General features: G+C 44.4%; 1 protein-coding gene across 1 annotated transcript; it reads left to right on the forward strand.

Moving 5' to 3' along the window:
- Positions 1 to 2637: 2637 nt before the first annotated feature.
- Positions 2638 to 44436, forward strand: LOC126295052 (poly [ADP-ribose] polymerase tankyrase-1-like). The gene is made up of 3 exons (XM_049987300.1): positions 2638 to 3218; positions 29240 to 29389; positions 43956 to 44436. Exons 1-3 carry the CDS (start codon positions 2638 to 2640, stop codon positions 44434 to 44436), a joined length of 1212 nt encoding a protein of 403 aa, XP_049843257.1.
- The last annotated feature ends 27653 nt before the right edge of the window (positions 44437 to 72089 follow it).

Consider the following 72089-nt stretch of genomic DNA (forward strand, 5'->3'; position numbering starts at 1 on the left):
GCTGTGAACGCACATTGGAAGCGTGCATTCGTCATCGCCACCCAGCGTCATGGTATGGGGTGCCATTGGTTACACGTCTCGGTCACCTCCTGTCGGCACTTTGAACAGTGGACGTTACATTTCAGATGTGTTACGACCCGTGACTCTACTCTTCATTCGATCCCAACAAAACCCTACATTTCAGCAGGATAATGCACGACCGCTTGTTGCAGGTCATGTACGGGCCTTTCTGGATACAGAAAATGTTGGACTGCTACCCTGGCCAGCACATTCTCCAGATCTCTCACTAATTGAAAACGTCTGGTCAATGGTGGCCGAGCAACTGTCTCGTCACAATACGCCAGTCACTACTCTTGATGAACTGTGGTATCGTGTTGAAACTGCACGGCCAGCTGTACCTGGACACGCCATCCAAGCTCTCTTTGACTCAATGCCCAGGCGTATCAACGCAGTCATTACGGCCAGAGGTGGTTGCTCTGGGTACTGATTTATCAGAATCTATGCACCCAAATTGCGTGAAGATGTAATCACATGTCAGTTTTAGTATAATGTATTTGTGCAATGACTACCCGTTTGTCATCTGCATTTCTTCTTGGTGTAGCAATTTTAATGGCCGGTAGTGTATATGTGGATGAAAATTTGGTTTTTCACTCATGTTAATTCCAAGGTACCTATATATTTCTCTTGTTTTCACAGGCTGGTCACTTAACGTGATTGTAGTATTTTTTCGTTCTTGATAGTGTTGCTTCAATTAACATAAAACTGTTTAGTGTGCTGCTATCGTTAATTTGTTTCCTACTCACCAAACCTTAGTCCTTCAGGAACTGCAGTGCTAGTTTCCTTCACTACAGCCCTTGTGTTGGCAGATACTGTGATTAGCAGATCGTCTGCATAGGTGATGCTGCCTGTAGTGTTTGTTATATTATGAAACTGCTTCGGTAAGAGCTCTATGCCAACATTCCTGAGTTTTGGACCACAAACACTGCTTATGGTGATGTATTTCACAATTTTCATTCCAGGATATTCTAATTGCACCTGCCTGTTTGTGGAATTATTTCATAGAACGTTATAGAAACACCTGACACCGTCCATCTGTTTCACTCTTTGCACAGGTAGGCACCTACAAATTATCAAATACCCCAGCTACACTATGTGATCAAAAGTATCCGGACACGTGGCTGAAAATGACTTACAAGTTCGTGGCGCCCTCCATCGGTAATGCTGGAATTCAATATGGTGTTGGCCCACTCTTAGCTATGATAACAGCATCTGCTCTCGCAGGCATACGTTCAGTCAGATGCATGAAGGTTTCTTGGGGAATGGCAGCCCATTCTTCACGGAGTGCTGCACTAAGGAGAGGTATCGATGTCGGTCGGTGAGGCCTGGCACGAAGTCGGCGTTCCAAAACATCCCTAAGGTGCTCTGTAGGATTCAGGTCAGGGCTCTGCGCAGGTCAGTACATTACAGGAATGTTATTGTCGTGTAACCACTCCGCCACAGGCCGTGCATTATGAACAGGTGATCAATCGTGTTGAAAGACGCAATCACCTTCACCGAATTGCTCTTCAACAGTGGTAAGCAAGAAGGTGCTAAAAAAACAATGTAGGCCTGTGCTTTGATAGTGCCATGCAAAACAACAAGGGGTGCAAGCCCCCTCCATGAAAAACACGACCACACCACAACTTACCACCTCCGAATTTTACTGTTGGCACTACACACGCTGACAGATGACGTTCACCGGGCATTCGCCATACCCACACCCTGCCATCTGATCGCCACATTGTGTACCGTGATTATTCACTCCACACAACGTTTTCCCACTGTTCAATCGGCCAGTGTTTACGCTCCTTATACCAAGCGAGGCGTCGTTTGGCATTTACCGGCGTCATGTGTGGCTTATGAGCAGCCGCTCGACCATGAAATCCAAGTTTTCTCGCCTCCCGCCCAACTGTCATAGTACTTGCACTGGACCCTGATGCAGTTTGGAATTCCTGTGTGATGGTCTGGATAGACGTCTGCCTATTACCCATTACGACACTCTTCAGCTGTCGGCGGTCGCTGTCAGTCAGCAGACAAGGTCGGCCTGTACGCTTTTGTGCTGTACGTGTCCCTTCACGTTTCCACTTCACTATCACATCGAAAACATTGGACCTAAGGATGTTTAGGAATGTGGAAATCTCGCGTACAGAAGTATGACACAAGTGACACTCGATCACCTGACCACATACGAAGCCCGCGAGTTCTGCGAAGCGCCCCATTCTGCTCTCTCACGATGTCCAATGACTACTGAAGTCGCTGATATGGAGTACCTGGCAGTAGGTGGCAGCAAAATGCACCTAAATGAGAAATGTATATTTTTGGGGGTGTCCAGATACTTTTGATTTCGTAGTCTATATCAGTGATTACGCCTATAAAGTACTTTTCATCTGAGGTGAGTGCAATATTCTCTGCATGATTTATTGCATCCTTGGTGGATTTTCCTTTCCTGAAACCATAATGCTTGGGGCTCAGCCTAACACCTGTCTGTAGTCTCTCAGGTGGCGGCACAGGTGCTTCCACTACCAGAAGATCACTACAGCTGTATTGCACTGTATGACGGTGCAGTCCATTGTAAACTACATTTCAGGTCCAGCTGAGATGGTGCACAGTCTGGATGACGAGGGCAGCCTTGTGGACGACCTGACGAAGAAAATGGCGTCCGGCGAGGGCGCCGACCTCACTCTTGTGGTGGGTAGTGCACAGCTGCACGTCCACAGTTTCATGCTCTCTGCCCGGAGCCCCGTGTTTGCAGCGATGCTGCGGCACGACACCTCGGGCCCCTCTGGCCGCCTCTTGGAGATCGGTGATATGGACGAGGATGTGGCATGCCAAATGCTCTACTTCATGTACACCGACAAGGTGCCCTATCTGCACAGCTTGGCGCCTCAGCTGCTTGCTGCTAGTGACAAGTACGGCCTCCCTCTGCTGAAACGGAAGTGCGAGCAACAGCTGGTGACGTCACTGACTGTGGAGAATGCGGCCTCTGCGGTGGTGCTGGCACTGCGGTACAAGTGTCCCCAGCTGAAGGAGCGTGCCATCCAACTCATCAGGGCACACCCTCTGGACGTGATGGCCACCGAGGGCTGGCAGCGGGATCTGTGCACACACCCAGAGATGGCCACAGAGGTTTCCCGTCTGATAGCTGCGCCGTCATCAAACCAGTTATATTCGGAAATCAGGTAGCACTATCTCTACCTCTCTCTATCTGCATTTCTATCCAATATACACACTTTCTCACTCTCTCTCTCACTCTCTCTCTCCCTCCTCTCTCTCTCTCATACACACACACATACACACACACACACACACACACACACACACACACACACACACACACTCACTAAAACACCCACAAACACACCCACCCACATACCCACACCCTCACAAATATGCAAACCCAAACTACTAGACCCACACAAACACACATGCCCACCCACCCATACACCCAACTATCCACATGCCCACCCACCCACATGCCCACCCACTCACACAAACATCCACCCACACAAACACCCACCCATTCAAACACCCACCCACACTTACACCTACCCAAACAAAACACCCACCCAGCCACCAACACACAACACACCAACACATGCACACCCACATCCACATCCACAACCACAACCATACTCTTCACACACATAAACGAGCCGAAAAATGAACGACCAACTACTTAATAGCACATTAGTACACCTTGAGTACAGTACAATAAGCTGTCTACATCGGACTCCTTGGTTGGTTTCCAGAAAAAGGTAGCGCCAGGTCTATGCACAGACCAGTTAGTTAGTTAGTTACATATTCCACAGATGATTTAGGTCACTTAAGCGAATCTTTTGCTGAAATGATGCGGAGTCAATTTAAGGATGTATATACATGACTACCTCAGAGGACACTTCTTTTTTCACATAGGCAGTATGATCTGCACAGATTTTTTGTTTTGTTTTCTTTAATCAAATTTGTATGTGGGTCACAAGTTGCAGCATCTTCTAAATCTTTGATGCTAAGTGAGGCCATAGAGGCATGATTTCAAATGAACTTCTGACCAAAAAGTGGCTCTGGTAGCTGGAGATTGAGCTTTCTTTTAGTCCTGTCTTTTGAGTTCTTGTGGTGATATTTCCATGGAAAAGTTCATTACCTAAACACACATTTCTTTAGCAGTGAAATACAAGTTTTTGTTGATTTGGCATTAAAAATGTTTTAATAATACAAACTATTTTTATACATATTTTCATGTACTATTTCATCCCCTTATGTACTGAATTTCCAAAAACACTACAATTGTATTTTTTTATTTCTAATTAAGAAGCGAAATACAAGTTTCTTAGATTTAGCTTTAAAAATACTTTCTTAATTATACATATTCACAAAAATTTTCATTCTCTATACCATCCCCATAAAGGTTGAATTTCCAAAAATGCTAAAACTGAGAAGTTAAATACCAATTTTCACAGATGCTTCAGTAGTATTTTAATAACAATTTATTTTCAATAAAACTTTAACCCAATATTTTAACCCTTTATGGTTGAGATTCCAAAAATGCAGAAGCATTTATTTCTTTATTTTTTATTGAGAAGCCAAACACTAATTTCGTAGTTCTAGCTTAAAAATACACCTAGCAGATTCAGAAGATGTAGGTTGCAGTAGGTACTGGGAGAATGCATTTAGAATAAAAATTTGTATCCCTTGTTTCACTCCCTCAGGACTGAGTTTCCAAATCCACCGAGACACACACTTTTTATTTCTAACTAAGAATTCAAATACCAGTTTCTGTAGATGTAACTGTAAAAATGCTTTAATAGTTCTTTCATAATGAATTATTAAAAACGAGCTTTCATCCTCTCTTTCATACCCATAGGGGTTAATTCGTTAGAATTCCCAAACATCTATTTCTTTCTTCAGTTAAAACTTCCGGGCTGAGAGGCCGTGGTCGATGTATAAAATTTCCACCTGACGTTTCGTCTCCAGCTGCGGGAGACATCTTCCGAGGTCGTCCGGCTACTGCCACTGAGGCTCTTTTTTTTTTTCCTTTATTGTCATTTTATACCTACAAAGGTAGGCCGGCAGCGGCCTAATATGCCGCTCTTCGGCCACAAGAAACATACAAGAGATAAAAACAGGAAGACATAATCTCAAAACACAGACATGGAGGACAAAAAACCAGAAGACAACAGAGAATAAAAAGAAATGAAGTCGTTCACCGACGCAGCACTGTTTCAGTTTTAAAAAGACGGGCAGCACAGCACGGAACAGAGAACACTAGCACAGGTGAACGGTGGAGCAGAAAACGAAGAAACACTCGAGGCACAGACGGGACGAAAGACACGGACACTGCGGAGATGGGCTTCGGCGCTTGCAGGGGCACTGTCCACACCGAAAAGCTGGGGGCCTGCCAAGGGAAAAAACAGGGGGAGGGAAGGAGGGAGGGGGAGATAGGATGCCAGGGAGGAGGAGGGGAGAAAACGAAAAGAGGGGGGTGGAAGCCCAGGGAGAGGGGGAGGGGAGGTAAGGATGGAAGGAGGGAGAGAGGGAGGGAGAGAAGGGAGAGAGGGTGCCCACAGGAAAATGAGAGGAGAGGGGAAGGCAAGGCTCAAAGTTGGTAGGAGGGGTAGATGGAGGGGAGGAGGGCATCATCCGGGAGGGGGAGTCGGCGGAAGCCACCTTGGGAGAGGGTGTGGAGAGTGTGAAGATGGAGAGCAGGTGGGATACAGGAGTACAGGCGCGGCAGTGGGTTGGGGTGGGAGAGGATGGAAGAGACAAGCGGGTGGGGAGGATCAAGCTTGCAGGAGGTGTAGAGGATCCGTATCCGTTGAAGGAAGAGGAGGAGGTGTGGGAAGGGGATGAGGTCATAGAGGAGCCGCGTGGGGGAAGGGAGGCGGATGCGATAGGCGAGGCGGAGTGCATGCCGTTCAAGGATTTGAAGGGATTTGTAAAAGGTAGGCGGGGCAGAGATCCAGGCGGGATGGGCATAACAGAGGATAGGGCGGATGAGAGATTTATAGTTGTGGAGGACGGTGGAGGGGTCCAGACCCCATGTGCGGCCAGAAAGGAGCTTCAGGAGGTGGAGTCGGGAGCGTGCCTTGGCTTGGATTGTCCGGAGATGAGGGGTCCAGGAGAGGCGACGGTCAAGGGTGACGCCAAGGTACTTGAGGGTGGGTGTGAGGTTAATAGGACGGCCATAAATGGTAAGATAGAAATCAAGGAGACGGAAGGAAGGGGTGGTTTTGCCTACGATGATTGCCTGGGTCTTGGAAGGATTGACCTTGAGCAACCACTGGTTACACCAAGAGGTGAACCGGTCAAGATGGGATTGGAGAAGGTGTTGGGAGCGTTGCAGGGTGGGGGCAAGGGCAAGGAAGGCGGTGTCATCGGCGTACTGGAGAAGGTGAAGGGGGGGTGCAGGTGGAGGCATGTCCGCTGTATAAAGAAGGTAAAGAAGAGGGGAAAGGACGGAACCTTGGGGCACACCGGCAGAGGGGTAGAAGGTGTAGGAATCAGTGTTGTGGATAGTGACATAGGAAGGGCGGTGGGAAATGAAGGAGGCGATCAGACGGACGTAGTTAATAGGAAGAGCAAAGGTTTGGAGCTTGAAGAGGAGACCAGAATGCCACACTCGGTCATAGGCGCGTTCAAGGTCAAGGGAGAGGAATATGGCGGAGCGACGGGAGTTGAGTTGTTCGGAGAGGAGGTGAGGGAGGTGAAGGAGAAGGTCATCGGCAGAGAAGGATGGTCGAAAGCCACATTGGGTGGAGGGAAGGAAGCGGTGCCGGTGGAGATGCTGGTGGATGCGGCGGGTTAGAATGGATTCCAGGACCTTGCTGAAGACCGAGGTAAGGCTTATAGGACGGTAGGAGGAGACAGCGGAAGGTGGTTTATCGGGTTTGAGGAACATCAGGATCCGGGAGGTTTTCCACAGGTCGGGGTAGAAGCCGGTGGACAAGACCACATTGTACAGCCTGGCCAGGGTGGAGAGGAAGGGGGCGGGAGCTTCACGGAGGTGACGGTAAGTAACACGGTCGTGACCAGGAGCAGTGTTGCGTTTGGTGCGGAGTATATCGATGATGTCTTGAGTAGTTATAGGGGTATTGAGTTCAGTGTGTGTAATGTTGTCCAAGTACTGGAAGCCAGGAGCTAGTGGAGGGATAGAGGTGTCAGTTCGATCGCGGACATCGGGGAAGAGGGAATAATCGAACTGGGGATCGTCAGGGATGGTAAAGACATCGGTGAGGTAGGAGGCAAAATGGTTGGCCTTACTAAGGTTGTCAGGAAAGGGATTGTCATTATGAAGGAGAGGATAGTAAGGGGGGGGTTTTGATCCAGTAAGGCGGCGGAAGGCTGACCAGTATTTGGACGAGTTAATAGGTAGGGTAGCATTAAGACGGGTGCATGTCTGTCACCAGTCCCGGCGTTTCTTAGCCGCGAGCAAGTTCCGGATGTGTCTCTGGAGTTGCCGGTGGCGTTGTAGTGTGTCCCGGTCACGCGTGTGGAGGAAGGCACGGTAGAGACGACGGGATTCTCGAAGGAGGAGGACGGCCTGTGGGGGTAAAGTGGGACGGTGCGGGTGGATGGCGACGGTAGGGATGTGGGCCTCCACGGCCTCAGACAAGGTCTGCTGGAGAAAGGATGCAGCATGGGTTATGTCATGTGGGCGGTGGTAGGTGAGGGGGTGGCTATCGACTCGGGTAGTAAGGGTATCCCGGTATGCATTCCAGTCGGCACGGGAGTAATCATGGACATACTTGGGGGGAGGGTCAAGGCGAGGATCGGGACGGGGGCGACGACCGTCTGATATGGTAAGAAGGACAGGGAGATGGTCACTGCCAATAGGGTCGAGGACGTCCACCGCTATGCGGCCAAGGAGGTTGGGGGAGGCTAGGACGACATCGGGTGTGGTATTGGATTCAGGGCGGGTGTGTTGGGGAAGAGGAAGGACATCTCCTTGGATGGTGGCGAGGAACCGATGCCACCGCCGTAACTGGGTGGCGGAGCGACTATGGATATTGAGATCTGCGGCAATCACGTAGGAGGAGAAGGTACAGTCGATGTGGGAAAGGAAGTCAAAAGGAATAGGGGCAGAGGGGCGGACATAGATGGTGGCGCAGGTAACGGTGAGGCCGGGGAAGAATAGACTAAGGATCAGGTGTTCCGTGGGGTTGGGAAGGAGGGGTTGGAGCCGAACAGGGATCTGGCGATGGTGGCCAATGGCAACTCCGCCACGCGCTATCGGGAGGGGGTTGTCAGAGCGGTGAAGGAGGTAGGGCGAGGTATGGACAGTATGGTGGGGCTGGAGAAATGTTTCGTTTAGGAGGAAGGCATCCACACGGTGGGTGGTGAGGGTATGCATAAGGAGATTCTTGTTGACAGGAAGGGAACGGATGTTGTTAAACAGGATACGTTGCTGTCGCGCCATAGTGGGAATTTAGACGAGGGTGTCGAGACGGGAGAAGGTAAAATGGGCCTGGTTATGGGAGTAGGTGGCGTAAGTGTTGAGCTGGAAGACGGAACGGGCGGCAAGGGATATCTGCCGGAGGGTGTGGGGGCGCTGAAAGGGGTGGATGTTCTGAAGGACAACGGTTACAAAGCGGATGATGTCCTCAGCTGTGGGGGGGGGGGGACGGAGGGAATTGCCGGGAGGGGTGGGGGCATCCAAGGGGCGGACAGGGACAGTGAGTTCAGGAGCGGAGGGAGGGGGTCGGGCCTTGCACTTTTGGGAGTAGGTTGGGTGTTGGAGGTTACAGGTGTTACAGGAGGGGGGGGACTGAAGGTTGGGGCACTGCCGGAGGAAGTGTGCTTCTTTGCAGTGCGGGCAGACGGGGGCCTCGCGGCACTCAGATGTAGGATGTGCATTATAGCGCAACACTGAGGCTCCAGGTACTCTCGCATTTATAGAGCGCATAGAGGGCACCACCATTCGTCACGTGATGCCGACAGTATGCCTATCTTTGGAGGCGTCATTATTCTCGATTAAGAGTAATCGATTGTCATTCTTCTTGCGCAACGTCGATATCCATATTTTGTCCAATTTTAAAACTTCCTCTTTTCTATTAAAATTGTTGTGGTGTTTGTGGATCTCTATTGCTTCCCTATACATGCGTGCATGATAATGGGATGTTCGTGCTAGAACGCTAGTCTCATTAAATTTAATTTCGTGGTTCCCATCTCGAAAAACATGCTCAGCTACGGCCGATTTTTCGATGTGTCCTAAGCGACAGTTTCTCTTATGTTCGGCTAAGCGGGTGTTTACACTTCTTTTTGTTGTTCCAATGTATACTTGTCCACAACTGCATGGAATTTTGTATACCCCAGGTGTTGCTAGGGGGTGTCGAGCGTCTTTTGCAGTTCTTAAATATTCCTTAATCTTCTTGGTGGGTCTGAAGATAGTTTCGATCCCATGTTTAGCCAAAACTTTGCCGATGCGGTCCGTGACTTTATTAATGAACGGTAAGAAAACTTTTCCAGTAGGTGACCGTTGTTGCTCTGGAATTCTGGCTTCTTTTCTTCTTTGATGGAGGGCTCGATCAATTTCCTTGCTGGTATATCCGTTTTTCATGAAGGCCGAACGTAAGTGATATAATTCGTCTTGCAAGTAAGCCGGCTCGCAGATTTTGTTGGCTCTGTCCACCAAGGTTTTCATGACACTTCTCTTTTGCCTAGGATGATGGTTTGATTCCTTGTGGAGGTATCGATCCGTGTGAGTGTTCTTTCTATATACCTTGTGGCCCAGCGTCCCATCCACCCGTTTAATTACCGACACATCCAGGAAATTGAGTTGACCGTTGCTCTCTTTCTCCATCGTAAACTGTATCTTCGGGTTAATACTGTTCAGGTGCACCAAGAAGACATCCAGCTCTTCTTCACCATGAGTCCACACTACAAATGTGTCATCAACATAGCGGTACCATTTAGCTGGCTTTTTACTGGCAGTCTGCAGCGCTCGCTGTTCGAAGATCTCCATAAATAAATTGGCAACTGCTGGGCTGAGAGGGCTTCCCATCGCCACCCCGTCGATCTGTTCGTAAAACTCGTTGTTGTACTGGAAATAAGTTGTCGTCAGGCAGTGTCTAAATAAATCCACTAAGTCAGTCGGGAAAATATCTGCTATATATGAAATAGCTTCGTTTACAGGCACCATGGTGAACAATGACACTACATCGAAGCTCACAAGAATGTCACTTGAGCTAACGTTAATCTCCTGGGCAGTAGCCGGACGACCTCGGAAGATGTCTCCCGCAGCTGGAGACGAAACGTCAGGTGGAAATTTTATACATCGACCACGGCCTCTCAGCCCGGAAGTTTTAACTGAAGACTATTCCGGCCGTGAAAGCCTGCACTCTATGATTAAACGCCTCTACGGGGAGGAAATGTCAGTTTCGGTTCGGTCACTGGAGGGACTGCGCAAGAGGAAAGCACAACAACTGTGTACTCTTACTTTCCTGCTACGCTGCCGGGACACCGCGACAGTGCCGAAGTTTCTGAAGGCGAGGAGAATGTTTCACTCGGCGCAAGCGAATCGTATTTACAACCGCATGGAACTAGCGATGCTACGGGAACGAATTCACCAGACGCGGCGGGAACTAGCGGCAACTAGCAGTAAGCTGTTATATCTCCATTTGTATATAAGTAACATAATGCAGTGTTATGACTGGAATAAGGTAGACTGTCTAACGTTCAGGACTATGGAGCTCAGTGCAGAAATGGCAACTAACAGGCAGAAGAGGAAATTCGATGGCCTACAGAAAGGTAGGAGTGAAATATCAGTCGCTGGCAACTCTCGAACTGTGATTAACATGTCTGGGAGAGAATTAACAAAAGAGGAACATTCAGTTCTATCGAAAGGAGGCAACTTTGCAGTCACGCCACTAAAGGTTCCGACGGAGGACATTATAGCAAATGTGGAGGCGGGAATCCGTTTGTTATCATCGCATTCCGCGGATGAAATCAGGACTGAAACAGCCAGAATATTACGCCAAGCGAAACCACCTACCAGCAATTTGTCTAAACCGGAAAGGAGGGCATTGAGGGAGATCAATGCGGACAAGAGCATTATTGTACTTGCAGCTGATAAAGGGAATGCTACGGTTTTGTTGAACACCGAAGATTATCACAAGAAGATTAGTGACCTTTTGGATCCCACTACGTATAAAAAGCTTCAGAATGATCCTACAAACAAAATTTTGAGAAATACCAATCAACTGGTAAAACAATCTTCTCTTTCTTCGGATGATAAAAAACAACTCTGCAAAACGGAAGCTTATCCTCCCAGGCTATATGGACTCCCGAAGGTACATAAAGCACAGGTACCGTTAAGACCGATTGTGAGTGCTATAGGATCTCCAACACAAGAGGTGGCCAGATATCTCGCCTGCTTGCTGCAACCATACATTGGCAGAACTGACAGTTATATTAAAAACTCGGCACATTTTATTGAAAAACTGAGGGAGATTAACGTTAGCTCAAGTGACATTCTTGTGAGCTTCGATGTAGTGTCATTGTTCACCATGGTGCCTGTAAACGAAGCTATTTCATATATAGCAGATATTTTCCCGACTGACTTAGTGGCTTTATTTAGACACTGCCTGACGACAACTTATTTCCAGTACAACAACGAGTTTTACGAACAGATCGACGGGGTGGCGATGGGAAGCCCTCTCAGCCCAGCAGTTGCCAATTTATTTATGGAGATCTTCGAACAGCGAGCGCTGCAGACTGCCAGTAAAAAAGCCAGCTAAATGGTACCGCTATGTTGATGACACATTTGTAGTGTGGACTCATGGTGAAGAAGAGCTGGATGTCTTCTTGGTGCACCTGAACAGTATTAACCCGAAGATACAGTTTACGATGGAGAAAGAGAGCAACGGTCAACTCAATTTCCTGGATGTGTCGGTAATTAAACGGGTGGATGGGACGCTGGGCCACAAGGTATATAGAAAGAACACTCACACGGATCGATACCTCCACAAGGAATCAAACCATCATCCTAGGCAAAAGAGAGGTGTCATGAAAACCTTGGTGGACAGAGCCAACAAAATCTGCGAGCCGGCTTACTTGCAAGACGAATTATATCACTTACGTTCGGCCTTCATGAAAAACGGATATACCAGCAAGGAAATTGATCGAGCCCTCCATCAAAGAAGAAAAGAAGCCAGAATTCCAGAGCAACAACGGTCACCTACTGGAAAAGTTTTCTTACCGTTCATTAATAAAGTCACGGACCGCATCGGCAAAGTTTTGGCTAAACATGGGATCGAAACTATCTTCAGACCCACCAAGAAGATTAAGGAATATTTAAGAACTGCAAAAGACGCTCGACACCCCCTAGCAACACCTGGGGTATACAAAATTCCATGCAGTTGTGGACAAGTATACATTGGAACAACAAAAAGAAGTGTAAACACCCGCTTAGCCGAACATAAGAGAAACTGTCGCTTAGGACACATCGAAAAATCGGCCGTAGCTGAGCATGTTTTTCGAGATGGGAACCACGAAATTAAATTTAATGAGACTAGCGTTCTAGCACGAACATCCCATTATCATGCACGCATGTATAGGGAAGCAATAGAGATCCACAAACACCACAACAATTTTAATAGAAAAGAGGAAGTTTTAAAATTGGACAAAATATGGATATCGACGTTGCGCAAGAAGAATGACAATCGATTACTCTTAATCGAGAATAATGACGCCTCCAAAGATAGGCATACTGTCGGCATCACGTGACGAATGGTGGTGCCCTCTATGCGCTCTATAAATGCGAGAGTACCTGGAGCCTCAGTGGCAGTAGCCGGACGACCTCGGAAGATGTCTCCCGCAGCTGGAGACGAAACGTCAGGTGGAAATTTTATACATCGACCACGGCCTCTCAGCCCGGAAGTTTTAACTGAAGACTATTCCGGCCGTGAAAGCCTGCACTCTATGATCTATTTCTTTGCTTCTGACCAAGAAACCAAATACCAGTTTTCATACTGACTTAATAGCAACATATTTAAAAAAAAAAAAAAACATTTCATTGTCTATTTCACACCCCTCTTAGGAGAAGAATTTCAAAAAATCGCTTTTTAGACGATGCCCACCATATAAGATCAGTACTCTCTGAAAATTACAAGTTTGTACCCTTAGCAGTTGGGGCTGGGCAATGATGAGCCATCAGTCTGGGCATTGCTTTTTAGATATCTAGCATTAAGGAACACATTATTTTTTAGTCATATTCATGCAGCTACACTTAAAAACAAGTTTCTTTTGGTTCTTTGTACTGGCTACCATTTTTTATATGCAAATTCGTTCATGGAATATAAGGAGTTTTCCAGCAGATATGACTGTATGTTCAATTGAAAATATATTTTGCTATCTCCTATACATTTTATTTTATTGAGCAAATGATGAAATATATTGCTGCACATTGTACTCCATGCTAAGCCACTGACAGCTTGAATAATGGTTAATGCTGGTCTTTTTGCCTCTGGTAATGAAAATGTGGTTTTCACTGTTCTCAAATTGTGATAGATTATTTAGGTCGAATTATGTATTGTGTATTGTGACAGCACAGTTAAAATATCTAGCACCATAAAGAGGTACCTATATGACATCTGTTGGTGAACACCACATATTGTTCTTACTGCGCTTTTGTGGAATTGGTACTTCCTTAGTCAGTGGTGAGTTACCACGGAATATTATTCCATAAGGCAGTATCTAGTGGAAATTTGCAAAAACAGTATGTCAGGAGATTAATTCATCTGTTTCTGTGATTAGCAATGATATGAAGAGAAAAACTAGTTGAAGTTAATGGTGTGAAGACCTCAGTAATATTCTTCTTCCAGTTCAAGTTTTCATTTATATATACACCAGAAAATTTGGAGCATTCTACGCTATTTACTGGCTCCTGCTTGTGTGCTGTATCAGTTATTGGTAGTGGTATGCTTTGTGGTACAGAATTGAATATAGTTAGTTTGTTCAAAATTTAGGAAGAGTCCATTTTCTGCGAAGCAGTTATTATATCTTTGCATAACGTCATTTACAATCTTTTCCATTGTAAGAGGTCCATAATTAAAGAATTTGTGGTAGCGAACTCGAGCTGACGTAATTTCGATGTATTGCTCACGCGCTGCCTGCGATATGTAAGCTAGAAGAGAATCTGAGACCAAAGAGCAGTATTGACTGCAGTAGGAGTATGTTGTTGCTTGCGAGCAGTCGTGTCTGGTGTATCGTGTTGGCTGGGCCGGTCGTGTGCAGCGATGGCAGAGCCTGAGCGTTGTAGGATAAGGTAAAAGCAGCCTCGCGCATATATAGTATTGTTACACCAAGTCCCATGTAAAAATTTGTTAATAATAATCTTTCTCATAAAAAGTAACTTTTGACATTCATCTCAATTTAAAGAATTCACTAATTTCTCTAATCCTTGGCCAACCCGATTATTGAAAAGAAAAATCAGTTCTTTCCTTTTATATAAGACAAATCTATCGGCCAGCATTGCACTTGGCTGCGCCAGGAAAATTAGACAATACAATTCTCACTGTGATATTCAGTACATTTACATCATGCAGGACGCCTAATACTACAAGAGTCTCCCATCAGTAGGCGTAAACTTCTCAACAAACAGCAAATGACCTGGTAATTAACTCAACATGTATTTACGACTTATTAGTCCATTTAAGTATAGATGAATGGTCATATGCCTACTGCAATAAGGCTTAAAACCAGTAAATAATAGTGCATTTTCAATTGCGGTTCTACTTTCCAAAACTAATTACATTCAAAGTTGAATTCTGTATTTATAACCTAAGTATAGCTTTAAACTTCTTTTAAATACTCGTTTGCTTTTCGACACTTAGGACCACAAAGCTTAATTTTGGTGTACCTAATAACATCTTTACTTGTACGTCTCCTTCATAAACATGTAGTGCAATAAAACATCATCACTTTCATGTTCACTACAGCATAAATGTTTTCCGAATATAAGTACACCCCCTGTGGTCTCGAAATTCTATTAGGTGTATCATTGTATTTGTCAATTAGGTGTAGTGATAAGAAGTTCAGCTTTCTGTTGTAAATTCTGTTCTAATGTCTGTTTCTGAGTTTGGAGCAGAGGGGTGAGGGAGGAGAGAGGAGGGGGAAGGACTGGTACATGGAAGGGTTCCTCTGGGAGACTCAATATAACCTGTGCAGTAGCTGCGGGTGTGTGAGCTGGCAGTAGGGTCTATAGGGAGAAGGGTGTGGGGTGGGCCTCCCCAGTCGCCTCAGGTGTTACCTGACACCAGAAGTGTAACCTGATTCTAGGCTAAAACTGTCTCATACTGTTCCTAATGACCTACTTGTGAAAAGGTCTGGAATAATGCTAGGGAAAGCTGTGCATGCAATTCAGCACTATCTGCTCTGCCTTCATGTATTTCGTGCTTATATGCAGGGTGTGGCAGAACCGACTAAGCAATTTTAACGAGCAATAAAAAGTAAATCTGGATTTTTAGAGAAAAAATGTTTTTATTTTCTATATTAGTATAATATACCATCTTACACTACTGGCCATTAAATTTGCTACACCACGAAGATGACGTGCTAAAGACGCGACATTTAACCGACAGGAAGAAGATGCTGTGATATGCAAATGATTAGTTCTTCGGAGCATTCACAAAAGGTTGGCGCCTGTGGTGACACCTACAACGTGACAGGAGGAAAGTTTCAAAACTGACTTCTCATACACAATTAGCAGTTGACCGGCGTGACCTGGTGAAACGTTGTTGTGATGCCTCGTGCAAGGAGGAGAAATGCGTACAATCACGTTTCCGACTCTGATGAAGGTCGGATTGTAGCCTATCGCGATTGCAGTTTATCGTATCGCGACATTGCTGCTCGCGTTGGTCGAGATCCAATGACTGTTAGCAGAATATGGAATCGGTGGGTTCAGGAGGGTAATACGGAACGCCGTGCTGGGTCCCAACAGCCTCGTATCACTAGCAGTCGAGATGACAGGCATCTTATCCGCATGGCTGTAACGGATCGTGCAGTCAACAGATGGGGACGTTTGCAAGACAACAACCATCTGCACGAACAGTTGGACGAGGTTTGCAGCAGCATGGACTATCAGCTCGGAGACCACAGCTGTAGTTACCCTTGACGCTGCATCACAGACAGGAGCACCTGCGATGGTGTACTCAACGACGAACCTGGGTGCACGATTGGCAAAATGGCATTTTTTCGGACGGATCAATGTTCTGTTTACAGCATCGTGATGGTCCCATCCGTGTTTGGCGACATCGTGTAATCGTCATCACCGTACTGGCGTATCATCCGGCGTGATGGTATGGGGTGCCATTGGTTACACATCTCGGTCACCTCTTGTTCGCATTGACGGTACTTTGACCAGTGGACGTAACATTTCAGATGTGTTACGACCCGTGGCTCTATCCTTCATTCGCTCCCTGCGAAACCCTACATTTCAGCAGGATAATGGCTGACAGCATGTTGCAGGTCCTGTACGGGCCTTTCTGGATACAGAACATGTTCGACTGGTGCCCTGGCCAGCGCATTCTCCAGATCTTTCACCAATTGAAAACGTCTGGTCAATGGTGGCCGAGCAACAACGCCAGTCACTACTCTTGTTTTTGATTTGCAGAGGAGAGCTAGTAAATGGTCAGTAAATGGTTGGTGTGGTAGTCCAGTGGTGTGAAAGACATCCTCAGTGACTGTTTCCTGTGAAAGATAGTGCAAACTTTTTGTGTTTAAAACTTATGCTAAGGAAAATGGCAGCTAGTAAATTTCGTTGCTGTCTAAACCACACTGACAATTTTTCTTACGCATGAGGGAAATTCACTCCAAAAGCCCAAAGAAAACCAATCACTGATTTGGTTAAGAAGGCATATTAATTTATTTTGATTGTCCTGTTGGTGATCAAGATATAAATTTTGCACCTCATACTGCCTGCATAACCCGTACTACAACGTTAACCGAATGGTTGAAATGAAAACGCCGAGCCATGCCATTCGCTATTCTGATGGTGTGGTGTGAGACTAATGCCCATTATTCAGACTGTTGCTTCTGTCTTACATATATTTCGGGACATTCAAGTAAAACTAGACATAAAATAAAGAATCGAAATGTATCTTCAGTGCATTTGTCTGTGCCCTATGATGAGGGGTTGCCTGTTCCTGTCTGTAACTTGGAAGCCACGGAACCAGTTATCACGTCAAGCCAATCAGAAAGTATTGCACATGTAGAAGAGTACTGCCCTCAATATCAAAACACTTCTGCCTCAGCTCTTTAATCAAAAGGAACTGAACGATTTGGTTCGCGATCTAAAACTTTCGAAAGTGAAATCTGAACTCTTGGGGTCGAGACTGCAACAACGGAACCTTCTAGCTTCAGGGACGAAAATTTACTGTTTCAGATCAAGAGGTGCGTCCTTAGCTCAATATTTCGATATGCAGAATTCAATGTGTATGTGTGTGTGTACAGATGTCAGTGGTCTGATGATGCAGCTAGATATACTACATAGCCCACAGGAGTGGCGACTATTTACTGACTCCAGTAATACCGGATTGAATGTAGTACTACTGCATTATGGCAGTGCATTTCCATCGGCACCTTTGGCTTACGCAGTAGACATGAAAGAAGATTACTTAACCATGGCTTTACTGCTAGAGGCAATCAAATATAAGGATCATGAGTGGCAGCTTTGCTGTGATTTAAGAGTTGTTGCACTCCTTATAGGTTTACAGGCTGGATTCACGAAATACTGCTGATTTCTCAACCGTGACAGCAAGAATCACTATACAGTCAAAATGTGGCCAATGAGGAAGTCATATGTTCCTGGAAACGCAAATGTAAACAAGACCACACTGGTTTATCCCGATGAAATCCTTTTGTCCTCTTCTTCATATCAAGTTGGGCCTTATCAAGATCTTTGTACAATCTCTGGATAAAGGTGGTGAGGCATTCAATCACTTAAAAGAAAAGTTTCCCAAATTAAGTGAGGCAAAGCTGAAAGAGGGTATATTTTTTGGACAACAAATAAAAAATTTGCTGAAAGATCCAACCTTTGATACCAAACTCACAGATATCCAATTAGCCTCTTGGTCTTCTTTTAAAGCAATTGTGAAGGGCTTCTTGGGTAAGACAAGAACTATGTTACTATTGTGAATGATCTGTTGGACAACTATAAGAACATGAGGTGTAGAATGTCACTTAAAATTCACTCTTTACATGCTCACCTTGATTTCTTCCCAGAAAATTTGGAGGTCGTAACCGATGAGCATGGTGAACGCTTTCACCAAGACATTCTTATCATGGAACACCGTTGCCAAGGCTATTGGAACCCTTTGGTGGTGGGTGGCTACTACTGGGGTCTTGTTAGAGAGAATGAGTTAGTTAGTTATGTGTTCCATTTATCAAAAGCACGGAAAACAGTTATGATGTGGAATGTGTCAAACGCCCAAGAAGTGCACACAGGAACCTTATTTTTCGTTATAGTGTTATACCAAATATTTCTGTTATCTATCCCATTCCATTAAATGGCACAAAATGCATATATTATATCTCTAGAATTATTTACTCATATTCAAGAATTCATATGTGGTCTAGAAGGAGTTGTCAAGGAGGTATGATTTCAGTTTGTATTTGAAAGTATTACTGCTGTCTGTCAGACATTTTATTTCATCTGGTGATTTATCAAAAAGTTTTATAGCAGCATATTTTACCCCTTTCTGTGTCAAAGATAGCTTAAGTAAAGGATAGTGTAGGTCTTTCTTTTTTTCTGGTATTGTAATCATGAATGTCGCTGTTGATTTTAAACTGGTCCATGTTGTTGAGAAAAAATTTCATTACTGAGTAAATGTGGTTCGAAGCACTTGTGAGAATTCCTAACCTTTTAAACAGATGCCTACAAGATGTGCGACTATGAACCCCACTCATTATTCTAACTACTTTTTTTTGAGCAGTGAATACATTTTGCTTAAGTGTTGAGTTGCCCCAGAATATTATTCTGTATGACATCAGAGAGTTGAAGTATTTAAAGTATGTTAGCTTACTAATTTATACATCCTCAAAATTGACAATTATTCCGATTGCAAAAGTTGCTGAACCTAGTCGCTTTACGATATCCAAAATATGAATTTTCCTGTTAAGATTCTCATCTATATGTACACCCAAAAACTTAGTATGCTGTACCCTGGCTACTGATTTCTTTTGATGTGTTATGTTTATTGAAGGAATTATACTTTTTGCAGCAGAAAATTGGATGTACTGGGTTTCTTCAAAGTTCAGAGCAAGCCCTTTCGCAGAAAAACAATTAATGACTTTTCCAAAGACCTTATTTGTATCATTTTCTATCGGACCTTCTTTTACTAGATTGTTAATCATGCTTGTGTCATCAGCAAACAGTGTCAGTTCAGCAACATGTTTCACATAAGAACGGAGGTCATTCACATATATCAAGAACAGGAGGACCTTCCCATGATCGAACCTTATGGAACACTTAATGTAATTTCACCCCAGTTAGATGAAGTGGCGAACTCCTTTAAATCACTTGAAGCATATAAAGAGACTTTTTGCTTCCTTTTCTGTAGATATGACTTAAACCACTCATATGCTGTTCCATTTATACCATAGACTTGTAATTTCTCTAACATAATGATGAAGCGACAAACAAAAGAAGAGCTCTGTCGCCGCATTTTTCAAAAACCAAAGACGATTAAAGGTGAAAATATCTTCTGAACTAATTTGGACCTTTTATTGGCATCGTGCTCATACATACATGCAAAATAGTACTGATCTCAAACGTTTTGAATGGGTATTTTTGTCTGACATAATTGTGTCACTTTCACTATTACCATCTTTAATTCTGCTGTGTATCTAGAAAATGTGACGTCATACAGAAAAACTGATTATATCAGCGTATTCAGCACTCCAAAATTACGTAAATCCACCCATTTACAAACCAGATGCAGAAAAATGTTTAAACTTGTTAACTAGTGTAATTGGTTTCTTTCACCAACCCCCCCCCCCCCCCCCCCAACTCACGTGGCACAGTTGCCGAACAGTGAAAAAAGCTTTTCACAAGTAGGTACCCCACTCACACAGTTACAGTCAATCGTAACTTCTGTCTATCCTCGATTTGTTGGCAAAACTGCCTATTCAAAGCCCATCCTAGGTATAAAAATCGTCAGGAACTGCACTAAATGCTTACTCCAAAAATTATTTTCAGCAGTTAGTTGACGAGCTCACTCGTCTGCAAAAACATACTTGACTTTTAGCAACTGGTAACACTGAGCAAATAGAGAACATTGTGATGGGTACAGGGATTAGTGACCACAAGATTGTTGTAGCAAGACTGACCATCGCAACATCCAAACCCACCAAAAGCAGATAAGCAGCTAAGAGACAGCCTCTACTTCTTCCCAACTATGTTAGTGCAGACGAGATGCTGCTTAACTTCAAAGAAATAGTATCGGAACCAATTGAGAGATTTTTACCAAATAAATTAATAAACGATGGTGCGGATTCCCCATGGTACATGAAATGGGTCAGGAAGCCATTGCTGAAGCAACGAGAAGAGAACGCCAAATGTAAAAGAAAACAAAATTTCCAAGATTGGCGATGTCTTAGTGAAGCTCGAAAGTTACGCAAATGCGAGATGCTCGAAATTTGACTGGATATACAAAGAGATTCTGGTTGTGCGTACAGTACACAAAAGCCGTCTGAGTTCTCGGTCGTTTTCCTTTTTATCCGTAGTAGCAACATAGCGAAGGACATTTACTCTTTAGTTCAAGACCTGGCCATGTCGGTGTCCCCGGGAACGAAGCTGCAGATGCCGCGGCCAAGGCCGCGGTCCTCCAGCCTCGGACGGCTTCTTGTTGTGTGCCTTCATCTGATTTTAGCAGGGTCATTTACTTGTCAGCGCATTTTATCGCTGTGACATGCCGATTGCGCTACACTTGCGAACAAGCTTCGGGCCTCGAAACCTCTTCCCACGGCTCGGACGACCTCTTCACGCCCTCCTCGGCGGGAGGAGGTCGTTTTGGCCCGGTTACCAATTGGACACTGCCGGTTCAGCCATCGCCATCTGCTGACGGCTGCGCCGGCGTCGCTCTGCCCATGTGGGCAATTTCTGACGGTACGCCACGTTTTAACGTCCTGTCCGAATTTTAATACATTGCGCGTTGATCTTGGCCTGCCATGTACTCTGGATGAAATTTTAGCGGATGACCCAGGAGCAGCTGCTCGCGTTCTTCGTTTTATCCACTTGGCAAACCTGTCTAATGACATTTGATTATACTGTTTTCTTTTAATCCCTTGCATGTTAATATGTCTTTTATATTGTTGTCCCTTTTAGTTGCTGTTTTAACCTCGCGCCTCGCAGTGCATTCCTAACTTAGTCAGGGCGCTAATGACCATTCTAGCTGTGCGCCCTAAAACCACAACAACAAAACAAAAAGAAACCTCCGTTGTCTCCCTGCTTTTAGCTGTCACTCCTTCCGTCGCTTTTCACTCCGTTTTCGTCTTCGTGTTCTACGGTTCTGGCATGGCCGCGCATGACTTTAGTTGTTTTTGCGCCCTAAAACAAATCAAAACAAAACTTTTCTTGCATGATAGCAATGGTAATGTTACCGACGAAGGCGACACCACACGAGAGTTGTTAAGTTCGGTTATCCGAAATTTCTTCATCAAGAAGACGTAGTAAATATTCCAGAATTCGAATCAAGAACTGCTGGTAAAAAGTGTGTAACTTGGAAGTAGACATCCTCGGTGTAGCAGGGCAGCTTAACAAAGGCAACTCTTCTGGCCCATATATCATACCAATGAAGTTCCTTTCACTTTATGCTAATACAATAGGCCAAGACTTAGCAATTACGCAACCGCTCGCTCGACAAAAGATCCGCACCAAAAACTGGAAAGATCACACCAATACGCCTGTGTTTGAACATTATGAATTATCTTGCACACACTTAGTATGGATTCAGATAATATCGTTCTTCTGAAACACGACTGTCACTTTATTCACGTGAAGTAATGACTGATATCGATAGAGGATCTCAAATTCATTCCATATTCCTGGATTCCACAAGCTTTTGACACCGCTCCTCACAAGACACTTCTGTTGTGCGACTGGATCCTCCATTTCTTCTCAGAAAGGTCACAGCGTGTAGTAATCGACAGAAAAACATCGAGTAAAACAGAAGTGGTATCTGACGTTTCCCATGGAAATGTTAGGGGTCCCCTACTGTTCCTAATGTACATAAACGATTTAGGAGATAATCTTAGATTGTTTGCAAGTGATGGTGTCATTTACGATCCAGTAAAGTCATCAGAAAATGGAAACCGATTGCAAAATGACTAGAGAGGATACCTGAATGGAGCAAAACGTGGCAATTGTTTCTCAATTAGGAAAAGTGCGAGGTCACTCAAATGAGTGCAAAAAGAAACCAATTAAATTTCGATTATACAGTAAAACATACAAAGTTAAAGGCTATCAATTGGCTAAAAGCCTAGGAATCGCAATTACGAACAACTTAAATTGGGACGTTCACATAGATAACGTTGAGGGGAAAGCAAACCAGGCCATAAAAATTGCATATTGTCAACAATACAGCCCGACAGTACTATCTGGTAACATTTCCTGCCATATGAAATTGCAGTCCTATGTTTGGCAACATTGCCAGCGACTGTTACCTGGCAATAGTTGCGGGAATACATTTCCGGCCTAGAAGTATTTGCACATGCTGAAAAATGGACGAAAGCAGACTTGTAGATGTGCATTTCGCTCTTCCGCCAAGTATTCTTTCCACACGGGAAAGAGTTAGCAAGAAAGAGAGAAATTAGGCTTCGTAGGTGCTTCGTTTTTTAATGAGCGAATTGCTTCTCAATCTCTTAACTCCTGAAGTGATTCTGGAAATATACCACATCTAGAATGCGATTTTGAATGTACTGTTTAAAAGCAATTAGTCCATTTATGAAATAATGTATACTAGTTGGAACAAGATTGGCGATAGCCCTTCAGTTTTGCCTACTGGCAGTTGATAAATAAGTTTGATATTTCTCTTTAAAGTGTAGGCTGACTTCTCATCAGTAAGTCTCTGGGGACCAGACGTTTGTAAGATTTTGCTGGGAAGACTCAGGAAATTTATTAAAGCTGTCAGAAATACTAATTAAATTTTTATGTCAAAATATTACTATAATCCACAGTACCGTGAGACATATATAAATTTCATAAATTCTGTACATCTAGAACCGGAGTTATGGGACCTGAAAAGTAATGTATACAAAGATCATAAAGACAAAAGAAGAAAGTTGGCAAATTTCTGCCCACGAACACAGAATCACATGAGATAAAGCTTTAAAACATTTAGAAGTCTTAAGAGACCATGTAGGATAAAATTATGACTCGCTACTGCAGACCTCCTACTACGATGGTAGCGTCAAGAACGTCCTCTTTCCAGATTGCGTCTTTGTATTTATTCCATAGCGGTGGCTGTGGATGTACACTCTATATTTATGAAATTAATGCATCTTTCAGTTGCCCATTTCTGCATTCCTGTAGACAACAAAAAAACTGAATGCCTGAAAGCACCTGCCCCATCTTCTGAACTGAAGTAAAATAACATTGTTTTGTTGTTCAGATTGTGTAAATTGGCCCTGCAGCATTGTGGGTGTGAAAAGGACGAACAGGGAAGCATTTACAGATAAGGGCAGTAGCAGACGTGGTCTGGCCATGTGAAATAATCTCCACCACTGGTCAGCAGCACCTCACAAACCTGCAACAACATGACACATAAACAATATTGCTGGCAGTGTCACAGTGGTACCGTGTATGGTTTGCACATTTAAGCAGTGTTGACAGCAACACTACTGCGGCCACACGTTGCCGTAAAACACAGCGCCAGCAAACACACCTTAAGGGAACAAGGAATCAGATTTTCGATGAAAATAACGAATTTTTTAGTGCCTTAAGATATTTTATGAGACTTCCTTTTTGAAATCATGTATTGCACATGGTTGTACTCTAAATATAACCATATTATTCTACCAATTTTCCATGTTGGTGCACGCAGTTCTTGTTGCTGAAAAGTGTTGTGGGTGGCTGATATCTGTCACTCTTTCATCAACATTTCGAGACTTCTATGCTCCAGTAATTTGTTTTTGTGGTATGTGACAGATATGAAGTTTAACTGTTTGCCAGCCTGCAAAATACGCTCTGTTGTTTTCGGTTTGTATCTTTGATTGCAGTGTTTGTTTATATGTGGTGAAGGCAACTGTTGTTTCTGTAACATTCTCACTCATTGTTTGATCGTTTATTTAAACGTGGTGTGAGGAGAAAGCTCTTTTGAGTCACAAGGACTGAAATTAGTGCAGATTTAGAAACATTTTTATACTATAAAAGGTATAATGAGATTAAGGATAGAACTTTGGCTCTACAAAAAAGCTAACAAGTTTTATCTTTGACGAGGTGATAATCGATAGTGAACCTTAAACTTTCCTATGGACTATCACTGCTCATCACGTGTCTCCCGAACCACGCCCCCCTTTCTCACAATATATAAGTCGCTCTCAGATACCCGACCAGTCAGTCGGCAAGACTCAGCGGAGCAGCGCCTCTGAGGAAGTCCAGCGCTGTCCTGGACGAAACGTAAGGAGCAGAAAAAGTTCTTGGACCACGACTTCACATCCCGAAAAATATATCAACAGCCATGTCACCCGGTCGTGAAAGCCTTCATTCTACAGAACTTTGTCCAGATTAAAAACTTTGGGAGCTAGTGGAAAACTGAATTTAATGGTGAAACATTCAATAGTTCTGGGATCTGAAGTGAGCGGCATTACTCTGGTGAAATTTTTTAATAGTATCTGATTTGAATATAGCCATACTTTTGGAGATGGATTCGTGGACAGATCGTAAACAAAAAAAGTTGTTGAAATTGCTTTAGGGTGACATGAAGTGTCAAAAGCAATTGCAATTGTACGTTAATGATTTAGTAGTAAATGATAATAACCTGTGTGTATTATAACACGTCATTGTGGTGTATATGACGCTGTGGTACCATTTAAACAAGGTAAAACTACAAAATGACAGGTTCTTGAGTTACTAGGATTTTTAGCTGGCTCTGGGGTGATGATTATCATGTTGACATTCGATCATTCTAGGCTAGAAAATCGAAACTATTCTCTCAAACGTCTACTAAAGAAAGCATAGCACATGAAAAGAGGTGCTGTGAGGAGATTACATGTCACATTTGGGGATGACGATGAAGATTGTAGCTATCCAGTAGGACTGCTTTAACTCTGAAGTCAGTTTTCCCATAAGTTTCCTTTTTTCACATTTAATGTATCTTTCTCAGCTTTCACTAGAAGTAGAACTGTATTGTTTTCTATTAGTGATTACAGAGGTAATGACAGTGTACTGGAACAGTATTAGGCCTATTACTTCCACAGTAAAAAATTTGTGTGTGACAAATCATTTTTTTATAAACGATTTCATACAGAGCAAAATATTTGAGTCGTGAAAAAAAATTGTAAAATATTGTTGTTTCAGCACTGGCAGGATACGTGTGAAACTGTAAAAAATTGCTCTCTGGCGAAGATAGATTGTAAAAAACGGTAGCTTGCACCATATACAATTTTACATTGCCAAGTCATAAATTCTACTTCCCTTTTAAGGGGGGCAGAACGTCTAAAATTTTTAAAAAAGTTAGATTTTTCAAAAATATGACTATTTTGTAGTGCACATTTTCCTGAATAGTTTGATGTGTGAAACATATATATTTGAAAGATTGTAAGGAATGTTATTTGGTCTTAAGAGTACCGAGATATAGCGCCATGACCCTTTGCAAAGCATTCTTCTGTCATACTTAAGTGTATTTCGCTCTGTAGAATTCGAATGTTTATATTTGCGCCAGAGTTTGTCATGCGTGAAACAAAGGACTATTGATATCGATACTTTCTTTCAAGAAATGTCTTCCAAAACCCAAATGCAAGTTTCAACCGCCAGCCGCGGTGGACGAGTGGTTCTAGGCGCTTCAGTCTGGAGCCCCACAACTGCTATGGTTGCAGGTTCGAATGCTGCCTCAAGGATGGATGTTTGTTATGTCCTTAGGTTAGGTTAGGTTTAAGTAGTTCTAAGTTCTAGGGGACTAATGACCTCAGATGTTAAGTCCCATAGCGCTCAGAGTCATTTGAACCATTTGAAAGTTTTAACCAATGTGTATGGGAAATATTGCCAAAAACCATTTTTGTGGGAAGAAATGCATTTGCTTTTGTTGTTTATGATGCAGTTTCATGTTTTAATAATGGTGTGCAAAACAGGAAACATGTTTTACAGAAAACGGGAATTAAGCCCGGATCGAACTGCATCAAAGCTTTGTATGCGGTAGACAGAGAGCGTGTAGTGAAAGCAGATAAATCATTTATGGAGGTGATAAAATGAAGAAGAATGGGTCATAGGAATGTGAAAAGGAAGAAAACTGATTTAGAAAACCAAAAAGAACCTGTTTACATTGCTGGACAGTTCTAAAAGAATGCCAAATACAAGCAGAAACTTTAACGGGCACTTTCTGCAAAACACAAATTTCTGGACTTAGGTACATGTAACATCAAAAATAAATATCCTGTTACTTTGAAACATGGTATGCTTATTAAACACGATCTCCTAAATGAGACTTTCACTTTTCAGCAGAGTGTGCACTGATATGAAACTTCCTGGCAGATAAAAACTGTTTGCCGGACCGAGACTCGAACTCGGGAGCTTTGCTTTTCGCGGGCAAGTGCTCTACCAACTGACCTACCCGAGCACGACTCACGACCCGTCCCCACAGCTTCAATTCTGCCAGTACCTCGTCTCCTACCTACCAAACTTTACAGAAGCTCTCCTGCGAACCTTGCAGAACTAGCACTCCTGAAAGAAACGATATAGCGGAGACGTGGCTCAGCGACAGCCTAGGGGATGTTTCCAGAATGAGATTTTCACTCTGCAGCGGAGTGTGCGCTGATATGAAACTTCCTGGCAGACTGTGTGCCAGACCGAGACTCTAACTCGGGACCTTTGCCTTCGCGGGCAAGTGCTCTACCATCTGAGCTACCCAAGCACGACTCACACCCCATCCTCACAGCTTCAATTCTGCCCATACCTCGTCTCCTACCTTCCAAACTTCACAGAAGCTCTTCTGCAACTTCGAGTCTCGGTCCGACACACAGTTTTAATCTGGCAGGAAGTTTCACGAACTCCTTAATGCAGAACTGTAGAATTTTGCAGATCTATCAAAAACTGAGATAATTAAATATAAAATTTGAGTTTTTTTCTAAATGTGAAGTTTAATATGTAACAACTCATTTATTTTTTTCATAAATTAAATAAATTCCAGAGTTTTATAAACACGTAAGTATGGGTTGTATGCCGCCCAAAATTCATCGAAGAATCTCTCTTACTTATGAAGAAAAGTGTACCTGTAGCAAAAAATTCAGCCAACAGTAAGTGAAAAAAATCATTAAATTTCACATCTAAAAAAAGTCTATTTTGCCATGTTTTGACCTTCCACTGCTGTGAGCGTGAATCCTGAATCCTTCTTGTTCATGCTGGCGAAGTTTTGTGAATTTATTTGTAAGTGGAAATTGAAGTGTCTTGTGGTGCCTCTCCTGATCCAAGTCGGCCCATTTGACAAGGAATCGTTAATGCTAGGATTTCACCCGGAACAAGTCTCGAACCCCGGTTTTCCCGGTCTTTGTTCGGCGCCTGGGCATCCTTTCAGTTGGCCGACGTGGTTTACCACGTTCGGCTGCACTTGGAGTAAATGTTAAACTAATATGTTGCTAGTTCTTAAATTTGCCAGACAGTTAAAAGACACCTTATAAAAAACGTGCACAGTTGGTCTCAGCCGTGCCAGGTACTTCCACAGCAAACATAAGAGAAAACAATTTAGCACTGAATTCTTTAAATACGAGAACTCAGTATTCAGACGAATAGCCTATGAAGAAACATACTTCTATGTGAGAAAAAGCGGCCAAAGCTACAACAGGAAAGACCTACCATCAAAGAAAAGAGGAACCACAGTATACTTGACATTAAAGTTCCAGAACTCAGACAGTATATGTGAAACAAATACCAATGTTCACTATACTTCCAGATGGCATCAAAACTACTTTGTTCTTGCTATATAGATTCAAGCTGTTTTTGTGTGTTATTCACTGAATAGTTTTGCTGAAACGTTTTAGGGGTGGAAGAAGAACTAGCACAGCATGAAGGACGTTTTACAGCTGTGAAAGACTGCAGCATTTAATTCCTCCATAACTGCTCTGTGACAAACATACACATGATCATCATTATTTTTAAAAACTGGTTTGAATGACATTTACGAAATTAATAAATGTTTTGGTTAAAAACAGACAGGACAAAGAATAACGACAGATCATTTTCCTGAGACGTTTGCAACAGCATATAGGACACTAATCACACAGAAACAGCCACAATTCTTTATAACCTCGTTTATAATGCGCAGTTATGGCATCGCAAGAATTTACAAGTTAAAATTCACCCATTACCCATGCAAATACTAACGAAATATGACATATAAGCAAATATCTTACTGCTTTCATTAGGAGTTTCTACTTTATGGCATTCTTACATTGATTAATTTTGGTGAGCTACTATGAGGGCCTACATAAACAAAACGACTTCCACTTATTTATAGATAACGTTGATTTTAGACAGCAGAGCTAGTCAACTGCATCCGTGGCTTTACTACCGACATGACAGAGTCAAGACCATAGTTTTCGCACTGTATGTTTGCTATGCTGTTTCCCACAAATAAACGTATTAAGTGAATTAGTTAATGAAAATTTGTCCTTATTGCCCTGAAATAACATCACGTTATTTTTGTTTCCTATTGCTGCCTATGCTTTCAGTTCTCTATAAATACTTTCCTTTCTTTAATAATGTACATTCATATAATATTACTATCATTACTGAATCTCATCACAGTGTAACATGTGTTGGACTGTGACGATAACAACTTTGATGTAGCTTCCAGTTTGTGGAACTGGCGGCCGTTTAGGGGCGGGCCTTACACTACGGATAGGCGTGGAGGGGGGTGAATGGGCGGGGCCTGTTCTGGGTGGAAGCCTAGCGCTACGGGCACGTCGTTGACATCCTACCCCCCTTACGTGGCTGCGTGTGGGAGGTTAGGCCTTCTGCCAGTACCTGCCGCTTCGGTGCCCCACTGCGCCCCTGTTGCAGTGCGCTGGAAGCGGCGACCAGCAGGCAGACCTCCGTGTCCCGGCCACACCCTGGCAACGGCTGGCCTCCAGAGGCTGCTGCTGCTGCGCCGACTCCGCCTCCCCGCCGCTCCAGCCTGCCTGGCAGCGCCGCTCGCTCCTCTCTCGTCGGGTCAGTTCCAGCATAGCAGTACTCTATGTACGAGGGTCGGTCAAAAAGTAATGCCTCCCATTTTTTTTCTACTTAAAAAAATTAAGTTAAGTGAAAAATTTGAATTTGGCCCCATTCCTCAAACCTTCTTCTGCAATCCACTGCAGTAGTAACTTTCTGTGTCAACAGGTGGCAGCACAGCAGAAGTTTGTAAGATGGCCGACATCGATGTTCGTTTGAGACAGCGTTGTGTGATTGAATTCTTGAATGCAGAAGGTGAAACGCCCATACGCATTCATGAAAGACTGAAGAAGGTGTATGGTGTTGTGACAGTGGATGTCAGCACTGTTAGACGACGGGTTCGTCGTTGTAAGGAAGCTGAAGGGCAAACACCGTTGACTGACGAAAAGCGGATCGGCAGGCCGGTGAGTGCAGTGACTCCACACAACATTCAGCAAGTTGATGACATCATTCGTGGTGACCGTCGGGTGACTGCAGATGAAGTGTGTCGCATTATTTCTCTTAGTAAAGGCAGTGTGATCACGATTATTAAACAATTGGGGTACTCAAAAGTTTGTGCACGGTGGGTTCCAAGAATGTTAACCGATCAGAATAAAGAGGCAAGGAAAACAATAGCCTCCCAACACTTGCAGCGCTTCCGTTTGGAGGGAGATGAGTTTCTGAAAAACATTGTGACCGGGGACGAAACATGGGTGCATTTTTTTGAACCCGAATCAAAGAGGCAGTCAATGGAGTGGCGTCACACAAGCTCGCCGAGGAAGAAAAAATTCAAAACTGTGCGATCGGCAGGGAAAGTTATGGCAACAGTTTTCTGGGATACAGAGGGTGTGATTCTGGTTGATTTTTTGGAGCAGGGATGCACAATAAATTCTGTTCAATACGTCACAACCCTCAAAAAACTTAAAGCACGTCTTCAGCGAGTTCGCCCAACAAAATCAATGGCAGATGTTCTTCTTTTGCATGACAATGCAAGACCACACACCAGTCGTCACACCTCTGACGAGATTGTCAAAATTGGATGGGAAGTTTTGCCTCATCCCCCATACAGCCCTGACCTGGCACCATCAGACTTCCATCTGTTCGGGCCACTAAAAGAAGCTCATCGTGGGATTCATTTTGAAGATGAGGAGGCCGTCAAAACATCCGTGCGTCAATGGCTTAGGAAGCAGAACTGTGATTTTTACCGTGCTGGGATACATGCCCTTGTTCAAAGATGGACCAAAACTGTAGAGATGGGCGGAGATTACATTGAAAAATGACAAAATGAACCTCAATGTTGTGGTTTTCAACCTATGTAATTGCATTTAAATTTCCTGACAATTAAACGTAGAAAAAAAAATAGGAGGCATTACTTTTTGACTGACCCTCGTACTCAAATCGCCCTTTACAGAGGAAAATCCAGCAGTACTGGCCCAATTCAGTTTGCACGCCACTGCAAAGGAGAATGCAATACACTGACGAGCTCAAAGCATTACGACCACTGCCCACTGCGATACTGAATGCCATCTGGTCACGGTGCAGCCACACGGCACGGTTCACTCGTGCAGAACTCGGTCTACTCTTTTCTTACCCAATATCCTGCAAAACTGTGGGTCAACGGCAAAAGGCACATTACATATTCCAGAAAGCTTTTGGCACAGTGCCCTGCTGCAGACTGTAGAAGGTACACTATCTGATCAAAAGTATCTGGACACGTGGCAGAAAATGACTTACAAGTTCGTGGTGCTCTCCATCGGTAATGCTGGAATTCAACATGGTGTTTGCCCACCGTTGTCCTTGATGTCAGCTTCCACTCTCGCAGGCATTCATTCAATCAGGTGTCGGAAGGTTTCTTGGGGGAATGGCAGCCCATTCTTCATAGAGTGGCGCACTGATGAGAGGTATCGGTGTCAATTGGTGAGTCCTGGCACGAACTCGGCGTTCCAAAACATCCCAAAGCTGTTCTATGGGATTCAGGTCACGACTCTGTGCAGGCCAGTCCATTACAGGGATGTCATTGTCGTGTGAACATTCCGCCACAGGCCGTGCATTATGAACAGGTGCTCGATGGTGTTGAAATATGCAATAGTGATCACCGAATTGCTCTTCAACAGTGGGAAGCAATAAGGTGCTTAAAACATCAATGTAGGCCAGAATGAGATTTTCACTCTGCAGTGGAGTGTGCGCTGATATGAAACTTCCTGGAAGATTAAAACTGTGTGCCAGACCGAGACTCGAACTCCGGACCTTTGCCTTTATTGGGAAAGTGCTCTACCATTTGAGCTACTCAAGCATGACTCACACCCCGTCCTCACAGTTTAACTTCTGCCGGTACCTTGTCTCCTACCTTACAAACTTTACAGAAGCTCTGGCAGAAGTAAAGCTGAGAGGAGTGGGCGTGAGTCGTGCTTGGGTACTTCACTTGGTAGAGCACTTGCTTGTGAAAGGCAAATGTCCCGAGTTTGAGTCTCAGACCGGCAGACAGTTTTAACCTGCCAGGAAGTTTCAACTAGTGCTATATTAACATTTTCTTACTCCAATGTGCTATGAGCGATGCTACCCTGTTCGGACTCAGAACGCTCTTTTCAGACCTTTGCAGGGATTTCTCTATCCTGAATAACTCACATGTCCACTCAACATGTACGAGGGTTGTACCAAAAGCAAGGTTCCCTAAGAGCTACAGCCTTGAGGGAAGGCGCTAAGCTAAATCCGACAACAATGGCGTGCACAGTGGTTCCCCCACTCTCGACCTCCCCCCCCCCACCCTGTCTGTGACTGACTACGTCGCTCAGTGTTGGCGTGGCAGCCGTCAGAGATGGAAAGAGGGAAGTGTTGATCGCCGATCACACTACATGCGAGTTCTCCAGGCAAGGAAGTTACCACCTGTGGAGATTCATGGGTAACTGGCTATGGTTTATGGTGAAGAGTGCATGTCGATTCATCAAGTCCACAAATGGTGCAGGGTCGCACAGAAGTTCACGATGGAGAACTGAGTGGAAGACCGCCGGTTTCGGATGCGATTGACCAGAAGACCAACAGTGAGCTGCTCATAGATCGGAGGGTCACTGTCCGTGAATTTGTTGAACGCATTCCTAAAGCTTCCCGTGGCACAATTGAAAGAGCTTCAACAGAAACGTAGCGTTATCGCAAGGTGTGTCCTGGCTGGGTCCCCTGGATGCTGACTGACAGACACGAGGAACAATACCTTGACTGTGCTCGCAAGTTTCTTCAACAATGTGAGGGGGGAGGCAATAAGGAGACGTTTTTGGACCCTATCGTCCCCTAGCTAAAGGAACACTTCAGTGGCAAACGCTTCAAGAGAGACGATGAAGTCTGAGCAGAGGTCACACGCTTCCTCAACAGGTTGACAGGAGACTTCTTCGACTTAGCACTGCTGCGCTGAAGGACAGGATGCTCCGCAAGTGTACGAGCTTTTCTAATTCGTGATTTCAGTTTCCTGACGCTTTCTCATGAACTGTCATAGCTATGTTAAACACCACTAAGCTCAACACAAATATTCAGAGCCCTCTAGTGGCAGAGGGTTACAACCTGTATCAGCGGAGTGGTAAAGTCGACTGAATAATATACACCTGATGTAAGACCTCAATCGGTATTGAGAACAGAATAAAAAATTTGGAGGCATTACTATACAGATTCCCTCATACATAACAATTTACTGAGCATCACATGTTGAATAGGCTACAATGGCGCCTGACTTACTTCTCAGCTAGTGCTTCCATTGATTACCCTCCATTCTTATGACTGCAATCTGGTTTCTCTACAAGTTGTACATAACTTTTCGCTACTTTTGTTTTACCCCTGATAAGAGTGTACTTCTGTCAAAAGCTTTTTCTAAGTCTACAAATGCAATAAACATAGATTGGGGTTTCTTAAATCTACCTTCTAAGTACTAGGAGTCAATATGGGCTCACATGTTCTTCCATTTCTCCAGATCCAAAAGTGTTCCTCCCTGATATCAGCTTCTACCAGTGAAGAGATACTTTTGCTGATATTCACACTTGTCAGACTTTTCTTCCTTGGAATAGGCAGAATTAGATTCTCCTTAATTGTGAGGGTATTTTGCCAAACTGATGTACACTGTCTGATCGGAAGTACCCGGACACCTGTTAGACAGCACTAATATGGAGTGCGTCCACACTTTGGCCTTATGACAGCTTGAACCCCTGCCTTAAGACAGACTGAGAGTCTTGCTGATACAAACGATCTTCCTGTCCAGACTGTTCCTGAACTGTATGCAGTGCACAATGCTACAAAATGGGTTTGCACGAATGCATGCTTTCGCGGCGATATCCGTTAGTAAAACATTCTCAGGTTTCAAGCCACGTCAAGTGGTTTACTGCCCACGAGCTTTCGGCGGAGATCTCATCTGCCATCGGAGAACTCCTCTGCCATCGTCAAGTGGATGACTGTGTCAAGTAGTTGTCACTGCCGTGCTTATGTAGCCGCGCCGTCGCTCGTGACATCACTGGTGCTCGGCCCCGCGCCATATAATATGGTAATGTTTTGGCCGCACGAGCGCTGGGCCCACTTCAACTCCCTCAACACTGCATCCCACGCTGTACAAGTAACGGGCAAGGCGAACTCTTAGGCTGCAGTTTTTTGGTAGAATCCTGAAGCGATGCAGTCCTTCAGCAAAGGAAATAGCTTACAATACGTTAGTTCGACCACTCTTAGACTATTGTTCGTCTGTATGGGACCCTTACCAGTTGGGTCTGATTCAAGAAATTGAGAAGGTCCAAAGAAGAGCGGCAAGATTCGTGACTGGTACATTTAGCCATCGGCAGAGCGTTACAAATCTCATAGAAAGTTTGAAGTGAGGCACACTTGCAGATAGACGAGACGCTAAACACAACGGGCTGCTCACTAAATTCTGAAATCCAACCTTCACCGAGGATGTAGAGCATATACACTCCTGGAAATTGAAATAAGAACACCGTGAATTCATTGTCCCAGGAAGGGGAAACTTTATTGACACATTCCTGGGGTCAGATACATCACATGATCACACTGACAGAACCACAGGCACATAGACACAGGCAACAGAGCATGCACAATGTCGGCACTAGTACAGTGTATATCCACCTTTCGCAGCAATGCAGGCTGCTATTCTCCCATGGAGACGATCGTAGAGATGCTGGATGTAGTCCTGTGGAACGGCTTGCCGTGCCATTTCCACCTGGTGCCTCAGTTGGACAAGCGTTCGTGCTGGACGTGCAGACTGCGTGAGACGACGCTTCATCCAGTCCCAAACATGCTCAATGGGGGACAGATCTGGAGATCTTGCTGGCCAGGGTAGTTGACTTAACCTTTTAGAGCACGTTGGGTGGCACGGGATACATGCGGACGTGCATTGTCCCGTTGGAACAGCAAGTTCCCTTGCCGGTCTAGGAATGGTAGAACGATGGGTTCGATGACGGTTTGGATGTACCGTGCACTATTCAGTGTCCCCTCGACGATCACCAGAGGTGTACGGCCAGTGTAGGAGATCGCTCCCCACACCATGATGCCGGGTGTTGGCCCTGTGTGCCTCGGTCGTATGCAGTCCTGATTGTGGCGCTCACCTGCATGGCGCCAAACACGCATACGACCATCATTGGCACCGAGGCAGAAGCGACTCTCATAGCTGAAGACGACACGTCTCCATTCGTCCCTCCATTCACGCCTGTCGCGACACCACTGGAGGCGGGGTGCACGATGTTGGGGCGTGAGCGGAAGACGGCCTAACGGTGTGCGGGACCGTAGTCCAGCTTCATGGAGACGGTTGCGAATGGTCCTTGCCGATACCCCAGGAGCAACAGTGTCCCTAATTTGCTGGGAAGTAGCGGTGCGGTCCCCTACGGCACTGCGTAGGATCCTACGGTCTTTGCGTGCATCCGTGCGTCGCTGCGGTCCGGTCCCAGGTCGACGGGCACGTGCACCTTCTGCCGACCACTGGCGACAACATCGATGTACTGTGGAGACCTCACGCCCCACGTGTTGAGCAATTCGGCAGTACGTCCACCCGGCCTCCCGCATGCCCACTATACGCCCTCGCTCAAAGTCCGTCAACTGCACATACGGTTCACGTCCACGCTGTCGCGGCATGCTACCAGTGTTAAAGACTGCGATGGAGCTCCGTATGCCACGGCAAACTGGCTGACACTGACGGCAGCGGTGCACAAATGCTGGTGTGTCCGCTGTGGCGTGCATGTGATCATTGCTTGTACAGCCCTCTCGCAGTGTCCGGAGCAAGTATGGTGGATCTGACACACCGGTGTCAATGTGTTCTATTTTCCATTTCCAGGAGTGTATTATTACCACCAACTTTCAAATCGCGTAATGTTAAACATTCAGAGAAAAGGGAAATAAGAGCTTGTACTGAGGCGTTCAGACAGTCGTTTTTACCTCGTGCGATCCGCGAGTGGAACAAAGGGGGAGGGCGGGGGGGGGGGGGGAGGGGGCGAATATGACGTTGGTGCGAATTGTTCCCTCCGCCACACACCACTTGGTGGCAAGCGGAATATATATGTAGATGTACTCAGCTGCAATCCATCGTCTCTATTGTAGGTGTTGTCAGAAATTCTAATCTCTATGGCCTCGTTTATCACCCTATCCCAGAAGCCATTAGTCCGTTTAAAAATAGACGTCTCATCGAATGCAATTCGGTGTCTCGTTTTCCAGAGCATGTTCTGCTGCAGCTGACTTTTCGGGATGGCGCAGACGGTAACACCTTTCGTGTTCCATGCGGCGCTGCTCAATAGTGCAAACAGTCTGGCCGACACAGAACTGCCCACATCCACACGGTGTCTTGTAAACTCCTGGCGTTCTGAGGCCTAAATCGTCTTTCACAGATTTCAGTAGTTGCTGGATCTTTGCCAGAGGCCTGAAGATTGTGTCTATTTTGTGCCTCTTCAGGATTCGACTAATCTTACCTGTTGTCGAACCACAAAACGGTAAGAATGCCACCTGCTCGGTGTCTTCTTCAGAGGTCTTCTTCCTTTGAGGCTTAGATGACACTGCTTGTTAGATCTGTTTGTTGTTGTAACCGTTTTCCTTAAGAATTTTGCGTAAGTGGCTCAATTCTGTCGGCAAGTTTTCAGCGTCTGATACGATCTACTAAGGTCCTCAGAACCGAATGTTTCTGTGCTGGGTGATGGAAGCTGGTGGCGTGCAGGTACCGATCCGTGTGGCTGGGTTTGCGGTAAACGCTATGACCTAGAGACCCATCCGGTTTGTCCAAGAACGGCAGGAAACCCTCCTTCTCTACTTCCATTGTGAAGCTGATGGGGTCGTGGATGCTGTTGAGGTGCTGCAGGAACTCTTCTAACTTTTCTTGTCCATGTGGGCAAATGACGAAGGTGTCATCGACGTAGCTCTAAACGAGGCCATAGAGATTAGAATTTCTGACAAAACCTTCAATAGAGACGGTGGACTGCAGCTGAGTACAACGCGGGACCCGGTGTTGAGGGAGTTGGAGCGGGCCTGGTGGTCGCACGGCCAAAACATGACCATATGTGGTGAGGGACCGAGCATCAGTGACGTCACGAGCGACGACGCGGCTATATAAGCACTGCTGCAAAGGGTGCATGGCAAATATAGGATGTGCTTGGATCAAGGAACAGTCGAAATTATAGTTGTAAATTGTTGTAGTTGTGCTGGGAAAGTCCCTGAGCACAGAAACTGACATCGTTATGGGTACAGAAAACTGGCTAAAGCCTGAAATAAGTTCTGCAGAAATTTTTACGAAGTCTCAGACGATGTTCAGGAAAGATAGATTAGGCAGAATTGGTGGTGGAGTGTTTGTGTCTTTCAGTAGTGGTTTATCTTGTAGTGAAGTCGAAGTAGATACTCCGTGCGAATTGGTATGGGTGAAGGTTATACTTAACAGCCGAACTAAGTTAATAATTGGCTCCTTCTACCGACCCCCAGACTCCGATCATACAGTTGCGGAACAGTTCAGAGAAAGTTTGAGTCTCGTAGCAAATAAATACCCCACTCATACGGTTATAGTTGGTGGGGACTTCAACCTACCCTCGATATGTTGGCAAAAATACTTGTTCAAAACCGGTGGTAGGCAGAAAACATCTTCCGAGATTGTCCTAAATGCTTTCTCCGAAAATTATTTCGAGCAGTTAGTCCACGAACCCACGAGAATTGTAAATGGTTGCGAAAACACACCTGACCTCTTAGCCACAAACAATCCAGAGCTGATAGAGAGCACCATGACAGATACAGGGATTAGTGATCACAAGGTCGTTGTAGCTAGGTTCAATACCGTTTCTTCCAAATCCATCAGAAACAAACACAAAATAATTTTATTAAAAAAGCGGATAAAGTGTCACTAGAAGCCTTCCTAAGAGACAATCTCCATTCCATCCGAACTGACTATGCAAATGTAGACGAGATGTGGGTCAAATTCAAAGATATAGTAGCAACAGTAATTGAGAGATTCATACCTTATAAATTGGTAAGAGATGGAACGGATCCCCCGTGGTACACAAAACAGGTCCGAATGCTGTTGCAGAGGCAACGGAAAAAGCATGCGAAGTTCAGAAGAACGCGAAATCTCGAAGATTGGCTAAAATTTAGACGCGCGAAATTTGGCACGGACTTCGATGCGAGATGCCTTTAATAGGTTCCACAACGAAACATTGTCTCGAAATTTGGTAGAAAATCCGAAGAAATTCTGGTCGTATGTAAAGTACACAAGCGGCAAGACGCAGTCAATACCTTCGCTGTGCAGTGCCGATAGTACTGTTACCGACAACTGTGCCGCTAAAGCGGAGTTATTGAACGCCGGTTTCCGAAATTCCTTCACCAGGGAAGACAAATGGAATATTCCAGAATTTGAAACACGAACAGCTGCTAGCATGAGTTTCTTAGAAGTAGATACCTTAGGGGTTGCGAAGCAACTCAAATCGCTTGATACGGGCAAGTCTTCAGGTCCAGATTGTATACCGGTTAGGTTCCTTTCAGATTATGCTGATACAATAGCTCCCTACTTAGCACTCATATACAACCGCTCGCTCACTGATAGATCTTTACCTACAGATTGGAAAATTGCGCAGGTCGCACCAGTGTTTAAGAAGGGTAGTAGGAGTAACCCATCTAACTTCAGACCTATATCATTGACGTCGGTTTGCAGTAGGGTTTTGGAGCATATACTGTATTCAAACATTATGAATCACGTCGAAGGGAACGATCTACTGATACATAATCAGCATGGCTGCAGAAAACGTCGCTCTTGTGCAACGCAGCTAGCTCTTTATTCGCACGAAGTAATGGCCGCTATCGACAGGGGATCTCAAGTTGATTCCGTATTTCTAGATTTCTGGAAAGCTTTTGACACCGTTCCTCACAAGCGACTTCTAATCAAGCTGCGGGCCTATGGGGTATCGTCTCAGTTGCGCGAGTGGATTCGTGATTACCTGTCAGGAAGTTCGCAGTTCGTAGTAATAGATGGCAAATCATCGAGTAAAACTGAAGTGATATCAGGTGTTCCCCAGGGAAGCGTCCTGGGACCTCTACTGTTCCTGATCTATATAAATGACCTGGGTGACAATCTGAGCAGTTCTCTTAGGTTGTTCACAGATGATGCTGTAATTTACCATCTAGTAAGGTCATCCGAAGACCAGTATCAGTTGCAAAGCGATTTAGAAAAGATTGCTGTATGGTGTGGCAGGTGGCAGTACACGCTAAATAACGAAAAGTGTGAGGTGATCCACATGGGTTCCAAAATAAATCCATTGGAATTCGATTACTCGATAAATACACTCCTGGAAATGGAAAAAAGAACACATTGACACCGGTGTGTCAGACCCACCATACTTGCTCCGGACACTGCGAGAGGGCTGTACAAGCAATGATCACACGAACGGCACAGCGGACACACCAGGAACCGCGGTGTTGAACGTCGAATGGCGCTAGCTGCGCAGCATTTGTGCACCCCCGCCGTCAGTGGCAGCCAGTTTGCCGTGGCATACGGAGCTCCATCGCAGTCTTTAACACTGGTAGCATGCCGCGACAGCGTGGACGTGAACCGTATGTGCAGTTGACGGACTTTGAGAGAGGGCATATAGTGGGCATGCGGGAGGGCGGGTGGACGTACCGCCGAATTGCTCAACATGTGGGGCGTGGGGTCTCCACAGTACATCGATGTTGTCGCCAGTGGTCGGCGGAAGGTGCACGTGCCCGTCGACCTGGGACCGGACCGCAGCGACGCACAGATGCACGCCAAGACCGTAGGATCCTACGCAGTGCCGTAGGGGACCGCACCGCCACTTCCCTGCAAAGTAGGGATACTGTTGCTCCTGGGGTATCGGCGAGGACCATTCGCAACCGTCTCCATGAAGCTGGGCTACGGTCACGCACACCGTTAGGCCGTCTTCCGCTCACGCCCCAACATCGTGCAGCCCTCCTCCAGTGGTGTCGCGACGGGCGTGAATGGAGGAACGAATGGAGACGTGTCGTCTTCAGTGATGAGAGTCGCTTCTGTCTTGGTGCCAATGATGGTCGTATGCGTGTTTGGCGCCGTGCAGGTGAGCGCCACAATCAGGACTGCATACGACCGAGGCACACAGGGCCAACACCCGGCATCATGGTGTGGGGAGCGATCTCCTACACTGGCCGTACACCTCTGGTGATCGTCGAGGGGACACTGAATAGTGCACGGTACATCCAAACCGTCATCGAACCCATCGTTCTACCATTCCTAGACCGGCAAGGGAACTTGCTGTTCCAACAGGACAATTCACGTCCGCATGTATCCCGTGCCACCCAACGTGCTCTAAAAGGTGTAAGTCAACTACCCTGGCCAGCTAGATCTCCAGATCTGTCCCCCATTGAGCATGTTTGGGACTGGATGAAGCGTCGTCTCACGCGGTCTGCACGTCCATCACGAACGCTGGTCCAACTGAGGCACCAGGTGGTAATGGCATGGCAAGTCGTTCCACAGGACTACATCCAGCATCTCTACGATCGTCTCCATGGGAGAATAGCAGCCTGCATTGCTGCGAAAGGTGGATATACACTGTACTAGTGCCGACATTGTGCATGCTCTGTTGCCTTTGCCTATGTGCCTGTGGTTCTGTCAGTGTGATCATGTGATGTATCTGACCCCAGGAATGTGTCAATAAAGTTTCCCCTTCCTGGGACAATGAATTCACGGTGTTCTTATTTCAATTTGCAGGAGTGTAGTACAATTCTCAAGGCTGTCAATTCAACTAAGTACCTGGGTGTTAAAATTATGAACAACTTCAGTTGGAAAGATCAGATAGATAATATTGTGGGGAAGGCGAGCCAAAGGTAGAGTTTCATTGGCAGGACACTTAGAAGATGCAACAAGTCCACTAAAGAGACAGCTTACACTACACTCGTTCGTCCTCTGTTAGAATATTGCTGCGCGGTGTGGGATCCTTACCAGGTGGGATTGACGGAGGACATCGAAAGGGTGCAAAAAAGGGCAGCTCGTTTTGTATTATCACGTAATATGGGAGAGAGTGTGGCAGATATGATACGCGAATTGGGATGGAAGTCATTACAGCAAATACGTTTTTCGTCGCGGCGAGATCTTTTTACGAAATTTCTGTCAGCAACTTTCTCTCCCGAATGCGAAAATATTTTGTTGAGCCGAATCTACATAGGTAGGAATGATCATCAAAATAAAATAAGAGAAATCAGAGCTCGAACAGAAAGGTTTAGGTGTTCGTTTTTCCCGCGCGCTGATCGGGAGTAGAATGGTAGAGAGATAGTATGATTGTGGTTCGATGAACCCTCTGCCGAGCACTTAAATGTGAATTGCAGAGTAGTCATGTAGATGTAGATTCAATGACAACCACGCGACAGTTATCCACTTGACAATGGCAGAGGAGATATCTGACGAAAGCTCGTGGGCAGTAAACCACTTGACACAGCTAGAAAACTGAGAATGTTTTATTAAATGTGTTTGCATTCTTCTACATTTAGCGATTTCTTAAGTACGATAAGAGATCCACATCGTAACTATAACAATCTTCACAACCATAATACCATCCTCTCCAATATATCACCATTAGCACTTCACACAGCGGTAGATAACGTTCTCACAGGCATCACTGAATCCAGCCACTTCCGTCAGACTGCCACAGCGAAAAAAATGGTCCATCGCTTCAAATCACTTGTCTGCAAACATCCACTATCAAGCGGCATTGCTCTTTAGACCACTACAAGCTTTGCTTACAGTCGTCTACAAAAATGTGTCATTTATGAGGAGCAACTCGACAATTGCACTCATTTCCTTTTAACTCGCAATCCAGGGTCATTCTGGTGGCTGGACTCCTGGTAGCATTCTGTATCCATGAGCGGCTCCTGCCACTGATTTCATGCGATTTCTTACCCTCACTCTGTCCAGTGCCCTGTGGTCCGTGTCTGTCAGTGCATGAGGTCTGGCTGTACTCAGTATGGCAGTTTGTTTGCATTTCCTCACAGTCACATCATTATCAGTCGACATCAGTAGCCATAGAAGCACTGTAATGTCCCTGCATGATTTGTTGTTCAGTCACATCCCTGTGATTAGTCCATGTTCTAACTTACTCAGCCATCTGCCGTTAATGCTTCTCTACTGACAAGACAACGCTCCTTCCTTCCTTTTTATATTAATGAATCTCTTTCTTCTGACATCTAATGTTCAATACCATATTAAAAAGAGGTGGTCAGACATCTACATCTACATCTACATACATACTACGCAATCCACCATACGGTGCGTGGCGGAGGGTATCTCGTACCACAACTAGCATCTTCTCTCCTTGTTCCTCTCCCCAACAGAACGAGGGAAAAATTACTGCCTATATGCCTCTGTACAAGCCCTAATCTCTCTTATCTTATCGTTGCTGTTTTCCCGCGAAATGTAAGTTGGCGGCAGCAAAATTGTACTGCAGTCAGCCTCAAATGCTGGTTCTCTAAATTTCCTCAGTAGCGATTCACGAAAATAACGCCTCCTTTCCTCTAGAGACTCCCACCCGAGTTCCTGAAGCATTTCCATAAAACTCGCGTGATGATCAAACATACCAGTAACAAATCTAGCAGCCCGCCTCGGAATTGCCTATATGTCCTCCCTCAATCCGACGTTATGGGGATCACAAACGCTCGAGCAGTACTCAAGAATAGGTTGTATTAGTGTTTTATAAGCGGCCTCCCTTACAGATGAACCACATCTTCCCAAAATTCTACCAATGAACCGAAGACGACTACCCGCCTTCCCCACAACTGCCACTACATGCTTGTCCCACTTCATATCGCTCTGCAGTGTTACGCCCAAATCAATTTAATCGACGTGACTGTGTCAAGCGCTACACTAGTAATGGGGCATTCAAACATTACGGGATTCTTTTTCCTATTCATCTGCATTAATTTATATTTATCTATATTTAGAGTTAGCTGCAATTCTTTACACCAATCACAAATCCTGTCCAAATCATCTCGTATCCTCCTACAGTCACTCAACAACGACACCTTCCCGAACACCACAGCATCATCAGCAAACAGCCGCACATTGCTATCCACCCATCCACCCTATCGAAAAGATCATTTATGTAGATAGAAAACAACAGCGGACCTGCCACACTTCCCTGGGCACTCCAGACGAAACCCTCACCTCTGATGAACACCCACCATCGAGGACAACGTACTGGGTTCTATTACTTAAGAAGGCTTCGAGCCACTCACCTACTTGGAAACCAATTTCATATGCTCGTACCTTAGTTAGGAGTCTGCAGTAGGGCACCAAGTCAAACGCTTTCCAGAAGTCAAGGAATATGGCATCCGTCTGATACCCGTCATTCATGGTTCGCAAGATATAATGTGAAAAAAGGGCGAGTTGCATTTCGCAGGAGTTATGCTTTCTAAAGCCGTGCTGATGCACGGACAGCAAATTCTCTGTCTCAAGGAAATTCATTATTTTCGAATTGAGAATATGTTCGAGGATCCTGCAACAAACCGAAGTTAAGGATATTGGTCTGTAATTTTGAGGATCTGTCCTTCTCCCCTTCTTATATACAGCCATCACCTGCGCTTTTTTTCCAGTCGCTCAGGATTTTACTTTGGGCAAGAGATTCACGATAAATGCAAGCTAAGTAAGGAGCCAATGCAGTAGATTACTCTCTGTAAAACCAAATTGGAAACCCATCAGGACCTGGCGATTTATTTATTTTCAACGCATTCAGCTGCTTCACAACCCCAGGGATGTCTATCACTATGTCCTCCATATGGGAATCTGTATAAGACTCAAATGGCGGTATGTCTGTACGATCCTCCTGCGTGAAAGATTTTTCAAATGCTAAATTTAAAATTTCAGCTTTCGTTTTGCTGTCTTCTGTTGCTAGGCCAGACTGACCAGTGAGTGACTATATGGAAGCTTTTGACCTGCTTACCGATTTTACGTAAGACTAGAATTTCCTTGGGTTTTCAGCAGGGTCTTTTTCTAAGGTATGGCGGTGGTAGTGGCTGAATGCTTCGCGCATCGCTCTTTTTACAGCACCACATGTCTGATCAGATAATGTGTCCTGAATGTGTTTGCAGCAAAGTGTAAGAATTGTGTCATTTTGTTCAGGAGTTTGTCTGAAGAGGAGCTCAGTGGGAGGCTGCTCGAGGCAGCTCAGAAGGGGGCAGTGGAGGAACTGCAGGCGTTACTGGCAGCAGGGGTGGACACGGGGCTGACGGACGAGTGGAGAAACACTGCGTTGCACTTTGCGGCGTGCAACGGACATCTGGAGGCCGTGAAGTGTCTGTTGGACAACGGAGCCGACACGGATGCGAGGGACCGCAACCAGGACACACCCCTGCACTGGGCAGCAGGCAAGGGACATGCGGCAGTGGTGCAGCTGCTGGTGGACGCCTCGGCTGACCCCAACGTCAGGGGTAAATACGGGATGACGCCGCTGCACTGGGCGGCGCTGTGTGGCCACGCAGACACGGCAGCCAGGCTGCTGGAGGCGGGGGCTGACCTGGGTGCCCAGGACGACTGTGGCAGCACGCCACTGGACCTCATCAGGCGGGCAAACCATCTGGACATGGTGGAGTTTCTGTCATGAAACCTCCTCTCTAACAACTCATATGGGAAGAAACAATCCTGTGCTAGTTCCATTCCTGCATTCTTTAAATAAAGAAGGGTGAAAGAAAACAATTCTACAGTTATTCATTTGCAGCCACTTATTAGTACTGCATACACTGCCTGACAGAAATAGTGAAGTGTCCAGAAAGGGAGGAGGAAATGGAATGAAACTTCACAGGTTGAGACTAAATTTGACGTTATTTTGTTAGGTATAAAACTGAGTAAAATTTACAATTTGGCAGTACGAGCACACTTATCAGCATGAAGTAGCATCCCGTCTGGACTGAATGCTTGCAGTGATACAGTTGGGAGGTGTGTCATAAAGGTGTTTTATCCTCGCCTGAGGCACGGTGGCACAAAACTGTCGGAAATGGTACTCGATATCACACATACTTGCACTGGGTTGGAAGTGATGTCCAAGCTGCTCCTATACATATTCAGCGACAAACAGATCTTGGGATCTTGCTGGCCACAGTAGTACCTCAAGGTCAAGAAAACAGGCTACAGACGCATATACCATGTGTGGATGAACTTGTGCTGTAGAAAAATGGAACCACAATACTGTTGAGGGAGAATGTATAGCATCCCCAGTGCTATATTACGAAAAGACTTAAAAAACGGTATTTATGAAGAAGAGACATTTAAAACTTGAATAATATAGATTTTTTTATCATGTAACCATAAAATAATAATTTCACTGTGTAAGTTTCGAGAGCAAAGAAATATAACAAAATGATCTAAAGAGATGACAAGATACGCTCTTTTGTTAATATTTTAGTCGTCTTCACTTCTTCTCTTGTCTTTATTGCGTGTAGACGGACATCTTGCGAGTGCTGGCAAATGTAGGCATAATTGTACTAATTGAGCAGATAATATATTGATTTAATATTATTGTGCACTTTTAATTTGTAAGAAGTTATACCGATTTCATGTCCGTCTTCCTTGAATTAACCTGCATTCAAGTAATTTACAGTTCAACAATCACAGCGACCAATGCAGCCAACGACACGATTACGTGGCGATATTAACTTATAGAAAATTAGCGCAAGCGAAAAACTCGCCCGCTATTAACATAATATTCATTTTTCTCCACAGCCGCACGACGTTGCAGAAAATACGTAGCTTTAAGATTCTTATTTTCAGTACCACAGCCGTGAGCCAGAGCTAGGACTCCTACTGCAATGCAATGGTTAATGGAGGTGAGAAAAAATACTCTCGCGCGCGTGTGCGCCGCAATTGTAATTAATAACTAAAGGTTTTTTATTTAAAGTGGACTGACTAGCTGAGGAAATTAATATGAAAAGTTTATTCCATTGTTCAACTTATACGCTCATGTTTTAAGATTCAGCGAGTCTAACATTCATTAATGTAACAAATAATTTAAGATTAATATTGTTAAAAATGATAACTTCACAAAAGCATTTAATCGTAAATCAAAATTGAATGAAATATCATTTTCATTGAGGCCCACCACGTAAGTCGGCAACAATCAACATAATAATAATATTTTAAATTACGACGGCCAATGGACGGGAGAAATGACACATGGGGATGCAGGTTGTGCCACCAGATGGCTCTGAGCACTATGGGACTCAACTGCTGTGGTCATTAGTCCCCTAGAACTTAGAACTACTTAAACCTAACTAACCTAAGGACATCACACACATCCATGCCCGAGGCAGGATTCGAACCTGCGACCGTAGCAGTAGGACGGTTCTGGACTGCGAGCCTAGAACCGCGATACCACTGCGGCCGGCTGTGCCACCAGAGTCCTGTCAGTCAGTACTAGGGTCAGGCTGAAGTCAGAACCGAAGACTTCTCAAAGCATTGTTCGAGGTGTAACACTGTTGTGGCTCTCCTAAACATTGGAGGAAAGGAATTCTCGCCTGGTCACCACCATACTCACCAACAATGGTTATCCGTAGTAGTGCAAAACCAATGTTCATTGCACAATGTGGATGGGCGGTTTGGAGTGAAAGGGACTAAATTGCAAGGTCATCACTCCCTTCATCCATGGTAAAACAGGAGTGGTTGCCAAAGGAATGTAGCGAAATACAAATCCTAGAAAGCCTTAGTGCAATTAATTAAAAAAAAGAGAGAAAAGCAAAAAAATCGCAGACAACTCATTGAAAGGGTCAGTCAAGATAAGGTATTAAAACTGAGAAATGAAAAAGAATGAAGAGAGCAAAAAGGTGGGAAGGGTAAAGGCCAGGCTGGACCACCGAGTAAGGGCTGCCAAGGGGCCTTTGGGGAGGGGGCAGGAGAGGGGGGTCCCCCCACAGGCGACGAATGAGGCCAAAAAGTCCTATCTTCCAGGAGGGATGAATAGAAGCCACCTTCGCTGACAAAACGTAACACCAGGTCAGCTGCTTTGGCGTCATCTTCTAGCACCAGAGCACCAGTAAGATTAAGAGTCCACCTCAAAACAACCAAATTAGGGCAGTCAGTGGGTAAGTGGATGTGGAAGTGTGGCCAATGCAGAATTGAAAGAGGATGGTGGATTCCCTGTGGGAACCACACAGGGAAGACTGCCACATAGTCATGGCTTCTTAATTGTCCTCAGTTTGTTACTGGGGTCCAGGGCAGACAATTTTGAGTTCCAGACTTCCAGCAATCGATGGCGTATAAATGAATACAGGTCCAGTTGTGCGACTTTTATTTCCCAATATCTCAACATGACTGTGAGTCCAAACGAAAATGGCTGACTGTCCAGATTGATGCACATCAGAGAAGAGACCCTGGATAGCTGTAAACAATGGGTGAGGGGAGTAGCACTGGTCTATAGCCTGAAGACTGCTAAGGGAGTCACCACAGATTAGGATTCTTTTTCCAGTGCAAGAACGAGCATGGCTATGTGCTAGTTTAATGGCCATCCATTCAGCAGTGAAGACACTGCAGCTGTTTGGCAGAGAGTGGAGTTCACTACACCATGTGTATGTGTATGCAATGCCTGTTCGTCCGTCGACTGTTGAGCCATTGAAGAATACAGCCTCTGAACCTGGATACATCTCAAGGACAGCCAGGAACACGTGTCAGTGGAATCTTTTGAAGCAAAGGAGAGTCTAAGACAAATCCCTGGCTTGTGCAAAAGCTGTGGGAGCAGATGCGATGTCTCCCTGACCAGAGGTGACAGACGAAGAAGTTACAGTGCGTACAGAGACACTGGAGGCATGCAACAATTGTAAATTCAGTTCTCTCTGTTGTGGGAGGCGGAGATTCCTTCTAGGGAAAAGGTCCCAGTACATGAGATGTTCAGGAAAGCTACAATTGCATGTAGTGTAATTGGCGCCTGGTAAATAATGGAGCAAATCCAGCCTGGAGTAGTAGGCTGTCCCCAGGGAGTTTGGAAAACTTGTGTCTCAAGTCAGACCCCACAACTATGGATGGGATCCAGTGTCCGCAATGTTCAGGGTGACCCTGGACTTCATGCAAGACATTTACAGTCGAGACAGGACACAAACAGGGCTTTGTAGAGGTGCAAAAGTGTAGAGTGATCTGCACACCAGCTAGTGTTACTGATGCAGTAAAGAGAATTGGGGTGTTGCCAGGACTTTCGATTAATTTTGGTGGAGAAGCCACATCAGCCACATCAGTCCCAAAAACCAGTGCATCTGAACTACAAGAAGTAATTGATTATCTAGGCAAAGCTCTGGGTGTGGGTGGACAGTACAACAGTGACAGAAGAGTATGACACCATTCTTAGCAGCTGAAAACCAAAAGCCATGAGTGAGAGCTGATGACTGTACCTTTCATGTGGTGCCTTGTAGGTGATGCTCAGCAATAATAAAAAAAAAATTGTTAGCGTATAGGAAACATGATACTGAAGACCCCATGACCACTGCTAGACAATTGATGGTCACCAGAAAGAGAGGCACACTCGGTACAGAGCCCTGTATGACCCTGTTCTCTTGGATGTGGAGGGATACTGACTGAAGCACCCACTTGAACCCAGAATGTATGGTCTGACAAGAAGTTCTTGAGAAAAATTGAGAGTTGACCGTGGATATTCCACTCATGCAATGTAGTAAGGATGTGGTTCATATGGTTCAAATGGCTCTGAGCACTATGGGACTTAACATCTATGGTCATCAGTCCCCTAAAACTTACAACTACTTAAACCAAACTAACCTAAGGACACCACACAACACCCAGTCATCACGAGGCAGAGAAAATCCCTGACCCCACCGGGAATCGAACCCGGGAACATGGGCGAGGGGAGCGAGAATGCTACCGCATGACCACGAGCTGCGGACAAGGATGTGGTGATGCCATGTTGCGACATAACCCTCCTGTAGATGGAAAAAGACAGCAATGAGGTATTGCCGACCTGCAAAGCCCATCCAGATACTGAACTCCATGTGAACCAAATCAGCAGTGGAATGGCCTTTGTGAAAACTGCCCTGAGTTGCAGCCCAAAGGCCCTGAGAGAAGCCAACACACCCATTTGCTCACCATCCATTTGAGGAACTTCCAGAGAACAAGGCTGACTGAGCAATAAATGTCCACAGATAGCGGATTCTTACCCAGTTTCTCGCCACTGAGATGGGAACTCCCCATCATTCCAGATCTGATTAAAGAGGACAGGATGTGACACTGACAGTCCACTCAGAGATGTTTCAGCATTTGGCAGTGGATGCGGTCTAGTTCTGAGGCTGTATCATGGCGATGGACTATGGCACTGGCGAATTCCCATTCATGGAATGGAGCATTATATGGTTCCTGGTGGCAGATAGTAAAAGATTCACACCACCTGCTGTTTCATGAGGCAGACGTTGGAGAGGCAGTTCTCAGATGCAGATACATGAGTATGTGCAGCTAACTGTTCAGTGACGGTGTATAGATCAGTATGCATGACACCATCTAAGGAAATACTTGGTATTCCTTCGGGGGACTGGAAGCCATAAACGTGTACGATCTTTGCTCATACCTGTGATGGAGATGAACGTGATCCAGTGATGGAAACGTACCACAATTCTTGCTTTCATCATTTTCATTAGGTAGTGGAAGTGAGCACATGGCTGTTTAAAGGCCATGAGATGCTTCAGCAAAGAGCGCCACTTATGGTGTTGCAGATCTCTACTGGCTACAGTGATCTCTGGAGTCCACCAGGGTACCACCTTCCTATCGGAGGATTGTGAGGAAGAAGGGATGGTTTGGTTGGTTCCTAAAACAATAGTGGCCACTGTATGCTGAACAGCTGCATTGATACTGCCTTGCAATGGGGAGCTAAGGACGACAGCAGAGGTAAGCCCATCCCAGTCGGTATTACAGAGTACCCATTTGGACAGGCATCTAGGAAGCAACGCTGGGGGAGGGACAGGAAGATAGCGAAGTGATCACTACCAGACAGTTCACTGTGAACTCTCCAATGGATAGATGGTAGAAGGCCAGGGCTGCAAAAGGAAAGATCAAATGCTGATAAGTTCTGTTTGCCACACTGAAGTGTGTGGAGGCACCAGAGTTCAAGAGGCAAAGACTGAGCTATGCCAGTGAAGTTTCGCTGTCTTTACCTTCACCAGTGATGATTATTTCCACGATTACGGACGTTGAAGTCGCGCAAGACAAGGAAAGATGGAGAGAGCTGAGAGAATAATGCAGACAGTACATGTCATTTGGAGGGGGATAAACATTAGAAATGTTAAATTCCTGATGTGTCCATACAGCCACAGCCTCCAAGGGTGTATCAAGAGGCACAAGGTCATATAGAGTCCAGCGCATGTCTACAGACTCCACCCAATACTGCCTCTTAGCAGGTTTAGTTCTTAAAATAACCTCAGTAGCCACAAAGGGCAGCGATCTGAGTTACTGCTAACCATGTTTCTTGGATGTCAATATAGAATGCAGGTTAAGTGATTAAAAGCGGCCATAGGTCAGTCAGATGGTGGAAATATCCATTACAGGATCAGACTGTCTGAATACTGTGGGGGAATGTAGCGACCAGGAGGGGGCAGGCTATGACCCAGGGCCATGAGCTGCCACCAGTTGAGACATCAGGTGATCCACTGACTTAGGTTTTATGGCACATTCAGCGGACTTCACCTTGGGCACAGAAGGAGTACATGCTGAGTCTGGAGGCGTGGGGGCAACCACAGTGTTCTTTTTTTTTTCTTAAAAGACGAGGTCTGGGAAGGTTTCCCTGAATTGGTTTCAGGGGAGATTACGAATGAGAAGACTTGACAGCCAGCAGCCTCTGATTCCTTCAGCAACTGGCTGGCAAATGGCTGTGGACCAGCAGGAAACATAGAAGGGAGAGTCCCGAGGGGCCTCTTTCCAGCTAGAGACGCTGGAGGAGGACAAAGTGCCTCTGGCGGGGGAATGAGGACTGGTGTCCCCAGTAGGTGGAGAGCCAGTGCTCCCAAAGTGGGCGACATGGAAGCACCATACGGGCCCCCTATTGCCTGAGGCCAGGTATTAGACTTCGATCGCCCATTCTAAGAGGTGCAACAGAGGAAAGCACCACCGAAAGAGAAGGGAATGAGGTTGTGGCTATAGTGTAAGGTTGTGTTATCTGTATGGGAATACGACACTCATACTTTTTATTAGCCTGACCTTGTCCAGGATCTTATACTCCTGGATTTTTCTTCTCATACTTAAAAATGGAGCAATATGATGAGCATTGAGAGTGGAGTTCGCCACAGTTTACACATATGGGGCAAGGGGCACAAGGAACATTCACATGCAACAGACGTCCACCATCCCTGCAGACAAAGGTAGTAGTGCAACAGGAGATGCACGTCCAAACTTTGTACACCTGCAGCATCTCGTAGGAGGAAGAACATAGAGTTTCATATCACACTGGTAGACTATCACCTTGACCTTCTGAGGCAACTTATTGCCCTCAAAAGCCAAGACAAAGGCCCTGGTAGCAACTCTGGTTTCTCTCGGTCCCCTATGGACACGATGGATGAAGTGCACACCTTGTCGCTCTAAGTTGACCTGCAGCTCGTCATCATATTGCAAAAGAAGATCACAGTGAAAGATGACGTTCTGGATCATATTGAGACTCTTGTGGAGTGTGACAGTCACAGAAATGTCACCCAACTTTTGAGAAGAGAGCAGGGCGTGTGACTCGGCAGTAGATGATATTTCAATCAGCAGGGAACCACCCTTCATCTTAGAGATGGCTGCAACTTCCTCGTATTTGTCTTCAATGTGTTTGACAAAAAAATAAAGGCTTTGTGACCAAAAAGGTGTCCCTGTCGATCCTGATACAGACCAGGTACAGGAGAGAGCTTTTTTCTTCTTGTTGTGTAGTACTACATTCCTTCCACAATGTGGACCCGGAGGGAATGCATTGGGACCATAGTTCGTAGCATCGTTTGAGGCCTTTCCATCCAAAGAAATTGCTAGAGCCATTAGACCTCCAGCAGGAGAAAGTTTAAGTGCAAACTATCTGCCACAGTGCCATCCACTCTGAACAGGGCTCTCTACATGTACACCACCCAGCCACAGCAATGGTTCCCTGGCCAGTAATCCATTTCTGGGGGTCCCGTGCCCCAGTCATGGCAGAGACATACTCCACGGTATACACGGGGACTGTGCAACGCCGGTACCAACAGTGCGATCTCTGTGTAGGGAGGAGGTTACCACTGTGCAGACACCTCGCCCTCCCCCCCCCCCCCCCCCCCCCACACGCACAACAGGATGGCTACTGTGCTAGGTTTTAGGTGTACTATGTTGACAGGAAGGAAGGATGCCTGGGTGGAAGGGCACAGAGGTAGAGCGAACACCGCAGTGGGTGTCATGTCCTGCACGAGATGCTCTTTTGTAAAATTTGGAAAAGATGGCATATAATCGTTAATGAAAGGTGAAGATAGTGCCAGTAGCGAACATGGAAATCAAGACCAAACTCGTGAACCAAGTCCAAGCAGGTCCTGCATCAAAACGACCATCCAACAGAAAGTCAGATAAGGCTAGAGATAGTCGAAGTGGACGTTTGCAGCACAGAAAGAGGAAGTAGTGCTGCAAGCGAAAGCATGTACTCACCAAAGAGGTTTATGTTAACCCAAGAAAACTTGAATTTACTTCCTCTAGGTATTTCAATATAATTTCATTCACATAAGTGAGCGAGTGCCATCATAGACTACACCCCACAACACGGAAATTCAGTAAAGAAAATTAAACAAAAACCCTAAGTGCCTCCGCCGTTTTAAATCTAAGTTTAAGTGATAATTTAAAACAATTTTGAATCTCTTCAGGCGTTGACAATACGGGACCCGCTAAGTTCCCTACTTGAATTCGGCCACTCGTCTCCTTGGCTAATCAAGTTTTTGTTGAGCTGCATGCTGCTCGTAAAATGGTTCCTTTATTTTCTCGTCGCTTATCCGCTCAATTACTGGTGCACTCCATCACAATATAGTGAAACAGTTCGTATTTACTCGAGCCAATCCTCGGCCGGCTGTAAGATAGTGGTATTTAAACAGCTACGAACATGTGTTTGAGGCTTTCTCTGCTCGACACACACACCAACCACTGCCAAACCACTTCAGCAAAACGGCTAACAACCCAATTACGTCTGAGCGAGCCGCGACCACTAATCGCACAACACGGACAGGATATCGGTTCCACTGATTCCCAAAAACTCAGCACCTACACATCTACTTCTCTCTCTAACCAGGCTCAAGCTGGATTTACCACAGCAAACGTTACGACCGAAACTGCTCACAAGACGGCAATCAATTGATAGCTCGTGCACCTAAATTCGCCAAAACCGGTGTATCACCAGCGACTATTCACAAAATCCCACAGAATATCCGTATATTCCGTTGCTCAGCTTTGGGAGGAAATAACCGTCACAGCCACGCATATGAGCAGGAGGCTAACAGACTAAATAGCCACGCTGCCTCCACGAAGTGTACCCAAATTAAAGTACTGGTACTATTGATCAAAAGTCCTTTCCCACTCCCAAGACTTAACCGGTAGCTGCAGTGCCCCACTAAACCACGCAGTCGGTCGCTCTACTATCTGACCTAGACGCGCACCGATAAATCAACTTAGTTGCTGAGAGGTCTACATTTTTCTCATTTGTATTATTATTATGTAAAACGTTAATTTCAATATTTGATTGGAAAGATTACTACACTACTGGCCATTAAAATTGCTACACCAAGAAGAAATGCAGATGATAAACGGTTATTCATTGGACAAATGTATTATACTAGAACTGACATGTGATAACATTTTCACGCAATTTGGGTGCATAGATGCTGAGAAATCATAACCCAGAAAAACCACCTCTGGCCGTAATAACGACCTCGATACGCCTGTGCATTGAGTCAAACAGAGCTTGGATGGCGTGTACGGGTACAGCTACCCATGCAGCTTCAACACGATACCACAGTTCATCAAGAGTAGTGACTGGTGTATTGTGACGAGCCAGTTGCTCGGCCACCATTGACCACACGTTTTCAATTGGTGAGAGATCTGGAGAATGTGCTGGCCAGGGCAGCGGTCGAACATTTCCTGTATCCAGAAAGGCCCGTGCAGGACCTGCAACATGCGGTCGTGCATTATCCTGCTGAAATGTAGGGTTTCACAGGGATCGAATGAAAGGTAGAGCCACAGGTCGTAACACATCTGAAATGTAACGTCCACTGTTCAAAGTGCCGTCAATGCGAACAAGAGGTGACCGAGACGTGTAATCAATCGCACTCCATGCCATCACGCCGGGTGATACACCAGTATGGTGATGACGAATACACGCTTCCAATGTGCGTTCACCACGATGTCGCCAAACACGGATGCGACCATCATGATGCTGTAAACAGAACCTGGATTCATCCGAAAAAAATGACGTTTTGCCATTCGTGCATCCAGGTTCGTCGTCAAGTACACCATCGCAGGCGCTCCTCATTGGATCTCGACGAACGCGAGCAGCAATGTCGCGATACGATAAGCTGCAATCGCGATAGGCTACAATCCGACCTTTATCAAACTCGGAAACGTGATGGTACCCCTTTGTCCTCCTTACTCGAGGTGTCACAACAACGTTTCACCAGGCAACGCCGGTCCACTGCTGTTTGTGTATGAGAAATCGATTGCAAACTTTCCTCATGTCAGCACGTTGTAGGTGTCGCCACCGGCGCCAACCTTGTGTGAATACTCTGAAAAGCTAATCATTTGCATATCACAGCATCTTCTTCCTGTCGGTTAAATTTCACGTCTGTAGCACGTCATCTTCGTGGTGTAGCAATTTTAAAGGCCTGTAGTGTAATTATGCACAATATAATCTATGTAAGTTTGATGTGAAGAAGAGCAGCGTTCAGTTGTTCTTCTACTATTTTCCTTCCTCTTGTCTGAAGTGGTAGAGGTCGGACATGTTTGTTAATTACTGATGAATCTAAGCTCATTTGTGATATTAATGCAATAATGTAACAGATTATAGTTATTGTTCACCTTTATTTGTAGAAGGTGAGCCCTGTGTCATGTCCGTTTCCTTTTAAAATCAGTATTGTCAATAATTTTCAGCTTAACAGTTACAGCCGGGGCGGCAACGAACAAACGCCATTACGTAGCACTTTCAAATTCACGAATTTAGCGGAAGCGAAGAGCTCGCCCGCTCAAAACATAACAAATATTTTTTCCACAGCTGCCGGACGCAGAGGAAGAAAACATGGTTTTTAAGATTTTTATTTTCATTTACTTGGCGGGATCCAGAGCCACGACTCGGGCTTCAAGAACAATTCTCTCGCGTGTGTGGGCAGTTGCAAGTTATAACAAAGAACTCATGCTAGTTAAAAATATTAGCCAAGGCAAATAGAAAAATATTATTTCAGTTTTCAATTTAAATGCAATATGTTTCTAGACTGGTTCATATTACAGTAACTTTAACGTGAACAAAAAGTTTCCTCATCTTAATCTTTATTAATCAGCCAGTTACTGAAAGCATAAACTCAAAAGTATAAATAAATTCTAAAAAATAATTTCAATTCAATTCAAAATCAAATCCAAATCACAATCATTAAAAAGCTTCGCGCCCACACCTTTTATTTTACCGCGAGAAAAGTGAAAAGTATGGGGCAACCAAGAACATGCTGAATGAGTGAGAGAGTCGTCTTCCGTGCATAGCTCCTAAAAGTCCAAAAGCTTGGAAGGCTCGTGGTGAATTAGCAATTCCACTTAAGTGTGTGTGGAAGCTTTTAATGAGACACTTACAACTATAGCCTTAACATTTGCAGTTATTACAAGCTCTATACCCCTAACACTGTGGTTTATGTGCTAATTTTGCAAAACAAAATGTTGTTGCATGATGGTGAGGATTATCTGGATTATTCTTCTTCAGTGATGAATTGACATTTCATGGCTCTGAGCACTATGGGACTTAACATCTATGGTCATCAGTCCCCTAGAACTTAGAACTACTGAAACCTAGCTATCCTAAGGACATCACACAACACCCAGTCATCACAAGGCAGATGACATTTCATCTACGTGGAAGTGTGACCATACTTCTGGGGGTCAGTTATCTGTGCATGAGATGGTACAGCTGCATTAAGACTCCCCTAATTTGAATGTGACTCTTGCCAGGACAGTATCTCTTGCGAGAACAGTAATTCTGGCAAGTGCAGTCACCGGTATCGCTTTGTACATGATTTATACAGTTAAAAAATCGAAAATATTACTTTGAAATAATAACAGTAGAAGTTAAATTTCATTGTTGTATTGTCACTCTAGCATGTAACACACTTCCATAACAATGGCTCAACTCATCCAGTCTTGTGAAATAACAGTTAAGCTCATTTCATCTACATTCGCAGTTTCATTTTCAATATGTTCCTGCACAAAAGTTACTGATTCACAAGCACAATACCGTTTTAACAACAAATACCAAAACTTATGCCACACACCTTTACACGAATTACTCAAACACTTATCTCCTACGAATTGGTGCAACACTTTCAACATTTAATCATTCTTTCTAGCAAATTCTTCATACTATTTTATCAGCAACTCAACTGTGTGTGACTGCTCTGTGCTGAAACCCGACAATAACTTATGTGGGCACAACCATCAACCAGTTGTCAACCCAAACAAACAGTCACTGCCAAACTGTGTCCAAGAGCAGCAGAGTAGGTCACCTGGTGGTGGCACAAGCCACTGAACTCAAAAGTGCTCCATCTGCCTTCCAACCTGTACCATCTGATTCCCCCCCTCTGACAACAGCTTCTCTGAACCGTAGATCCACTATTGGAAACTTCCAGTAATTTATAAGAAATATAGATGCATTATTTAGCTACATCTCAAAGTTTCTGACAGAAAGAATGATCTGGAATCTTTATTTTAATGTTTCAGTTCTGTTTCAGTAGCTAATTGCAGCAAGAAATCAGGACCCGGATTGATAACGTTCTAATTGACGATGCTTAGGCTGAGACAATTAATGTGCACCAAATTGTTAATGGACTATCTGATCATGATACAGTTAATGGAAATAAACGATGTAGCACATTACAGTTCTGAGACATGTTAGTAAAAATTAGTAAGACCTCTTAATGAGAACAATGTACGGGATGTTCAAGAAGTCTCTCCGCAGTGCTGTATGATTGTTAGCCGCCCGAGTCATAAAGATTGTTCGCCTGCCTGGGTTACTTCCCTTCTAGTGGACTCTCCCAACATTCGACTGTTTCGTTTATCTCAGCCAGTGTCAGAAGTTTCGTTGGTGTGTGTCGTTACGTGTTGACGTGAACGTTTAATTACTTTGTTCGTTTGTTTCGTTTTTGTCACTGTTAAAATGCTAACCGTTGAAGAACGTGTGCCTTTAGTCGAACAAGTGTTCAAAGCTGGCTGTAAATACACAGTTACAGTTCGTCAAACATTTAATTCAGTTTTGCCGGAGACAACACTCCCACATCGCGATACTGTGCGAGATTTGATTAACAAATTTCGAAGTACGGGTTCAGTGCCAGATGCACCGAAAAGTGGTCGCCCTAACGTTTTGTCTGAGGATAAACTAATCGATATTTCTGAAAAAATGTCCAAGAGTCCGAACAAGTCTGTAAGAAAACGCGCCCAGGAAATCGATGTTAATGTCGGAACGGCCGACACAGCTGTAAGGAAAAGATTAGAACTTTTGCCATACAAAGTGCAACAACTGAAAAATACTGATCATGGCAAGAGACTGCATTATTGTCAATGATTCAAAAATTTCGTTCAACAAAATGGAAGCGATATTCTTAATGAAACGTTTTTCACTGATGAGGTGTGGTTTGATTTATCTGGGTGCATGAACTCGCAAAATTATCGTATGTGGAACCTCGTATGAGGAACCACTTCACTCTGTGAATTACGAGTTTGAATTGCAATTCCTAGACGTCGGATTGTGGGCCCCATATTTTTCATCGAAACAATAAAAGCACAACGATACTGCAGTGCTATTCTGTACCCATTCATAGGAGTACTTGTGTTAAGTGAAATTATGAACAGTTACTCTCAACAAGATGGTGCAAGCACGCATACATATCGTGATTCTATGTCACTGCTTGCTGATGTTTTGGTGATCGCATAATTGCAGAAGGACTTTGGCCTCCACTATCGTCTGACCTAACACCACCTGACTTTTTCTTCTGGGGTGCAGCGAAAGTCTATAATAACCGTCCAAAATCCATCGATGAATTGAAAACTGTAATATCCGCTTTCACTGCTTCTGTTACAGAAGAAATGTTACAGCTTGTATTTGGAAACATGATTAGACGAATTGAATTGTGTATTCAACAACAATGAGGATACTTTCAACAGTTAATGTGAAAATTTGTAAGTAAAATGAATATTCAATAAATTAATAACTTGTATTTCGCTGAGTTTCATTTCAGTATATTTAATGTGGCATACAGCACACGCGGATAACAGTCATAAGGCACTTTTTGAACACCCTGTATAATAGGTTTCTTTTTAGAGAGGGTCTGCCATGAGCAAAACAGATGGACAGAAGAACTTCAAGCTCAAGATAACGTATACTACTTTAAGAATAACTTAAAAAGAGTTAGTATTGGATAAAGTATACATAAAATTTAGATGCTGCTATGAAATTCATTATATTCCACTGTAAATTTGCGTCAGCTTTTGAAAGTATCATTCCTAAAATATTATCCAAAAAGTCCATTACAAAACAAGTAAGCTATAGATAACACATGGGATTGAAATCTTATGTAAGAGGGAAAGGGAAATTTACATAAATGCTAGATAAGTCAAGGTCTGTCATTAATTGAATTCTACAAAAAGTGCCAGAACTGTGATATTTTATGGGAAACCACTAAGATGTCCAGGAATATGCACATCCCGACAGAAATTAGTAATGCAAATCATAAGATTAAATTCATATATTATATTGTGAAATGGGAGACGGGACAAGCAGTCAATGTGCAATATACCACAAAAATTAAACTAAATGGAAATCTTCTCACTGATAATTCGTAAGTGAAGGTATTTTTAACAATAATTTTCTAAATGTAGCAGCCATAATGGGTTTACAAAATTCATTTGAAGAAGGAAGAGAATATATTAAAAATGTCATTCCCCAAAACATTAACCAAATAGCAGTAACGCCAAAACCCTTCAGTGAAATTAACAAAATTCTAAAAAGCAAGACCTGAAATGGTGCTGATGGAGTTTCAAGCAGAATTCTGGAAAGTTGTTCTGACTTAATAAGCAGCTTCAGTAGTGATATATGTGACACATCACTGGCATGGTACACTTTTCCTGACAAATTAAAATATGCACTTGCTACTCCTCTTTATTACAAAAGGGACAAGGTGGACTTAAATAACTATTGTCCAGTTTCTGAAGAGTAGACTCACACTGAAGTAGAAACAATTTACTTATCACATCACAGTTTGCAATACAAAAGGTCTGATTTACTGAGAATTCTATTGAGACATTCACTCGCCAAATACAACAACCTTAAATAATGAAAATATTACCAGTTGGTTTTTTAATCATTCCAGGGTGTTTCATGGTCTAGATCATGCTACTGTTCCAGAAAAACTTAAAATTCTATAGAAGAGGTGTTTTTACACACAACTAGTTTGAATCATACTGAAGAAAGAGAAATTTTGGGAAAACACATTATATTCAGTTCTGTACAACAAATAGTCATACCAATAATTGATGTAGCGCATGAAGAGGAATCAGTAAACAGGGCAGAATATACAAATTTTTGGATGTACATATTTATGAGAACTTGAACTGGAAGAAGCATATTACTCGGCTTCTCAAACAATTAAGCTCAGCTACTTAAGATGTTTCTACAGAGTGGTCCATTGATAGTGACCGGGCCAAATATCTCACGAAATAAGCATCAAACGAAAAAACTGCAAAGAACGAAACTCGTATAGCTTGAAGGGGGAAACCAGATGGCGCTATGGTTGGCCCGCTAGATGGCGCTGCCATGGGTCAAACGGAGATCAACTGCGGTTTTTTTAAAATAGGAACCCCCATTTTTATTACATATTCCTGTAGTACGTAAAGAAATATGAATGTTGTAGTTGGATCACTTTTTTCGCTTTGAGATAGATGGCGCTGTAAAAGTCACAAATGTATAAGTACGTGGTATCACGTAACATTCCGCCAGTGCGGACGGTATTTGCTTCGTGATACATTACCCGTGTTAAAATGGACCGTTTACCAATTGCTGAAAAGGTCGATATCGTGTTGATGTGTGGCTATTGCGATCAAAACGGTTGTGTGCTATGTATGCTGCTCGGTATCCTGGACGACATCATCCAAGGGTCCGGACCGTTCGCCGGATAGTTACGTTATATAAGGAAACAAGAAGTGTTCAGCCACATGTGAAAAGTCAACCACGACCTGCAAGAAAAGATGATGCCCAAGTAGGTGTTTTGTCTGCTGTCGCGGCTAATCCGCACATCAGTGCAGAAAAATTGTGCGAAAATCGGGAATCTCAAAAACGTCGGTGTTGAGGATGCTACATCAACATCGATTGCACCCGTACCATATTTCTGTGCACCAGGAATAGCATGGCGACGACTTTGAACGTAAGGTGCAATTCTGCCACTGGGCACAAGAGAAATTATGGGTCGATGACAGATTTCTTGCACGAGTTCTATTTAGCGACGTAGTGTCATTCACCAACAGAGGTAACATAAAATGGCACAATGTGCACTACTGAGCAACGGAAAATCCATGATGGGACGCGACAAGTCGAACATCGGAGACCTTGGCAGGTTAATATATGGCACGGCATAATAGGAGGAAGGATAATTGGCCCCCATCTTATCGATGGCAATCTAAATGATGCAGTGTATGCTGATTTCCTACAAAATGTTCTCCCGTTGTTACTAAAGGCATTTCACTGCATGACGGAATGGCGATGTACTTCCAACTTGATGGATATCCGGCACATAGCTCACGTGTGGTTGAAGCGGTACTGAATAGCATATTTCATGACAGGTGGATCGGTCGTCGAAGCACCATACTGTGGCCCGCACGTTCACCGGTTCTGACGTCCCCAGATTTCTTTCTGTGGGGAAAGCTGAAGGATATTTGCTATCGTGATCCATCGACAACACATGACAACATGCGTCAGTGCATTGTCAATGCGTGTGCGAACATAAACGGAAGGCGAACTACTCGCTGTTGAGAGGAATGTCGTTACACGTATTGCCAAATGCATTGAGGTTAACGGACATTATTTTGAGCATTTATTGCATTAATGTGGTATTTACAGGTAATCACGCTGTAACAGCATGCGTTCTCAGAAATGATAGGTTCACAAAGGTACATGTATTACTTTGGAAAAACCGAAATAAAATGTTTAAACGTACGTATGTTATGTAGTTTAATTTAAAAAACCTACCTGTTCGTCTAAAATTGTGAGCCATATGTTAGTGAGTATTACAGCGCCATGTATCACAAAGCGAAAAAAGTGGTCTAACTAAAGCATTTATATTTCTTTACTTACTACACGAATATGAAATAAAAATGGGTGTTCCTATTTTAAAAAACGCAATCGATATCCGTTTGACCTATGGCAGCGCCATCTAGCGGGCCAACCATAGCGCCATCTGGTTTCTCCCCTTGAAGCCAGACAAGTTTCGTTCTTTGTAGTTTTTTTCGTTTGTATCTTATTTCGTGAGATATTTGGCCCGGTCACGATCAATGGACCAGCCTGTGTAATTGCTAACAACTGGGAGCAGTAAGAATACCTTGTGCTGTTCACCAGCGGTGCTCTTGCAGCTACCTCCTCAAGGAGTTAGGAATTTTAACTGTAGAATCACAATACGCATACTGCATAATGAAATTAATAATGAATAAGCCATCACAATCAGATAAGAATAGTAGTGTCCCCACTAACAACATCAGATAAAAAATTCACCCAGTAAGTGGCTCAGAAAGCAGTTCAATATGCAGCAACATAAATTTGTGCTTAGATGGCTACCAGCATGAAATGTCTAACAAGTTTTAAATCTAATGTAAAATCGTTTTTCCTGATAAGCTCTTTTTTTTCTTTAATGTAATATTAAAACCTGTACAACAGGCAGACTGTCAGCAGCGTTCTATGCTGCTCTTCACCCAGAGGATACACAATGAGTAAATACAGAAAGATTATCCATAGGTTACAGAATGGTGAGCAAGAAAACAGTTGACACAGAAAGACAAAACGGAGCCGTTCACACTCGACGAGAATCCACACTTGAAACTGTTGACACGACACACAAACACTGAAAACGACCACGCCACAGGTGAACGACGGAGTGCGACAGTGAACACTGAACACTAAACACGACGGCACACACGAGACACTGGTGGCGATGATCTCCGGCGCGCGAAAGTCCACGTAGCGTGTGCGAGCCCGGGGACCTGCCAAGAAGGGGGAAAGGGCGGGGGGGGGGGGGGGAGGGGAGAACAAAGACGCCAACGGCTGAGGAGATGGGAGGAGGAGTAGAGGGACAGGGGAGGGGAAGCCTGGGGGAGGAGTGGGGAGAAATGGAGGAGGGAGGGAAGGTGCCCAAAGTAAAAGAGACAGGAAGAGGGTAAGAGGATCAAAGTTGGTAGGAGGGGTATATGGAGGGAAGGAGGACATCATCAGGGAGGGGGAGCTGGCAAAAGCCACCTTGGGAGAGGGTAAGGAGGGTAGAGAGATGGAGACCTGGTGGGAAGTGGGAATACAGGCGCGGCAGCGGTCGGGGGCGGGAGAGTATGGGCGAGACAAGCGGGTGAGGAGGGTCGAGTTTGCGGGAGGTGTACAGGATCCGTATCCTCTCAAGGAAAAGGAGGAGGTGGGAGAATGGCTTGAGATCGTACAGGATCCGTGTGGGGGAGGGGAGACGGATACGATACGCGAGGCGGAGAGCATGGCGTTCAAGGATTTGGAGGGATTTGTAAAAGGTAGGGGGGGGGGGGCGGAGATCCAGGCTGGATGGGCGTAACAAAGGATAGGGCGGATGAGGGGTTTATAGGTGTGCAGGATGGTAGAGGGGTCCAGACCCCACGTACGGCCGGAAAGGAGCTTGAGGACATGGAGACGGGAGCGTGCCTTGGCTTGGATTGTCCGGAGATGTGGGGTCCAGGAGAGGCGATGGTCGAGGGTGACGCCAAGGTACTCGAGGGTGGGGGTGAGGGCGATAGGACGGCCATAGATGGTGAGATAGAAATCAAGGAGGCGGAAGGAAGGGGTGGTTTTGCCTACAATGATCGCCTGGGTTTTGGAGGGATTGACCTTGAGCAACCACTGGTTGCACCAAGTGGTGAACCGGTCAAGATGGGATTGGAGAAGGTGTTGGGAGCGCTGCAGGGTGCGGGCAAGGGCAAGGAAGGCGGTGTCATCGGTAAACTGGAGGAGGTGGACGGGGGGTGACGGCGGCGGCATGTCCGCCATATACAAAAGGTACAGAAGGGGGGGGGGGGGAGAGGACAGAGCCTTGGGGCACACCGGCGGAGGGAAGAAAGGTGTAGGAATCTGTGTTATGGATGGTGACGTAGGAAGGACGGCAGGAGAGAAAGGAGCCGATCAGACGGACGTAATTAATGGGAGGGGCGAAGGTTTGGATAAACTCTTTGTCCATGGATAAATTTTTATTTAAGAGAGTGAATCAGGAAGCCTTTGCCCCTCACGTCTAAATCTACACAATTACTCTATAATTCACTATTAAGTGCATGACAGAGGGTTCATCGAATAAGGTTCAAGCTATTTCTCTACCATTTTATCCTCAAATGGCAAACAGTGATATCTTCCTGTGTGAGCTCTTATTTCTCTAATTTTATAATGATCATAGCGAGTATTATAAAAAGTGTGCCGTCTCCGCTAGTTCACAGGTTCCGCTGCCAGATGGTAGTTGCTCCGCTTGTGAACCACAGAAATACATGTTATTACGCTAGACGGTGCACAACAACTTATTCATTTATAAAATTTATGTAACCATATGAAAAGTAGATGGAGTTATTTAATTTACCTCAGTAGTCATCAGTTGTCAGATAGTTTGGATAGTTTCTGGACAGTCTTGGAAGTATTTGAAGATTTCAACTCGTTCCGAATTTATTTAATGCCAGAATAAACCGGCATTTCATATAATGAAGAATCAACTTGGGATCGATGTCCATCACATGATTTTTGGACCATCCAACGTTAGATAGTTCAACACCTATGTGGTACACACTATTGAGTCAACCATAAAAAGCTCCATATATTGTCCTCACAGAGTTTCACCGTGACTATATTTTCCACCTGCATAAGAACATTGAAGACGCATTTCGATAGATATGTGAGCAATGTTTTTTCTGTAGAAGAGCCGTAATCTCTAATAGATGTAAGTAAGGAGAATGGGATGTCAAACGAATTTCCACTTAGAAGGCACAAACACTTACGTCATTTATGGCTTTTCTTGCTTAATGCACCACGTAACATGACAGATGATAAACTAAACATTCCTTTGCTGTGGTGCTTTCAAGATTTCATGAAAAAAAATTAAATATTTATGATGTAACAATGAATGAATGGATGAAAATGTGGGGAAGAAATCGCTTTAAATATTTATATTATTTACTCTTTCAGTACGAACTTTGTTGTAGAACCCCTTGTCGTAATAAAAATTTATTTAGACGGAATTAAGCACATTTAAAATTACGTGAACCTTAGCAACCCTCTCATGCTGAAAAATTCAAACTAACTGATTAATAACATTTATTTGAAACTTATTAAAATTAAATTTTTTTAAAAATTTTGGCCTTAGCACACATTTTCTAGATGCAGTAGGTTTTTAAATATTTACTGACTTCTTTCCCAGCGTTAGCTATGGAACACAAGACTGTCTCTGTGAGCATATAATGATTAAATATTGCCAAGCCGACCTGAATGTTTAATTATCATTGACAAAACACACTTCACTATACGTTTAAGTTATTTGCTTTAGGAATGGAAAGAACCAATAGATTAACAACTTAAACGTTAATTATCCGCCCTTGAATGCACAAATGTAAAACCAGTAATACGTTCAGTCAGTCTCAGGATCGCTGTAAAACAAAAATATTTCGTAATTCACTGCTAATTTTACCTGCTTCCGATTTACGGGTTTGGTTAATTTTATAGCGGAGCAATTTTTTTAAATGTGCCGCCGCGGCAAATCGTTCGGTCGCGGCACAGCCCAGCAACACCAACGATAATCGCTAATAGTGCTGAAAATTCTTTAAAGAAATATTATGGATGACATGGGCAAGCTAATTTACAATAGTAATACACAATTTTGATAAATTATAATGTATTTAGACCATAACAATAATCAAAATTACACCCCTTGATAATTTCTCCTCTAATGACAGCTAAAGATAGATACAGACAAACGAAGTCTACTCATTCATATAATGCTACGTCACAGGTTCCTCTCTCTCTCTCTCAGCTCTCGAGGAAGACGACAAAGAATACACATTATGTAGCGCTATTTATATTATTGCTGATTGTGAATGTCTCTTTGTAATCTTACAACATTATTTTCCTCTGTGGCTATATTTTACATTTTTTTCATCGCTGATATTAACATATTTCGTAATTACATTATGAGTATAGAAATATTACAATCATAAATACATCGAGAATTCACTCCTGGAAATTGAAATAAGAACACCGTGAATTCATTGTCCCAGGAAGGGGAAACTTTATTGACACATTCCTGGGGTCAGATACATCACACGATCACAGAACCACAGGCACATAGACACAGGCAACAGAGCATGCACAATGTCGGCACTAGTACAGTGTATATCCACCTTTCGCAGCAATGCAGGCTGCTATTCTCCCATGGAGACGATCGTAGAGATGCTGGATGTAGTCCTGTGGAACGGCTTGCCATGCCATTTCCACCTGGCGCCTCAGTTGGACCAGCGTTCGTGCTGGACGTGCAGACTGCGTGAGACGACGCTTCATCCAGTCCCAAACATGCTCAATGGGGGACAGATCCGGAGATCTTGCTGGCCAGGGTAGTTGACTTACACCTTCTAGAGCACGTTGGGTGGCACGGGATACATGCGGACGTGCATTGTCCTGTTGGAACAGCAAGTTCCCTTGCCGGTCTAGGAATGGTAGAACGATGGGTTCGATGACGGTTTGGATGTACCGTGCACTATTCAGTGTCCCCTAGACGATCAGCAGAGGTGTACAGCCAGTATAGAAGATCGCTCCCCACACCATGATGCAGGGGGTTGGCCCTGTGTGCCTCGGTCGCATGCAGTCCTGATTGTGGCGCTCACCTGCACGGCGCCAAACACGCATACGACCATCATTGGCACCAAGGCAGAAGCGACTCTCGTCGCTGAAGACGACACGTCTCCATTCGTCCCTCCATTCACGCCTGTCGCGACACCACTGGAGGCGGGCTGCACGATGTTGGGGCGTGAGCGGAAGACGGCCTAACGGTGTGCGGGACCGTAGCCCAGCTTCATGGAGACGGTTGCGAATGGTCCTCGCCGATACCCCAGGAGCAACAGTGTCCCTAATTTGCTGGGAAGTGGCGGTGCGGTCCCCTACGGCACTGCGTAGGATCCTACGGTCTTGGCGTGCATCCGTGCGTCGCTGCGGTCCGGTCCCAGGTCGACGGGCACGTGCACCTTCCGCCGACCACATCGATGTACTGTGGAGACCTCACGTCCCACGTGTTGAGCAATTCGGCGGTACGTCCATCCGGCCTCCCGCATGCCCACTATACGCCCTCGCTCAAAGTCTGTCAACTGCACATACGGTTCACGTCCACGCTGTCGCGGCATGCTACCTGTGTTAAAGACTGCGATGGAGCTCCGTGTGCCACGGCAAACTGGCTGACAGTGACGGCGGCGGTGCACAAATGCTGCGCAGCTAGCGCCATTCGACGGCCAACACCGCGGTTCCTGGTGTGTCCGCTGTGCCGTGCGTGTGATCATTGCTTGTACTACCCTCTCGCAGTGTCCGGAGCAAGTATGGTGGGTCTGACACACCGGTGTCAATGTGTTCTTTTTTCCATTTCCAGGAGTGTATTATTAGAGAAAATATTACAATAATAACCAACATCCTTTACACAGAATTAAATAACATTTTTTGTTAAACAATTACAGTGTATTCGAATTGCTTCATAGCGGCGTACATAGTACAATTAAATGTCATTTCATTTTATTAATAGTGTGTGTGCTGCCAGGGAACGTTACAAAGGCTCTCCGGAATATGTTGTGGATTGGAATGTGCCTCTGTGAAGTTATACAGAACACACAGCGTTTTTTTTTTTTAATTATGTCTTCAAATGGTTCAAATGGCTCTATGGGACTTAAAATCTGAGGCCGTCAGTCCCCTTGGACTTAGAACCACTTAAATCTAACTAACCTAACGACATCACACACATCCACGCCCGAGGCAGGATTCGAACCTGCGACCGTAACGGTCGCGAGGTTCCAGACTGAAGGGCCTAGAACCGCTCCGTCATCCCAGCCGGCCAATTACGTCTTCCATTTCCAGAACTGTCTCTGTTCTTTTGCTGCAAATGTATGGCTAACGTCCGCTTTTGGCATACACATGACTTCAATGAGAATTCACATTTATGTTCGCAGTTTCCGCCGGAACATAGGGCTAGCTTTACAGGAGTATAAACGCACTGTGGCATGTGCAAGCTCAAGAAGTGATCATTGCAACTCAGAGACCTTACGATACCGAAATGACGTTCAAGTGGGTCCTGATTAAATTTTGCAGTCAAGACATAGCTGAAACCTTTCTCCCACAAAAATTCAGATATCTCCAATGTATTTTCAGTGGTTACTCTTATAGACTGGAGAGTTCTTTTGGGGGCAAAGCTGTTATTTTTATCGGCGAGAATGTTTTTCCATGTCATTAATATTTTGTGAGCCTCGGCGTTTTTGTACAATGCATCCTTAGGACACTAAGAATTAAGTGCGTCCACTACGTTTTTCATACATCTACAGTAGTGAATGAGTCCGTTGATTCACTGTCTTCGAATCCTGTTGCTTTACTTTCCCTGAAGAATTTTATGCCTTTGGCTACTGAGTTACTGAATAGCTGCAGAGCTAATCTTACATTCATTCGTTGAAATGACGTCGGGTTCAAGTGGGTGGAAGTTAAGTTGTGGCAAACATTTAATCCGGAAAATCCTGGGAAATTATCTTCTTGATAGACTCTGCGATAAAAATTATAGTTGACGATCTCATCATTAAAAAGTACTTCAGTTTTAACACAGAAATTATATCTTACACTCTTTATTGCGTGAACAGCGGCTGAAAACGACCAAACTCTTCTGGTTTCGTCAACAGGATTTGATATAGAGTAAGTTACTTTAATTTTTTTGCCACTAATTCCAAGACATTACCAGACCTTTCTATAGGGTTGGCTGCCATCACAAGTGAATGCAGTAATTCTTATTCCGGCTGGATAATCACTTGAATTACTATCGGCAAACGACGTCGCATGGAGTGGCATTACGTCTTGCACACACAGCAACAGGATGGATCCAGTAACTACAGAGTAGCAAACATGAACACGAGAACATGATTGGCAAGTTTATTCTTAGTCGTCCGGTGTAAACTCTTCTAAATTGACGAAATCATCAACTTTCAGGGAATTGTTATTAAATTGCAGTTCTTCTTGGAGCTTAATTTCATCAAAAATCAGCATACCTAAGCGTTTGTTTTCATCTCGTGCTTCCCGAAAATAATTTTTAATGGCCTCCACAGCCTGTGGATTGATTCCATATGAGCATTTGAGACCCTTTACTAAATTTCGAAGATGTGTTTCAGAAGGAATTGGCAACAAACAATGCTTCAAACGATGTCTGTATCCTTTGGGTGACTTAATTTTTAAGAGCACGCTGTCCAGAAGAACCTCGTCGCATTTCTTTATCATAGTGTCTACTATCATTTTCGGTTTCTAACTCAGTTCGGAATGATTTGATTGAGCTGTCTTACGCTTTTCATCTGAGAGTTGCTTTCGCAGTAGATCGATTTCTGCATTCGCTGTTCTTAGTTTATTAGGTAACCGCACAACTTCCAGATTCTTACACTTTAATATTCTCTTTAGTGAATCTTCCGTACATTTTCTTCGACAGATGGAACACTGGGAAACATCGGAACTTCTTGGTGAACGTTTTCTTTACAGCAGATACTCTTTTGTGAGTGTTTTACTGGGCGTGGTTTTCTTTTGTGTGATATTTTCGATAGATATTTCGGTACATTTTGAAATAAATGAGGAACTATCCCTGATTTTAGAGACCAACTTTGTCTTGGAATTTTAACTTGTTTACACTCGATGATAAACACGTCAGCTTTTATAATAAGTTCCTCACAGAAATGTGAATCACACACGAAACAATTGTCAGTTGGAATTTTGTCTTTCTGAGGAATTGCTCTGACCAATTTTTCAAATTCTACTTCGTCATTTGGAGGCCTAAAAAAATGTTTACCTTCACTTTCTCGGTAGCCAGATCTGCACCCTGGAATGAAACAAGTCGACTTTTTTTATCCTTCTTCAAATGTTGTTGTTGTTGTTGTCTTCAGTCCTGAGACTGGTTTGATGCAGCTCTCGATGCTACTCTATCCTGTGCAAGCTGCATCATCTCCCAGTACCTACTGCAACCTACATCCTTCTGAATCTGCTTAGTGTACTCATCTCTCGGTCTCCCTCTACGATTTTTACCCTCCACGCTGCCCTCCAATGCTAAATTTGTGATCCCTTGATGCCTCAAAACATGTCCTACCAACCGATCCCTTCTTCTAGTCAAGTTGTGCCACAAACTTCTCTTCTCCCAATCCTATTCAATACCTCCTCATTAGTTACGTGATCTATCCACCTTATCTTCAGTATTCTTCTGTAGCACCACATTTCGAAAGCTTCTATTCTCTTCTTGTCCAAACTATTTATCGTCCATGTTTCACTTCCATACATGGCTACACTCCAAACAAATACTTTCAGAAACGACTTCCTGATACATAAATCTATATTCGATGTTAACAAATTTCTCTTCTTCAGAAACGCTTTCCTTGCCATTGCCAGTCTACCTTTTATATCCTCTCTACTTCGACCATCATCAGTTATTTTACTTCCTAAATAGCAAAACTCCTTTACTACTTGGTAAGTGTCTCATTTCCTAATCTAATTCCCTCAGCATCACCCGATTTAATTTGACTACATTCCATTATCCTCGTTTTGCTTTTGTTAATGTTCATCTTATATCCTCCTTTCAAGACACTGTCCATTCCGTTCAACTGCTCTTCCAAGTCCTTTGCCGTCTCTGACAGAATTACAATGTCATCGGCGAACCTCAAAGTTTTTACTTCGTCTCCATGAATTTTAATACCTACTCCAAATTTTTCTTTTGTTTCCTTTACTGCTTGCTCAATATACAGATTGAATAACATCGGGGAGAGGCTACAACCCTGTCTCACTCCTTTCCCAACCACTGCTTCCCTTTCATGCCCCTCGACTCTTATGACTGCCATCTGGTTTCTATACAAATTGTAAATAGCCTTTCGCTCCCTGTATTTTACCCCTGCCACCTTTAGAATTTGAAAAAGAGTATTCCAGTCAACATTGTCAAAAGCTTTCTCTAGGTCTACAAATGCTAGAAACGTAGGTTTGCCTTTTCTTAAGCTTTCTTCTAAGATAAGTCGTAAGGTCAGTATTGCCTCACGTCTTCCAACATTTCGACGGAATCCAAACTGATCCTCCCCGAGGTCCGCATCTACTAGTTTTTCCATTCGTCTGTAAAGAATTCGCGTAAGTATTTTGCAGCCGTGGCTTATTAAACTGACAGTTCGGTAATTTTCACATCTGTCAGCACCTGCTTTCTTTGGGATTGGAATTATTATATTCTTCTTGAAGTCTGAGGGTATTTCGCCTGTCTCATACATCTTGCTCACCAGCTGGTAGAGTTTTGTCATGACTGGCTCTCCCAAGGCCGTCAGTAGTTCTAATGGAATGTTGTCTACTCCGGGGGCCTTGTTTCGACTCAGGTCTTTCAGTCCTCTGTCAAACTCTTCACGCAGTATCGTACCTCCCATTTCGTCTTCATCTACATCCTCTTCCATTTCCATAATATTGTCCTCAAGTACATCGCCCTTGTATAAACCTTCTATATACTCCTTCCACCTTTCTGCCTTCCCTTCTTTGCTTAGAACTGGGTTGCCATCTGAGCTCTTGATATTCATACACGTGGTTCTCTTCTCTCCAAAGGTCTCTTTAATTTTCCTGTAGGCAGTATCTATCTTACCCCTAGTGAGATAAGCTTCTACATCCTTACATTTGTCCTCTAGCCATCCCTGTTTAGCCATTTACGAGTAACTATATCCCTAAACACCACTTAATCACCAGACTTCAACTCTTCAACGTTCGCTCACAACACCATAAATACACTCACAAAATACACACAGACAATAGCGAAACACACCTTTGGATAATGCAAAACCGTGCCAACTTGAATCTGAAGCGAGAGTTCGCCGGCACGCCACCCGTCCTATGATGCCTGTCTTAATGGGCGGGGAGTCAGCGCACAGTCTCTTCTACTCGCTATGTAATGATGATCCTTTCTGGCTGTGTGGGTGGGCATCAACAGAATATTTTAGCAATTGGATGACAGAGTGGTGATTGAAATTTCATGAGAAGATTGTGCAGCAACAGAAAAAGACAGTTTCATTTCAACAATTTCCACCCCATTTCACTATCATGTCCATGGCACTCTCACTCCTGTTTCATGGTAATACAAAATGAGCTGCCCTCTTTCAATCGTTTTCAAAGTCCGCCTTCCTTCGCATCAGATGTGAATCCCACAATGCAGAGCAATACTCCAGAAGTGGGTGGACAAGCGTTATATAAGCAGACCTTTTAGCAAACCTGTTGCACTTTGTAAGTGTTCTACCAATAAATCAGTCTTTGGTTTCCTTTACCCACAACATTACCTATGTCATCATTCCAGTTTTAGTTATTTGTAATTGTAATCCCTTAGTATTCAGATGAATTTACAGCCTTTAGATTGTTTTAGCTAAGTTACAGCTTCAAGCGCAAAGTCAACGTATCCATTCCCAGCTATCTCTCTTGGACTGGCCTGTCCTTATCTGCCAGTAGCTCCATGGCACAGTACTGCAGTCAGTTGTTGAAGATGGCAGTTAGGCTTCACACATCTATGGCATACAAATAAGAAAGTTTAATTTATTTTCTGTGGAGTAAGG

The sequence above is a fragment of the Schistocerca gregaria genome, chromosome 11, assembly GCF_023897955.1.
Source record: "Schistocerca gregaria isolate iqSchGreg1 chromosome 11, iqSchGreg1.2, whole genome shotgun sequence".
In the NCBI taxonomy this organism is placed as follows: Eukaryota; Metazoa; Arthropoda; class Insecta; order Orthoptera; family Acrididae; genus Schistocerca; species Schistocerca gregaria.

What these genes read in the sequence shown, in the direction of transcription:
- LOC126295052 (XM_049987300.1), top strand. Translation starts at nt 2,638, where the DNA reads ATGGTGCACAGTCTGGATGACGAGGGCAGCCTTGTGGACGACCTGACG. An exon ending in CAGTTATATTCGGAAATCAG is followed by an intron (nt 3,219 to 29,239) that starts GTAGCACTATCT and finishes CCCCTGTTGCAG; the next exon opens with TGCGCTGGAAGCGGCGACCA. An exon ending in GCTCGCTCCTCTCTCGTCGG is followed by an intron (nt 29,390 to 43,955) that starts GTCAGTTCCAGC and finishes CATTTTGTTCAG; the next exon opens with GAGTTTGTCTGAAGAGGAGC.